At 46.5% G+C, this 58,435-nt stretch overlaps 1 protein-coding gene, 1 long non-coding RNA gene and 2 pseudogenes across 3 annotated transcripts; all 4 read right to left on the bottom strand.

The window, feature by feature from the left end:
• Nucleotides 1-20,216: 20,216 nt before the first annotated feature.
• On the bottom strand, nucleotides 20,217-23,639 carry LOC121566004 (annotated as a pseudogene).
• A 646-nt stretch (nucleotides 23,640-24,285) lies between these two features.
• On the bottom strand, nucleotides 24,286-27,284 carry LOC121563338. 2 transcript variants are annotated; one of them, XM_045216999.1, is made up of 4 exons: nucleotides 25,964-27,284; nucleotides 25,470-25,723; nucleotides 25,041-25,128; nucleotides 24,286-24,540 (listed from the first exon to the last, which is right to left on the bottom strand). In XM_045216999.1, exons 1-4 carry the CDS (start codon nucleotides 27,282-27,284, stop codon nucleotides 24,356-24,358), a joined length of 1,848 nt encoding a protein of 615 aa, XP_045072934.1. In that variant the 3' UTR covers nucleotides 24,286-24,355. The 2 variants fall into 2 exon arrangements, with proteins under 2 accessions (XP_045072934.1, XP_045072935.1); XM_045217000.1 differs by having other exon boundaries at nucleotides 25,470-25,678.
• Nucleotides 27,285-31,195: 3,911 nt separating this feature from the next.
• Nucleotides 31,196-32,186, bottom strand: LOC121566003. The gene is made up of 3 exons (XR_006000771.2): nucleotides 32,077-32,186; nucleotides 31,483-31,519; nucleotides 31,196-31,293 (listed from the first exon to the last, which is right to left on the bottom strand). It is a non-coding gene; the product is annotated as an uncharacterized LOC121566003 (long non-coding RNA).
• Nucleotides 32,187-45,096: 12,910 nt separating this feature from the next.
• On the bottom strand, nucleotides 45,097-55,079 carry LOC121561462 (annotated as a pseudogene).
• Between the last annotated feature and the right edge of the window lie 3,356 nt (nucleotides 55,080-58,435).

Raw genomic sequence — 58,435 nt, 5'->3', positions numbered from 1 at the left:
GTGCAGCCACAGCTCTCGGGCACCTGCGTGAGCACATAGAAACTCACTCAAACACTGCCCCAAATACTCCCGAGTTACAATAGGTACCCTAATTAGCGAGCTCGGTGAAAGTTGTTAACATACATCTTTATATTGTCCACATTGTAACAAAACCTGTAGTTGCGTAACAGCACTTTGTGTAACTTTACCACAGTTTTATATTGACAAATTACGGCGCCAAGGACAACATACCTTGCTAGTTGAAGGTCAGGCAAAAGAGAACAATAAGAGGGTACATAAATACAGATAACCCGCGATGGACCAAACCAAAATATACACAACTTTTACAATTAGGTGTATTTGCAATATAGATACATAAAAATGTTTGTACACCAAAAAATAACATTAGCTATGCAGCTGTAATTAAATAAAGAAACCACATTGAATTATTATTATTATTAACTTATTAACATCCCCTCTTGACCTGGCCTACTTGAACTGTCCTTGTGTGCAATTTGGTGCATAATCTAGGGGAACAACATCACACTACTACACATATAATTCAAGTCATACCTTTATTGTCATTCATGCTCTTATTTTTAACCTAGTAGTTTTGCAAAAGTGTAACCTGCGTCAATTCTAGGAAATATTGGAATAACGTGCTTAAGAGGAGCCCTGACACGCACAACAGGATAACACAACTACCACATTTTCAATTGACAATCATTGTTTTAAATGGATGTGGTCAATAGATTTGTATAGGCATATATACTCATTTAATTTAACTTGTAAGCCAAGGTTGGATTAGTAGGTCAATGCAACATGCACCTGGATAACCGCGTCATGAATCGGAACGGGCTCCAACGTCCTCATATACACATTATGACTAAATAAAGATCTTAATATTTCACGAAATAAAGACATAGAAGAAAACAGGTTCTAGAAACTCAATTTCTCCATGGCAATAGAATGTAAACATGTAAATTGCTCCAAACATATCCAAATATCGCCTACAACTCAATTCTCAGCGCAGCATATTGGACGACTCCACAGGCATTGATCATTCGCGACTTTAAGTCATTCCTGTTATCTCTAGAGCATCCCGTATATTTATAGCGCTGCATTTCGTCCCCCTCTGACCATGGATAGGGTTGGGAGCATTCCTGAGTTCACTTATGGTCCCACTAAGGTAATCTTAGGAGATATTCCTTTTGGCATACTGTAAATGCCTGTGCATAATGTACCTAATAAAGCATAATTATTTTAATTATCTTCAAAGGAATTCTGTAGAAGCAGCCTTTATTTTCAGACTCTGCAGGCCTGCTGGGAGGAAGCATATTACAATAAACAGGTAAGATTCATCCCACAAAAACAGTAACCACAGAAAAAAAAGAGATAGATTTAATCCCAAAACCAGAGTTTTATTTCAAGACAGTTTAGAGAAGATGGTCATAAGAGTTTTTAATATCACTTGCAAATTGTGAGACATGAGCAGTTGTGAAATGTTGCGAGAGAACCTTCTGAAAGCACATTATATGGTCTTTAGTGGCACGGTCTCACACCTTACCTCATCTTGCAGAAGAAGTTCATGGTCCACTATCTGCTGCTCCAGAGTCGATGCCAGGTCTCGCCCCATGTCACCATGGAGCACATGAGCGACTGGCTGGTGTCTCAGGGCAAAAAATCCCTTAGGGAGAGGTGAGTACCACGTCAGCTCTCACCTTCACTGCCATTCTCTGTCACCAGCAGCACTCCAGGAGGTGTGGGTAAAATAAACAACAGATAAATAGGAAGCCAGGAAAGTTGAAATGCTTTGTGTTTTATTTGAAGGGTGTGGAAGGAAACCCTGGAGGAGGGGAACGAACTCGCTCGGCTGGTAAGAGAATGAGAGTTAGAGACTTAGACTATCAGTCAGTGAGCTCCTTTCTAGCCTTTCAACAACTAGTCAGTACAGCAGAATATATCTGTTGTGAAATTACACTAATGGGACTTCCTGTTTCCTACGGCAGACCTGGGAAGTAAACACCTGCCTAAAAATGATTGACATGGAGCACAAGGCTGTCTGCAAGCTCCGCCGCTCTATGCACACCACCTCTCCAGCTGGCGCTGACATGTGAGTTCCATGTACTGCCCTGCATACAGCTTGCTCCATTCATCTACACATCTGGAGCTATGCAGAAAATAACTAGGGCAGTGTTCTCTGTGTGAACATTGCACATCGTTTAGCTTTCTCTGCTGCTTTTTGTTGATTTCAGCGACCCCCAAGGTCCACATCATCGTGGAGAGAGCTGTGAGGAGCATTCTGGACAAGCTGTCCAATAAGCCCTGTAGCAACCTGCTCAGCCCATCCCAGGTGGTGGTGGAGCTGGTGCCCAGGATCCTCCTGGCCCTGTGGCTTCAGCCAGAGGAAGGCCATTCAGATCACCCCATCCTCCTAAGCGGGATGGCTGTGAGTATGGTGGTGGCCGTAGGGGAGAAGCTCTCCAACACGTTGAAGGCCTCTTCTCCTCACACCCCTTTCTCCCGGGCTGCTGCTTTTGACTCTGTGAGGTCGATCCTCGGGAGAATCAGCCAGTCATTCTCCCTGGATGACCTCAAGACCCCTTTTTTTATGAGCTCTGTCTGTGCCTTTGTGGCGGACGAGGTGAAAAGCTACTTCCAGCCTACTGCAGACACCCTGCGAGTTCCCCCTGTCCTAGTGGTGGCCTTCTCCGCCACACTACCAGCTGATATCCAAGCAGGTGAGTAGCACTCATAGAAAGCACTCTGACAGATGCCTTTTGTCATGACATCCTGGTGCCTTGTAGTAGTAGAGCCAATCAGGATTTTAATTGTCACCCCTAACACAGATGCAGACCAGGCTTCTTCCCACCTGGAGGTTGTGGAAATCCCCCATAACACAGAGGCAGACCCAGCTTCTTCCCACCCGGAGGTTGTGGACATCACCCCTAACACAGAGAAAGACCCGGCTTCTGCCCACCTGGAGGTTGAGGGATTCACCCCTAACACAGAGTTTGACCCAGCTTCTCCCCACCTAGATGTTGTTGACATCACCCGTAGCAGAGAGGAAGACCCGGCTTCTTCCCACATAGTGGTTTTGGACATCACCCCTAACACAGAGGCACACCTGGCTTCTTCCCACCTGGAGGTTGCTGACAAAACCCGTAGCACAGAGGCAGACCCGGTATCTTCCCACCTGGAAGTTGAGGACATCACCCCTAACACAGAGGCACACCTGGCTTCTTCCCATCAGGAGCTTGTGGACATCACCCCAAACACAGAGGCAGACCCGGCTTCTTCCCACCTAGAGATTGCGGTCATCAACCCTAACAAAGAGGCACACCTGGCTTCTTCCCACTTGGAGGTTGTGGACATCACCCCTAACACAGAGGCTGACCCTGCTTCTTCCCACCGTATGGTTGTTGACATCACCCCTAACACAGAGGCAGACCCGGCTTCTTCTCACCTGGAGGTTGTGGACATCACCCCTAACAAAGAGGCACACCTGGCTTCTTCCCACAAGGAGCTTGTGGACATCACCCCTAACACAGAGGCTGAGACGGCTTCTACCCACCTGAAGTTTGTGGTCATCACCCCTAACACAGAGTTAGACCCGGCTTCTACCCATCTGGAGGTTGTGGACACCACCCCTAACACAGAGACAGACCCAGCTTCTTCCACCTGGAGCTTGTGGACATCACCCCAAACACAGAGGCAGACCCGGCTTCTTCCCACCTGGAGTTTGTGGACATCACCCCTAACACAGATGCAGACCCGGCTTCTTCCCACCTAGAGGTTGTGGACATCACCCCAAACACAGAGGCAGATCCTGCTTCTTCCCACCTGGAGCTTGTGGACCTCACCCCTAACACAGATGCATACCCTGCTTCTTCACTCTTGGAGGTTGTGGACGTCACACCTGAAGAAAAGCCTCTCATGGTGGCCGTCTACGCCACTCTGCCATCTGACATCCAAGCAGGTGAGTAAGACTTATAGAAAGCACTCTGACAGGTGCCGTTCATCATGATAACATGTAAAGTGTTGGTCCCATGTTTCATGAGCTGAAATAAAAGATCCCATTCAACTGGCCAGTGTTTAGAACCTACGGTTTGCATTTATTTACATTCTGTCCCGCTTTTGTCCCTTTCCAGAGGATGTTGCTGTGGTCACCCTGGACGTCACCCCACACGTCACCAAGGACGTGACCCTGGATGTTCCATGCAGGGCGAGGAAAGGGGCAGTCCAGCGTTTTTTTGCAGGCTTTGGAGGGCAGTGTGCTGCTGCGCTTGCCACAAGGAAGAGGAGGAACAATATTAATTATTCATTAGACCAGAAACAGGATTGAACCATATACCATTAAATTCTTTGCATTATAGTTGCCTTCAATTCTGATTTTCTTCTGTTTAATTCTTAATTAATTTCAGAACATTTCTCTAAACTTTGTGGAGTAGGTTGTATAAATAGGTGGGAAACATCCCAATCCCAATTTTAATGCTTTTAATAATTAACTTATTAAATTTTTTTTAGATGTATTATTTGACAAAAAAGTGGAGGGCGCGACAAAAAAACTTTAATCATCATAGAAAACTCTTGCTCACTATTAAAAATGCATTGTTTTATTCAAGCAAGGTTAAAAGATTAACGTTTCGGCCTAGTCTATGACAATATGCAAGTTGTGTTTGCCCAGTTAAAGGGGGACCCAGACTCACCCTGGTTCTTGAGGGTTGCAGACACTGAATAATTATCATTTGAAATAAATGGCACTTTTCAAGTCTTGACTAAAAATCTTTAATGAATATGAATTTAAATACAATTGACTTGAGGATCAGAGCAGGCAGGCTGACTGGCTTGCCCTGAAGGCCCTCTGCCTCTACCTCTGTGTGGTTAATCTCAGCCAAGAGGTTGTATGGGTGGTCTGTCTCTCTCTGGGTGTGAATCACTATCACTATGACCTCTCGCTCCGTCTGCCCATTGGCCTGATTAGAAGGCTTCCCCTCTCATTCCTTGTTCACAGGAGCAGGGGTGATGGCATCCGGGGTAACCTCCTCCTCTCCTGTATCTAACCCATCTTTCTGGCTGTGAGTTCGACTGAGGTCACTCGTTCTCTCTCCCAGGGTGTTGGATAGTTTCTCCTCCTCTGTGTCTTGTGTATTTTCTACATTGTAGGATAATAGTGAAGACATCAAAACTATTAAATAACACATATGGCATCATGTAGTAACCAAAAACGTGTTACACATATCAAAATATATTTCAGATTTGAGATTCTTCAAAGTAGCCACCCTTTGCTTGATCACAGCTTTGTACATACAGAATAATACGAAATGTTCTGAGACCAGGTTGCGCTTTCACCTCCCCCGGTAAGAGGGGAATAAGGCAACCTCAGAGTTACATTCAAGGATACTTTATTGACACACACGGATGAAATGGACATGGAAAGGTAGTGGAATGATAGTGGTCCTGTAATGGACAGATAACAGGGGTAATGAATATGCACAATAACTGATAGCACAAGTAGAGCAACAACGCTATTAACAAAGGAAGGGCTGTATTAATGGCATAATGCTACCTGCGGAGTATTACACAACACAGTAAAACACAGAGAGGCAACTTACAATAGGCAATGGTAGTAAATATAAAGAACAACAAGTAAGAATGATATACATGTTACAAACTCACTTTGTGCACGTACACTATCCCACGGTATATCTGTGCATTCAAATTGTCATCGATAAATGCAATTGTGTTCATTGTCTGTAGCTTATGCCTGCCCATACCATAACCCCACTGCCACCATGGAGCATTCACAACGTTGACATCAGCCAACAGCTCGCCCATACGCTGCTTTACAAGTGGTCTGAAGTCGTGAGGCCAGTTAGAAGTACTGCCAAATTCTCTAAAGCCGCCTTGGCTTATGGTTGAGAAACTAACATAAACGTATCTGTTAACAGCTCTGGTGGACATTCCTGCAGTCCGTAAGCCAATTGCACGCTGCCTCAAAACTTGAAACATCTGTGCATTGTGTTGTGTGACAAAACTGCACATTTTAGAGTGGCATTTTATTGTCCTCAGCACAAGGTGCACCTGTGTAATTATCATGATGTTTAATCAGCTTCTTGATATGCCATATTTGTCAGGTGGATGGATTATCTTGGCAAAGGAGAAATGCTCGCTTACAGGGATGTAAACAAATTTGTGCACACAATTTGAGAAAAATAAGCTTTTTGTGCGAACGAAATATTTCACGCTTTTATTTCAGCTCATGAAACATGGGACCAACACTTTACATATTGCGTTAATATTTTTGTTCAGTGCAGTTATTAGGTTGGGAGAATGGGATCCTATGTGGGCTAGCTAAAGCCAAATTCATGGTTAGTAGTATGACAGAGAAAAAATAACAAGACAAATTTAAACATCACAAATCTGAGGGGGCAGGTGACCCTGTGCCCCCTTTGGGCATGACGTCTCTGCTATCAACCACATCATTCTGTCTCCGTGAATATTCAAAACAGACACATTCATTCAGGTCTGGTACTGTTCCTACCATATAGATCAGGGATGGACAATTCCTGTCCTTGGGGGCCGGAGTGGTGTCACACTTTTTCCGCACACTCTCTAAAACACAAGGCCAAATATTCACTGGAGTTGCTTACCAAGATGACATTGAATGTTCCTGAGTGGCTTAGTTACAGTTTTGACTTAATTCGGCTTGAAAACTTATGGCAAAAAAAAAAAAATGGCTGTCTATATAATGTATATTGCATATATTTTACAATCCAGTTGTGCAAAGCTCTTGGAGACTTACCCAGAAAGACACAGCTTTAATCGACTCAGGGGTGTGAATATTTATGTAAATGAGATATTTCTGTATTTCATTTCCAATACATTTGCAAAAATTTCAAAAACGTGTTTTCACTTTGTCATTATGGGGTATTGTATGTAGCTGCGTGAGAGAAAATATTATAATTGAATCCATTTTGAATTCAGGCTGTAAGAAAACAACATGTGGAATAAGTTAAGGGGTATGAATACTTTCTGAATGCACTGTATATCTGCAAGAAAATGATAAATATGTGAATGTTTGAAAGGGGGTCATATAAACATTGCCTTATTTATATTTTTACAGACAATATTAAGTGAATTCTGTCTGAAATAGTCATGCTATAATGGGCATAGTTTCTCAGACCAAATTTCCATTCTTGCTGAAACAAAGCAATCTGATCATGCTCCAGTCAAATACAGCTATAGGGAATGCCTATACATTGTCCTATCTCCTTCCACACATTGATTTCATTCTTCGCATCTTTATTCAGAAAACAAACAAACTTGCTGTTTCAGTGTCTTGTTGCAGGTTGTGCAATGTTCAAAAGTGTGTGTGATATTAGCATTAACTTGTGTGTGTGGTGTCAAGTGTGGATGGTCCTATGTATGCAAATAGCCGAGATTGGATATTTCAGCACCATGGACAGCAGCGACATTGGGATAGCGAGATCTGTAATTCAGCAACACATGACACTGGATAGCGGCTGTCTCAGGTGAACTTGGCATTGGGAAAATCCCATCTAATAGGAAACGAGGCATAGGAGGCAAAAAGACTGAAGGAGAAGACTTCCACAGGAACTCTATGCTTAACTGTTCTGCCACATTCATTTCAAATGTTACATTTTTCGATTTGTAAATAAAAGGGAACACATCTGCAAATAATGTAAATTGACTTTTCTAACTACACTGTACAGCTTTAGTGTGTCTGTGTCTCATAGGTACAACTGCAAGCAATTCGCTTCTCAAATCCTTCTCAAATGTCTGTTTAATGTGAGAAACTAAATTAAAAACAATCGTTAGACTAATACAATGCGTACTGTCACAAATTATTACTATTCCCAACAAGACAACGAAGTGATGGTCTTTACCCACCATGGAGACTTATAAAGGCTACTTCCCCCCACCAAAAGTTCCCACGCAGAGCGATGTTGTTTACTACATCATTATGCATATGTAGCGTGGTTCGTTCTGCGTTGTGTACTTTTAATTAGGACACTGCCACAACTGGAATTCTGATGGTTGGATAATTTTTATTCGACCTGCACACGAAGAGACAAAAAAATGATGTTAGCCCTTGGTGCAGCCACAGCTCTCGGGCACCTTGCTAGTTGAAGGTCAGGCAAAGAGAACAGGTGCTGCATGCACACATTCAGTGCCTAACAACACACTATACAATACAAGTAAAATGATATACAACATAATTCTGACAAAATAAAAGACATACCTGTACACGAAGAGACAACACACAATAGGTTAGCCCTTGGTGCAGCCACAGCTCTCGGGCACCTGCGTGAGCACATAGAAACTCACTCAAACACTGACCCAAATACTCCCGAGTTACAATAGGTACCCAAATTAGCGAGCTTGGTGAAAGTTGTTAACATAAATCTTTATATTGTCCACATTGTAACAAAACCTATAGTTGCGTAACAGCACTTTGTGTAACTTTACCACAGTTTTATATTGACAAATTATGGCGCCAAGGACAACATACCTTGCTAGTTGAAGGACAGGCAAAAGAGAACAATAAGAGGGTACATAAATACAGATAACCCGCGATGGACCAAACCAAAATATACAAAACTTTTACAATCAGGTGTATTTACAATATAGATATATAAAAATGTTTGTACACCAAAAAATTACATTAGATATGCAGCTGTAATTAAATAAAAACCACATTGAATTATTATTATTTATTATTTATTAACTTATTAACATCCCCTCTTGACCTGGCCTAGTTGAACTGTCCTTGTGTGCAACTTGGTATATAATCTAGGGGAACAACATCACACTACTACATTCACCCCTACTGTTTTACACTAGATTATAAACACAAAACAAAACACATTACCTCGAAGGTAACAAAGCAAAGAAATAAAAAAAACATTTCACACCCACAGGGCGACAGAGTAACCCAGTGTAGTCCCTTAATTCTAGACCCACAAATGGTCGATCAGCTGGAAAGCTATCCCGTGAAGGATTAGGAAAAATAAGAGGTAGCTAATCCCTTATTCAACCCTATACAAAAAATGCCAAATACATTTTATGCTGATGATCTGTCACAAGAGCTGAGTGTGTATGTGGTGGAGGAATCAAACGCAGGCACACGAAGTCTTGGTCAACAGTCAAATATGTATTGTAAATAGGTAATCCAAAACAGGAAATAATGTCCAACCTCATCAGGGGCAAGGAACACTATAACGCACAAACAAACCCGTGCGTAAAAGAGGGAAAAATGCGCACACAGTGCGGAAACGAAAAACACACGCACGAGCACAAAATCCCAAAACAAGAAACGAACACAGCCGACAGGAAATAATCACTCACAACACCTGACCCCAAACACAGAAACTAAATAGGCACATAATCAAACACTAACAAGGGTCAGGTGTACAAACAGACAAAACCAAACAAACACGAAACATCGAACGGTGGCAGCTAGTACTCCGGAGACGACGACCGCCGAAACCTGCCCGAACAAGGAGGAGGGGCAGCCTCGGCCGAAACCGTGACAGTACCCCCCCCTTGACGCGCGGCTCCAGCCGTGCGCCGACTCCGGCCTCGGGGACGACCAGGACGACGCGGAGCAGGGCGCGTAGGATGACTCCGATGGAACTCGGTCAATAGGGACGGGTCTAAGATGTCCCTCCGTGGCACCCAGCACCGCTCCTCCGGGCCGTACCCCTCCCACTCCACGAGATATTGAAGACCCCCCATCCGGCGTCTGGAATCAAGGATGGACCTCACCGTGTACGCCGGGGCCCCCTCGATGTCCAACGGGGGCGGAGGAGTCTCCTCTATCTCAAACTCCTGGAGTGGACCAGCTACCACCGGCCTGAGGAGAGACACATGGAACGAGGGGTTAATATTCTTGTAATCAATAGGTAATTCTAACCTGTAACACACCTCGTTCAATCTCCTCAGGACTTTAAATGGCCCCAAAAACCGCCGACCCAGCTTCCGGCAGGGCAGGCGGAGGGGCAGGTTTCTGGTCGAGAGCCAGACTCGATCTCCAGGTGTGTACACAGGCCCCTCACTGCGGTGGATATCGGCGCTCGTTTTCTGCCGACGGATGGCCCGCTGCAGGTGTACGTGGGCAGCGTTCCATGTCTCCTCGGAGCGCCGTATCCACTCATCCACCGCAGGGGCCTCGATCTGGCTCTCGTGCCAAGGTGCCAGAACCGGCTGGTACCCTAATACGCACTGAAAAGGGGTTAGTTGTGTGGAGGAGTGGCGGAGAGAGTTCTGTGCCATCTCGGCCCACGGCACGTATCTCGCCCACTCCTCCGGCCGGCCCTGACAATATGACCTCAGAAACCTACCCACATCCTGGTTTACACGTTCCACCTGCCCATTACTCTCCGGATGGTAACCCGAGGTAAGGCTTACCGAAACCCCCAACCGTTCCATGAACTCTCCACACTCTGGAGGTAAACTGGGGGCCTCGATCAGACACTATATCCTCGGGTACCCCGTAATGCCGGAAGACATGGGTAAACAGAGCCTCAGCGGTCTGTAGGGCAGTGGGTAAACCCGGCAGGGGAAGGAGACGACAGGCCTTAGAGAACCGATCCACAACGACCAGGATGGTAGTATTCCCCTGGGAGGGGGGAAGGTCGGTAACAAAGTCTACCGAGATGTGGGACCAGGGTCGTTGTGGAACGGGCAGGGGCTGTAGCTTACCCCTGGGCAAATGTCTGGGCGCCTTACACTGGGCACACACCGAACAGGAGGAGACATAAATCCTCACATCCCTGGCTAACGTGGGCCACCAGTACTTAGTGCTAAGGCAGTGCACCGTCCGGCCGATACCAGGATGTCCAGAGGAGGGGGACGTATGAGCCCAATAAATGAGTCGGTCGCGTACCTCGAGCGGGACGTACGTCCGACCCACGGGACACTGTGGAGGACTTGGGTCGGTGCGTAATGCCCGCTCGATCTCGGCATCCACCTCCCACACCACCGGGGCAACCAGACAAGACTCCGGTAGTATGGGAGTGGGCTCAACGGACCTCTCCTCCGCGTCATACCGCCGAGACAGGGCATCTGCCTTCCCGTTCTGGGACCCAGGGATGTAAGTGATTTTAAACACAAACCGGGCTAGAAACATAGTCCAGCGAGCCTGGCGAGGATTCAGTCTCCTAGCTGCCCGGATGTATTCCAGGTTACGGTGGTCAGTTAGAATGAGGAAAGGGTGTTGAGCCCCCTCAAGCCAATGCCGCCACACCTTTAGGGCCTGTACCACGGCTAACAGCTCCCTGTCTCCTACGTCATAATTCCGCTCCGCCGGACTGAGCTTTTTAGAATAAAAAGCACAGGGACGGAGTTTAGGTGGTGTGCCAGACCGTTGGGAGAGAACGGCCCCTATACCGGCCTCTGACGCATCTACCTCTACCTGGAAAGGTAAGGAGGGATCCGGATGCGCCAACACCGGCGCCGAGGTAAACAGGTCCTTCAGTCTCCCAAAAGCCCTGTCCGCCTCAGCTGACCACCGCAAGCGCACCGGACCCCCTTCAACAAAGACGTTATGGGAGCTGCCACCTGTCCAAAACCCCGGATAAACCTCCTGTAATAATTCGCAAAGCCCAAGAACTGTTGCACCTCCTTCACAGTAGTTGGAGTCTGCCAATTACGCACAGCTGACACCCGGTCTACCTCCATCTTCACCCCTGACGCAGACAACTGATAACCCAGAAAGGAGACCGACTTCTGAAAGAACAAACATTTCTCTGCCTTGACATACAAGTCATGCTCCAACAGCCTCCTCAATACTCGGCGTACCAGGGCTACATGCTCAGCTCGGGTGGGGCTGTACACCAGAATGTCGTCTATGTACACGACCACTCCCTGTCCCTGCATGTCCCGGAAAATCTCATCGACAAAGGATTGGAAGACTGAGGGAGCATTCATTAACCCATATGGCATGACGAGATACTCGTAATGTCCGGAGGTCGTGCTAAACGCTGTCTTCCATTCATCTCCCTCTCTAATACGCACTAAGTTATATGCGCTCCTGAGATCTAATTTTGTGAAAAACTGAGCCCCGTGCAATGACTCCATCATAGTCGCAATCAGAGGAAGTGGATAGCTGTACTTCACTGTAATCTGATTGAGACCGCGGTAATCAATACACGGGCGCAAACCTCCATCCTTTTTCTTCACAAAAAAGAAACTCGAGGAAGCGGGTGAAGTGGAGGGCCGTATGTATCCCTGTTTCAGAGACTCAGCGATGTACGTCTCCATAGCCTTCCTCTCCTCTTGAGACAAGGGATACACGTGGCTCCGAGGGAGAGCTGCACCTGACTGGAGATTTATCGCACAATCCCCCAGTCTATGAGGTGGCAACTGCGCCGCCCTGGTCTTACTAAACACCTGTTTCAAATCCTCATACTCTGGGGGAATATGCAGTGCTGGCATAAGATTCGGACTTTCCACCGAGGTCGCCCCTAAGGAAACACCCAGACACCTACCCTCACACTGGACAGACCACCCTTTAGAGCTTTCTCTCGCCACGACATAGTAGGGTCATGGGTCATTAACCAGGGAAGCCCCAGCACCACCGGATACGCAGGGGAGTCAATAACATAGAGCTGTATAGTTTCCATATGACTCTCCTGCGCTATCATCCTAAGAGGCGCCGTGACCTCCCCAATCAACCCAGATCCTAAAGGACGGCTATCTAGGGCGTGAACGGGGAAAGGCTTGTCTACTGGAAGGAGAGGAATCCCTAACTTATTACAGAACTGGCGATCTACAAAGTTCCCAGCTGCGCCTGAATCTACTAGCGCCTTATGCTGGGACCGAGGTGCAACCTGTGGAAAACAAACAGGCAAGGTTAAGTGAACGACAGAAAGCTCTGGGTAAGTAGGGCGCCTACTCACCTGGGAGGACTCCCCAATGCGTGGCCTGTCTTCTCCTCCACCGGGGAACCTTCCCCAACACCTGGCCGCGGTGTGCCCTCCACGGCCGCAGTTAGTGCAGGGAACGGCCCCCCTCGGGTTCCTGTGCCTTCGCTCTCTAGCGCCAGCACCCCCGAGCTCCATAGGGCTCGGCTCGGAGGTGCTGGAGGGTGAAACGAACGAACCCCCTCCGGGACGTCCACGGGTAGCGAGCAGGGTGTCCAGCCGGATGGCCATGTCGACAAGTTGGTCGAATGTCAACGATGTGTCCCTGCACGCTAACTCTCTCTGGACGTCCTCCCGGAGGCTACAACGGAAGTGGTCTATTAAGGCCCGCTCGTTCCACCCTGCATCTGCCGCTAGGGTCCGAAACTCCAGAGAAAAGTCCTGGGCGCTCCTCATCCCCTGTTGGAGGTAGAACAGACGCTCCCCCGACGCCTTCCCTTCGGGAGGATGGTCAAACACGGCACGGAAGCGGCGGGAGAATTCCGCATAGGTGGTAGTAGCGGCGTCCATTCTCCTCCATTCGGCGTTGGCCCACTCCAATGCCTTGCCGGACAGACAGGAGATGAGGGCGGAGACGCTCTCGTGTCCCGAGGGCGCCGGGTGTACGGTGGCGAGGTAGAGTTCCACTTGGAGCAGGAACCCTTGACACCCGGCAGCGGAGCCGTCGTACGCCCTCAGGAGCGAGAGCCTAATTCCTCTGGGTTCCGGAAGTTGGACAGGAGGTTCGACCAATGGGGCTGGTCCGGTAGGTGGAGTCGTGGGTACTCCGCTGGTTTCCCATCGGTGGAGAGTGTTCATCACCTCCCCCAGTGCATGACAGACCTGGTTGATGCGGTCCTCCTGTCCACGAAGGCGGTCCTCCATATTGGCTGTTGGCGTCGGTGATCCTGCTGATTCCATAGGTGGTGAGTGATTCTGTCACAAGAGCTGAGTGTGTATGTGGTGGAGGAATCAAACGCAGGCACACGAAGTCTTGGTCAACAGTCAAATATGTATTGTAAATAGGTAATCCAAAACAGGAAATAATGTCCAACCTCATCAGGGGCAAGGAACACTATAACGCACAAACAAACCCGTGCGTAAAAGAGGGAAAAATGCGCACACAGTGCGGAAACGAAAAACACACGCACAAGCACAAAATCCCAAAACAAGAAACGAACACAGCCGACAGGAAATAATCACTCACAACACCTGACCCCAAACACAGAAACTAAATAGGCACATAATCAAACACTAACAAGGGTCAGGTGTACAAACAGACAAAACCAAACAAACACGAAACATCGAACGGTGGCAGCTAGTACTCCGGAGACGACGACCGCCGAAACCTGCCCGAACAAGGAGGAGGGGCAGCCTCGGCCGAAACCGTGACAGAACTACACACAAAGTTACATGAATTGTCAAAAATATTAGACAAACCCACAAATCACTCTAAGACCCACTTAGATTACCACATACACACAACAAAGAAAAGGTAGGCAATATTTCACTAACGTCACTGAGAAACCAAGAATTGTTTCATTTCCTGTGTAGACATAGTTTGGATTAGCCTATTCACTGGATTAATAAATCTACCTAGTCTAGTCCGAACACCCTCACCCAAAAACCTAGCAGGAATGTCACGGACAGCACCAACCGTGCTCAAAGGTCTAACCTCAGGTTGGGGAGTACTACAGATCAGCATATCCGGAGCCAGCACACTTTCAATTTCCGACTCAACACTAGTAGTGTCAGACGACTGATCAGAATCCTGGTAGATTGTCACAGACCAGACTGACAAAGCATCTTCAACCAAGTTAACAACATCAGGCACAGCACCATCCCAGCTGAGTGGAGTTTCACTATCAGAATTATTGTAGGCTTTGGGGATCTCAGCCCCAAAACCTGAAGGATCTGGAGAAGGTCTGTATGGAGGAGCGGGCCAAAATCCCTGCTGCAGTGTGTGCAAACCTGGTCAAGACCTACAGGAAACATATGATCTCTGTAATTGCAAACAAAGGTTTCTGTACCAAATAATAAGTTCTGCTTTTCTGATGTATCAAATACTAATGTCATGCAATAAAATGCAAATTAATTACTTAAAAATCATACAATGTGATTTTCTGGATTTTTGTTTTACATTCCGTCTCTCACAGTTGAAGTGTACGTATGATAAAAATTACAGACCTCTACATGCTTTGTAAGTAGGAAAACCTGCAAAATCGGCAGTGTATCAAATACTTGTTCTCCCCACTGTATGTACTGGATATCATTTTTATTTTACATTTTTAGTCATGTAGCAGACACTCTTATCCAGAGCGACTTACAGTTAGTGAGTGCATACATCATTTTTATTTTTCATACTGGCCCCCCGTGGGAATCGAACCCACAACCCTGGCGTTGCAAACGCCATGCTCTACCAACTGAGCAACATCCCTGCCGGCCATTCCCTCCCCTACCCTGGACAACGCTGGGCCAATTGTGCGGCGCCCCATGGGTCTCCCGGTCGCGGCCGGCTACGACAGAGCCTGGATTCGAACCAGAATCTCTAGTGGCACAGCTAGCACTGCGATGCAGTGCCTTAGACCACTGCGCCACTCAAAGGGTGCCAGCTTTGCAACCCATCTCTGCTCGCATGCATCGTCTCGGCTTTGTAAGAATATATTTGAGTGGATTGATGTCGGTCCACACAGTAAACTTATGCCCTCGCAGCCAATGGCTGAATTTATCATGAATGGCCCATTTCATGGCTAGAAATTCCAGCCGGTGAGCAGGATACTTGGATTGTGCATGATTAAGAGATTTACTAGCAAAAGCTATCGGCCTGGCTATGTCCTTCCCATCTTGCACTTGTGATAGTACAGCTCCCAAACCTCTAGTAGATGCATCCACGGAAAGTAGAAATGGCTGAGAAAAATCCGGATGAACCAGCAGTGCCTGGTCAACTAGTGCTGATTTCAAAGCTTCAAAAGCGAGTCGACATTCGGCAGTCCAGTCTGCAGCAGTGAGCCTGTGAGGGGGACTAGGCCTCTTCCTAGCCTTGCTTCTTCTGACCTGTAGTTAGCTGAAACAATGGCCTAGCAACCATGGAACAATTCTCAATGTAGTGCTGATAGTATACTACCATACCAAGGAAAGAACCTATTTTGATAGGAGACAGTGTGACACCATCAGCTTCCATTATCTCACTCTCAGTCACATTATATATGGTTTGAACTTTAGCAGGGTCAGTGGCTACACCCTCCTGAGAAATGATGTGGCCCAAAAACTTTACAGACCTCCTCAGAAACTTGCACTTAGACGGAGACAGTTTAAGGTTGTGCTCCTGCAACCGCTGAAAAACCATCTCAAGTCTCTGCAGACTCTCTTCCTCTGTCTTAGCAAAAACCATCAGATCATCCAAGTAACAAAGGAGACTTAGAACGTTTTGGTCACCAAAGATGGTCAGCATCATTCTCATAAAAGTAGCCGGGCTGTTGCAGAGGCCCTGAGGTAACCGATTGTACTCGTGCAGACCTAAAGGGGAGGAAAAGGCAGTGTATTTCTTGTCCTCTTCATGCAGTGGCACGTTGTAATACCCTGACGTCAAATCCATTGTGCTGAAGAAGGCATTACCTCCCAGCGCGGCCAGTACATCAGCCTGATGAGGCAGGGGATGAGCATCCTTTACTGTGCGGGCATTTAACCACCTGAAGTCAGTACATAGGCGCAAGTCCCCATTCTTTTTCCATACCAGCACCAATGGTGAGGCATACTCGCTGCTGGATTTTCTGACGATTTCCTTTTCCTCCATATCATCCAGTGTTTCCCTGAGTTTTTGGTAATGAGCTGGAGACAGCCTACGATAAGGTCATCGAAATGGGCGGTCATCAGTCAGCCGTATGCGAAGGCAGAACTCCTTTGCCTCGCCACAATCTAGGCTATGTCTAGAGAACACTGTGTCATACTTCCCAATTAAGTTGACAAGTTTATCTTTCCAGAACTGTGAAACTGGACACTCCTCAACAGACAGGCCTTGAAGTCCAAGATTCCTCAGTGTACTGTTGCCATTATCTACACTGCCACCAACTGAACTCTTAGCTGTCAGACTGCCATGTGATCTGTCACATTGAGCCTTTGCCACATTCTGATGAGCTGCTTGCTGCTTGACATCATTAAAATACTCCAATGCAATGCAAGGGTACACATCCGCCACTTTAGCATTTCGTCTCAGGGTAACTGGCGATGTTGTTGGATTCACAATCTTCACAGGGAGCCATCCATCCCCCCACAGAGGCGTAACTACTCTCCCCACTAGTATGTGTCGATTCACACAACGAGACGTGCTGGGCTCGACAACAACAGTACTGCCCACAGAGAGTTTTGTCTTTGGGGGTTAGGCGGCCCCACACCAGATGCTCACTCATGGGTTGGAGCGTTACTGCTCTCTTTAACTTAATGGTGCCCACTTTATCTGGGATGGAGTCTCCTCTCCATCTCTCCAGATTTGACATCACACTGGCTAGAGGAACCTGGTGTACCCGCCACCCGCCAGTAGCTGTCATTTGATTTGAACTGTCTAATCAGAGACTTCAACACATTAGTGCCCACAATGAATTCATCAACCTGCCCATCAACAATAAGCACTGGGACTACATAACAGAAGCCATAAAGTTGAATTTTTAAGTCACACATGCCCACTGGGCTAGTTTGTTCCCACCACAACCCACCAGGATGATGTCTGAAGGAGCTAGAAAGTTCCCCTCTACCACTCCTGCCTCCCTCAACCGAGGTACAATATCTGCGCGCAGAGTAGTAGCCATGGACCCACTATCTAACATCCCCTTCAGCTCAACTTTATCCTGTACTAGCACAGTGGTGTAAAACAAACTGTCATTCTGAGTAATTCTCATTGTGTTCTGAAAAATGACTGTGTTGTTCTTGGGTACTGACTCACAAAAGTAAGAATAAACAGATTGGATATCATCATCAGTGGAGGAAAAATAAGAACGCCCCACATTGCCCTCCTCAGAACAGAGGCTTTCTAGTTTTCCTGAGACCTGCCAGTCTGTCCACATCCAGGGTTCTGTCGCTGCCCAGCCTCAATACAGTCAAAGCTCATGTGGCCCGGAGAAAAGCACTTGACGCACAGCTGGTGCATCTGACAGTGAGCTTTGGTCCAGTGATTAGTGCTTCCATAGTCAGCGCACTCATGCTGACGTTTGTGGAACTGTTTACGGGGCCCTCTACATTTAACATGTTTAAGTCATTTAGCAGACGCTCTTATCCAGAGCGACTTACAGTTAGTGCATACGTAACTTTTTTTTTTTTTTTTTCCCCCGTGGGAATCGAACCCACAACCCTGGCGTTGCAAACACCATGCTCTACGAACTGAGCCGGCCATTCCCTCCACTACCCTAGGCGACGCTGGTCCAATTGTGCGCCGCCCCATGGGTCTCCCGGTCGCGGCCGGCTACGACAGAGCCTGGATTCAAACCAGGATCTCCAGTCCCCCAGGACTTGTTGTGCCTCCCCAGGACTTGTTGTGTTACCTGCTTGACAATAGTATTGATGTCCCCCAGGAGAGCAGCAGCAGGTTGCACGTTGTTCCCCATCTCCTCAGCACACAGATCAACCTTGACATTGACCTTGACATAAATAACGTATGTGGAACGTTACTACAACATACCAGCAACGACACGACAGGAAGAGCGCCGTGCGTGACACATGTAACAGCAGCTGGAGGAGTGGCCAAACCTCAAGCTAAACACAACAGAAATAACCAGGCACCACCACATAATGCTAAGGCTGACACACACACGTTCCCTTTTATAAACCGGGTGACTCGAGCCCTGAATGCTGATTGGCTGAAAGCTGTGGTATATCTGACCGTATAACATGGGTCACGTTGAGGGAGGAGGTCAGAGACCTGGCCGTGTGGTGCCAGGATAACAACCTCTCCCTCAACGTGACCAAGACAAAGGAGATGATTGTGGACTACAGGAAAAAAAAAAGAGGACTGAGCACGCCCCCATTCTCATCGACAGGGCTGTAGTGGAACAGGTTGAGAGATTCAAGTTCCTTGGTGTCCACATCACCAACAAACTATCATGGTCCAAACACAGCAAGACAGTCGTGAAGAGGGCACGACAAAGCCTATTCCCCCTCAGGAGATTGAAAAGATTTGGCATGGGTCCTCAGATCCTCAAAAAATTATACAGCTGCACCATCGAGAGCATCCTGACTGGTTGCATCACCGCCTGGTATGGCAACTGCTTGGCCTCCGACCGCAAGGCACTACAGAGGGTAGTGCGTACGGCCCAGTACATCACTGGGGCCAAGTTTCCTGCCATCCAGGACCTCTATACCAGGCGGTGTCAGAGGAAGGCCCTCAAAATTGTCAAAGACTCCAGCCACCCTAGTCATAGACTGTTCTCTCTGCTACCGCACGGCCAGCGGTACCGGAGTGCCAAGTCTAGGTCCAAAAGACTTCTCAACAGCTTCTATCCCCACTCCTGAACAGCTAATCATGGCTACCCGGACTATTTGCACTGCCCCCCCACCCAATCCTTTTACGCTGCTGCTACTCTGTTAATTATTTATGCATAGTCACTTTAACTCTACAAACATTTACATATTACTTCAACTACCTCAACTAGCCGGTGCCCCCGCATATTGACTCTGCACCGGTACCCCCCTGTATATATAGCCTCCCTACTGTTATTTTATTTTACTTCTGCTCTTTTTTTCTCAACACTTTTTTTGTTGTTGTTTTATTTTTACTTTTTTGTTAAAAATAAATGCACTGTTGGTTAAGGGCTGTAAGTAAGCATTTCACTGTAATGTCTGCACCTGTTGTATTTCGGCGCATGTGGCCAATAAAATTTGATTTGATTTGAAATGTATTTTGACTGTTTGAATTACGTTGGTAACCAGTTTATAATAGCAATAAGGCACCTCTGGGGTTTGTGGTATAGGGCCAATATACCACGGCTAAGGGCTGTATCGAGGCACTCCGCGTTGCATCGTGCTTAAGAACAGCCCCTAGACGTGGTATATTGGCCATATACCACACCCCCTCGGGCCTTATTGCTTAAATATAGATGTACTGTACAGCACTAAGACAGCCATGACATTATTTGGAGAGACCACAAAGACTTATAGAGAAGCTATATAATTGATAGACTAAATCCAATAGACTGAGTCAAATACCTTTATACCTGGTTACAATGAAATGTAGTTCACTATGAAATGACCTGTGACTAGGGTTGCAAAATTACAGTTACTTTCCCAAAATTCCCAGAAATCCCTGTTGGATGATTCCAGAAATCAGAACGGAATAAGCAGAAAATCTGGAATCTGAAAAAAAGAAGGAAAAAAAAGAAACCCTACTGGTGACCTTTGACCTAGCTGGATGACCTTTACTTGGGTGTCAAACCTGGGGGGAAGGCCAAAGTGCAGGATCCAGTTGAGTCTGGCACCAAGTAGGACCACAACATCAGACTGGAGCAGAGCTCTGCAGTCCCCACCAAGACCATAGAACCAGTAGGATAGGAAGAGGAGGAGGAGGATAGGAAGAGAGGAGGAGGAGGATAGGAAGAGAGGAGGAGGAGGATAGGAAGAGAGGAGGAGGAGAGCAGGGACAAAACAAAATGTAATGAAAAGAGGCTAGTTATAGGAGTAGTGTAGTTGTTTGATTGACACCAGTTTACATTGACATGACCTGGCCAGGAGAGACTAGTTATAGATAGGGATTTCAGGAGTTTCCTGGTCCGTTCAAATGGTCAGGGAAATTCTTGGTCCTACTTATACAGTCAATGGTCTGTACATGAATATGATGCCAGCTGAGAGAAGGAGAGGCTGACCTGGAGCGGGCAGCAGCAACACAGTTGGGGTGATCGTCAGGCAGCACCCCTTTACCCATGGGGGTGGGCAGGAAGGGCAGGTCACACCCCTCCACCAGCTCCTTCAGAGCCCCCTCTGCTCTTCAATGGGCTGCACCTGCAGAGGGACACAGACAGAGGGCACTGCCACACGGATTTCAACAGACTGGCCTTCACAACTGGGATGCATTCAGCTGAGCAAAACGTTGTGCAACGTTCAGATAGAAATATAGCATGTAGAACGAACGTGCCTCTCGGACAGGTAGAATGAGAAATCATGTCAACAACATTTGTCGACTGAACGTGGCCCAGTTTTCAACTGAACCGTGGTACAGTGCTATATGTGTTACAGTGCGTCTCAGCTGGCTATTGATCTCTCTTGGACAGACGCACGTAACATAACTGGAAGTAGCGTCTGTCAACAGACTGGGATGTGACAACTTTGTTCCGGTACGCTGATTTTTCACCACTAATCATTTGGACAAATCCCGATTTCGCAGGTGCTCGCATCTTTTCAATTTCAGAACGGGAGGGGACATTTGGCCCATAAACTTGCCTGAAACTTGCAGAGAGTTTCCGTTTAGGGGGGTGGAGAGTTCGCAAGTGGCGTTAGTATCTTTCTCTTAACATCTCCCCAGACCTTATCCAAGTATCTGACGCAATTATGCAAGATTTTAGTTCTGTTTCCCCCAGATTATCTGGCTATTAAAAAAGCAATGCCTACCTTTGCCAATGATGAGTAAAGGCCGTTTGGCTCCTTTCAGGACCGCCAGTGCTTCTGTGATCGCCATATGGTCAGCCATACTCACAGGAGGAGGTGGACTACAGGGCACCTCTCTGACAAAGGAAATAATAAATAATAGGTCAAACATTAAACATGTTACCTAGCAACTTTATTGCATATGTAAATAAACCATGAAGGTCTATCGAGGCTTATTGCTATTCTCTGATGAGAATATTTTGATATAGTGCTATATTTTCTAAGTAATTTAATTTCTGGTTCACTTCAGACGTTAAAAGGTATAACAAGATAAAATAAAAATGACTACGGTGATGTGAATTCAGAGGTATACATATTCAACAGTAACACATTAGTATACATTTTAAATGGATGAAAGACAGTGATGGCCACTAACCTGGCTCTGCTCCTGTCCAATTTAGCATTGACCATGTCCCCAGATATGTCTACGTATACAGCACCTGGACGTCCATACATGCTAGTGCGTGCTGCCTTAGACAGACCAAACACCCTTCCATTCAGATCAATTAAGGCTGTGCTGTGCTCTTATGAAGCAGTTAAGGTACCTTGCTAAGCTGGAAAATTAGAGGTCAGAAAACAGACAATTGCAGGTGATACCAAATGATATGAAGAGGACTACACAGAGGGAGTCAGAGTAGACTGTATACCTTCTCTACCACTGAGGAGATCATATCCAGACTGCTAGACCTAGCAGAGAACTTACTGTACAATCTGCATGCCTCCACCTGACAGAGAAAGAGGACCACAAATAACAAATTATTTCCTCTTTCAGCAATTAAACTGCTAGGGCCAGTTTCCCAGACAGAGATTCTCTATTGAGTTTGCTTTTTAGGCCATGACTAGGCTTAATCTGTGTCCTGGGAAACAACCCCCTAATGTTCAAAAGTCAGAAATATCATGGTTGAATCGGTACCTGTGGAAACTCTTGAAACGCCCCAGTGGTCTCTTGGTTTTGATCGGAGGAGCCTCCAATAACAATCACAGGCCTACAGAGAGAGAGGTATCACACAATGACATCAACTGACAATCTGAGATAGTTTGGAGTCCTCAGATCATTTTTTGCAGTGTGCGGATAGCATCCCTTCTTTTGAAAGGACCACTGAACATGAGTAGTAGGGTCTTCTGTTTGTGGAGTTCTAGCATACCAGCAGTTCATGTTAGCGTTGGCCATTCCACCAAGTGCATGGATGAGTCCCGGTCCAGACACAACCAGACACGCACCTGGACTGGAGAGGAACAGACAGACAGAGGGACAGACAGGAAGACAGGCAGACAGACACACAAAGGGTCAGACAGACAGGCAGACATAATTAGCAATGCAAAAAAGCTATGAAACTGACCCTCACACACTACACGCTCCTGTAGTCTATGTACGGGTAGTTAATATCACATGATTTGGGGAGAGCTGGTTTAGTAATAAAAAGGTGGCTTATGGCTTGTTCATTGCGCATTCCCACATACTTGATTCCTGAGGCTTGAGCTGCCATAGCTACTTCAATGACTGGAACACCAACTATTCCAAACATATATTCTACATTCTGTAGAGAGATACATGTAGATACAGTATATTTACCTTTTTTTTTTTACATTTTTAGTCATTTAGCAGACGCTCTTATCCAGAGCGACTTACAGTTAGTGAGTGCATACATTTTCATACTGAATTGTATATGAATTGTTACAATGTAGTTTAGATTTTCTTTACATTGACACACACATTGGCATGCATCAACAAGGGTGTTAACATATACTATTCCACATAAACATCTAAATGTTTTTCTACAACAATATTAATAGTTAGCTATACCAGTGCAATGACCTATGGCACACTTTCACAACTCGTAGTGCTACATTCTCACTGCCAAGGACATGATCAGCGACTAATATATTATTAGCAACACGGTTACACAGTATAACACTGTTTTATATATATTGCACACACTTCACCTGAGCTTTTAGTGCCTCTGCAATGAGCTGAGCCCCAGTCACATCTTCCATTATTATTGTCGAGAAATCTGTTCAAAGTGCAAACGCGGTTAGCAATGATTTCTCGGACTTGTTGTTCAGTAGCTTGTAAATCGTGTTAAGATCTCTTTCAAATCATTAGTTTTTGTCTGCTTTCCATCATGCATTACATGAGTAGCTTTTTCTTCTTCAGTGGGGCTTATAGGCAGTTGGCATCCAACGTTATGGTGCATTACTGCCCTCTATTGTACAGAAGTGTGGACATGAGCCGTGCAATAGCAGTCATGAATATTTAATAAACTAGTAGCATTTTTCTGTTTTTATTGCAAGAAATACATAATAAGCCCTCATTATGTGTTTATAACTGCACTTCACTTAACACTTAACTCAATTAAGTCATTATGAGTGTATGACAGTATGAAAAAAAAATGTATGCACTCACTAACTCGTAAGTCGCTCTGGATAAGAGCTTCTGCTAAATGACTAAAATGTAAAATGTAAATGACTTGAGTGTATGCATTATAGATATAGGCTTCATAGAAAGTGTTACAAATGTTCTCCTGTCATCTTATAGGAGATCCATTCATGGATTTAGTTATGGCTTGAGAATGTGACTGGTCTACAGAGTTCTCCTTTATGTCTGTCTTTATATGTGACAACAACTTTTCTGTATTATGTGTATTTCCACAATCAATAATCATAAACGGTACTTCACTATGAATACTTTTGACTATGTGGTTTGAAGTACTTTACCGTTATCTTGCACATACATGAAGACTACTATAGACAGAAATCAATGCAGTAATGTTTTATTAAATAAAGGCTCTGATTAAAATATCATATTAATAAAATCAGGCATTTGGCTAATTCTTCTTCCCAGAAGCTCCTCTGAATGGTTTGGAGATGGCTCTGGAGAGAGCGTGTAACACCCTGACTATGAGTGGGCGTTTACAGGACTGGGACTCCTGGGGAGCAGGGGCCGGTGTGGTTGTCAGGTCCTCCTTGGGAGGGGGAGTGGATGGAACCTCTGGAACCTCACACTCAGCATCTGTCATAAGAACATTTCATAATCAGAAAATGAATGTGTGTGTTTGTGTCTGTCCGTCTGCCTGTCCGTCTGCCTGTCCGTCTGCCTGTCCGTCTGCCTGTCTGCCTGTCTGTCCGTCTGCCTGTCTGTCTGCCTGTCCGTCTGCCTGTCCGTCTGTCTGTCTGCCTGTCCGTCTGCCTGTCCGTCTGCCTGTCCGTCTGTCTGTCCGTCTGTCTGTCTGTCTGTCTGTCTGTCTGCCTGCCTGTCCGTCTGCCTGTCCGTCTGCCTGTCTGCCTGTCTTTCTGTCTGCCTGTCTGTCTGTCTGCCCGTCCGTCTGCCTGTCCGTCTGCCTGTCTGCCTGTTTGCCTGTCTTTCTGTCTGTCTGCCCGTCCGTCTGCCTGTCAGTCTGCCTGTCTGTCTGCATGTCTGTCCGTCGGTCTGCCTGTATCTGTTGTCACTGTTTTAACAAGCTTGTCATAGGGTGATACATCAATATGACATTATCGATGCTTATCACTTACCCTGTGAAATATGAGTCTCTCTGAGACGTTTGGTAGGCAGCGCATCCTGTTTAGGGTGGCTCTTCGGTTCCCCTTTTGTCTTGAACAGCTGTTGACAAAACACATCAGGACAACTGAGCCTGTGTAAAATACAGAGTGTGCATCCCAAAAGGCACCCTATTCGCTACGTAAGGCACTACTTTTGACAAGGGCCCAGAGAGCTCTGGTAAAAAGTAGTGCACTATATAGGGAATAGGGTGCCATTTGGGACATAGCCATTGACTCTCTCCCATGTGTATTAGGATTGCATTACAGCGTCCTCACTCAACCTCCTAAAGACAATGACAACATTTTGTTCTAATGCTGAGAGACAATAGGGGTGTAGTGAATCTGTAGGGTAAATTTCAGCCCTGCCTTACAGAGGTAATCTCAAAACACAGAGCACCCTACCTTAATCATGATCTTTGGAAACGTATGCATTTTCGGTAGGAAACGCCACTTCCTGTTCTTCTTAGTCTCTTCCCCTCTGGCAGAGGGAAGACGGGCCATGCCGTCAGCCTTTACATCAGCCGGGCTAAGGCTCCTGGCAGGGAATTCCTCAGTAGCATTAAGGTCAGCTACAACACCATGAGTGATGTCACTTGTGGCATTGCTGGTGTCTGAGTGAGAAGAGCACGCTAGTGTGACCGACCTGTGTACAATAACTGGGAGAAGAGGACGCAGCCATTGAAGTCAGTCACTGCATCCCAAATGGCATTCTCTTCACTTTATAGTGCACTACTTTTGACCAGGGCCCATAGGGTCTGGTCAAAAGTAGTGCACTAAATATGGAAGAAGGTGCCATTTTGGACACACCCAGTGAATTTCACATCATAAAACGCAATGTATTGAGCATCATGTTACAATTAAGTCCTATGCAGATGAAAATAGGTACTTTCACTTACCATCCTCCATTGTAGACTTGGACACATAAGTCAGGCTGTCCATCACCACGTCTGTCATCAACTTGATGACCTGATCCAAAACCATTTCAGCCGATGGTGGCATAGGCCTTCCCATACACTGCCCCAGGAGTCTCCTAACAGAAGTCTGGGCAAAGTTGTAAATGAGCTCTGAGGCATCGTCCTTTGACAGCTTCCTCAGGGCTGGTTTAGGCAGCGCTGGTTGAGAGAGGCTTCTGTGGCCAACCATGGATTGAAGCTGGCGGTTTATGGTTATCTCCTGAATGAGACCATGGACCTTTGCGATCAGGTTGCCAGACGCACCTTGAAGGGCTTCAACTGACAGGAGCCTATCCAGATTTTCTTCTGCTGAAGTCATCTCTGGGTCGTCCGTCTTCATTGTGTCCATTATAGTTTTCACTATGATATTGGTGTCAGATATGTTTATTTCTTGTTGGCTCACAAGCGTTGACCGTGAACCTGTCTCGTCCATTGCGATAGAGGTATGGGATTCTGTCCTTGTGATCTCATCGGCAGCGCTCATGTCAGGCAACTGGTCAAGGCTCTCCAGTACAGAGTCTAACATGTTAGTGGCTATCAGACACTCCTCACTTGCAATCTGCCCAACAGATGAACTCTCAGAGTTGGCCACTCTACACTTGATCACATTTAGGATCAAGCTGAGCGTCTTCTTTGCAGTTTTGCTAAAGCCTTCTTGGCTGACTGCCACTGTTACGTCTTTTAGAGCCACAAGAGGTTTGCAACTTTCACTCAATCCACTGCCGTGGAGAGGAGAGGCTCTCTTCAAACTGTTGTTGCTCACAACTGACATACTCCTGGTGGGCAGAGTGACATCCTCACTGCATGTGTCAATTACATGGTGGTCTGTTGAAGAGCCACTCGAAGACACAAGGGTTTTAGACCATTTAGCCAAACAGACTTTTGACAAAGGCTTCTCACTTCTCACAGACGGAGGGCGGCTCCTGTCCTCAACAAGAGCAGTGTCAGCGGACTTAGAACGTCTGAGTGTCTCCACAGGGGTGGAGTCCAGCACATATTTGGCTGTGGTGACTGACACTGGTGGAAAAGAGAAAAAGATGTTCAGTCTATCCTTTACTCTGTGGTACATGGTTTGAGCAGCATCCAATAAGTTGTCAAAGACAACTCTGGGTTTGAGCTGGAACTCCAGCTTTTTCTCTCCTAGTGGGAAGGAGTCTGCGTTGTCCACAGTGTACTGGGATACACTTTCAAGGTCTTGCATGATAATATTTACTAAATCTTCGGCTGTAGAAACCGCATGGTGTGAGAAGGTGGTGCTAGGCATGCTCTGTATCAAAGAATGGCTGGCTTTGCTAGCAGCTCTGAGAATGGTCTCACTCACAATGTGTTTGGCCTTAGCTCGGAACTCAGCACTGTGAAAGCTCTGGATGGAAATGTTAGAGGTTCTGCTGGCTGCAGTAAGAGATCGCGTGAGTTTGGCATATCTCGGCTGACGTCACATCAGTCGAAATGGTGAGGTCCTCCAATTTCGAAATTATCGAGTCCAACTTCTGGTTGAAGTCGAAGGATGAATTTGACGTGCTCTCCCCAACGGAAGCGGAGCAGTCTTCCTTTGAAGTGTCCACCCTCAGCACCGAGATCACCTGTTTGATTACCCCTTTAGTGCAGGTGTCGAGGGTGAGCTGGTGGGCTGAGGCTGAGAACTTAGAAGGGGTCTTACTGTCTCTCTTCTGTACAGGAGATTCCTCCACAGTGGCCTCAAGTTACAAGTAGTCCAGTTGCAGAGAGCTCGATTTGCACAGGAGTATTTTTTCCCTCAGTGAGATGGTGGGAGGTGAACAGCTTCCTTAGTTTGTCCAGGGTTTTGGTATAAATCATCTGGGAACCTGAACTCACTTCCACCCAAAACATTTTGCGACCTGATTTCGTACGCATGGAGGCCTTATTGACCTCAGATACCTCATGCAGGTCGGAAATAATTCCACCAAAGAGATCAGAGGATGCCTCCTCAATATTCTCTGAGGAAACATGGACAGATAGGATTTCCGACAGTTTCCCACAAGAGTCGGTTCTATCCAGCGCAGCAGTATATGTCACAGCTGCATCCTGAATGACCTGAATGATGCATTGCTCAGCTTTGACAATATACTCCTCCACTGGTTGACCATGGAGTTTGTCAACTTTATCAGCAGGGAGCTCCTTCTGAATACTCACATTCTCCTCTGATGGGCATGGGTTGTTGAAGATAATGCTCTCAGTGACCATCTTAGAGGAGGCGAGAGATGAGTCGAGAAGCAGAGATCTGTATATTGTCGAGGTGGACATCTCTGGGTGCTTTATCACAGCAGCCTCCTCCAAAATGCCCGACGGGCCCTGGAGGATGTCAGAGATATCCATGTCCTCAATGGTCTCTACCAGAGACGATAGTAGGTCTCTAGCTGCCTGGTCTCTGGTTCTCGAGCTCTGTTTTGATTGCTTGACAGGCAGTTGCCAGAGCAACAGCAGAGCGAGAACACAACTGCTTCAAGGTGGAGACAGAAAAAGATGTTGACTCTCAGAGACAAACGGGCTGAGTTTGACAGACACCTGTCTGACCAAGTCCCCAGCAAGAGCTCTCATATCTATAGCTCCACTAGCTGAGTTGTGGGAGCAGGCACTCTGTGGCCTTGACGGGTTCCTGTTATCCAAAAATCCTGTTATCCAAAAAAAACTCAAGTACAAGATCCACAACATCGGATGACACTTCTGTCATTCTGTTGTCGGACAGAAATGTACTTGGATGAATGGTGCCTGCATTCACAGTCCAGTCGCAAATGGAGTTGTTGGACTGACTCTGGACTAGTGGAACTAGACAGGTTTCACTTGGACCTTGGCCAAAGAGCTCTGCCATTTTGAGCAGAACTGATCTTAAGACCTTTGACTTGGAAATGTTCAGCAGTGGGTCGTTGTTGGACAGTCTGGTGGATGGTCTGCTAGCCGATCTGTGAACCACTAGGCTTTGTATTTCTGCCGAAATGGCAGTTAGAAAATAGGTCAAGGGGCTGGTCGCTCTCCCCTCATTTCCTCCGTTGGCTTTAGCCTTGATGATGCTATCTATGATGATGACTATGACCTGTCCAGCCAGAGGACCCAAGATGGCCTCAAGCTCCCTCTCTAACTCAAGGGGAGACTTGTGGCCGAGCGCAATATGCTCTATGGCATGGGAATACATCTTAGAAGTCGCCATGCTTAGCATCTCTTGGGCAAACTGTTGACTTGCTGAGATACTTCCAGTCAGCAGAACTAGAGTTCCCTGACTGGCACTTCGCATTAGCTCAGCCAATCTGGAGTTGAGAAGGTTTATAACCAACTCGACAATACCCATCATAAACTTGCCATCCGTTGACATTTTGCTAGGTCTGTATTTCTCCTGTCTACTCCGTTTGGGCGGCGGTACGATGTCACCCTGCGACTGGCCGCTCTGGACCGTGTCGAAGACAGAGTCCTCAGAGATGCCAAACACAGATCTCAGTGGTGCTGAGTGTGGTCTGTGTCTCATCTCTCTATCGCCACCCTCAGGTGAGGAGACATATCGCTCTTTGTCCTCACTCAGCAAAGAGGTCATGGCCCTGCAGAATGCACAACATAAATTAATAGTACATGGTAACAAAATAAAAAAATATGATCCAAGAATTTGGGACACAAACTCAACCTTGTTATTGTTATTCAAAGGAAGCATTGTGAAACATCTCAAACCACACTCAGTCCAAACATTAACATTTAGAGTAAACTTTTTAGAGTGGTTGTGTAGTATCTAAGTAGTATTTCTCACTAAGTGGATCTGGAATGGATATTTGTACCTATAACAGGAAAGACCTGCAAAAAGAGGAGGGGATAGAGCTAGGTATCTGTGAGAGGAGGGGATAGGGCTAGGTACCTGTGAGAGGAGGGGATAGGGGTAGGTACCTGTGAGAGGAGGGGATAGGGCTAGGTACCTGTGAGAGGAGGGGATAGGGCTAGGTACCTGTGAGAGGCGTGGATAGGGGTAGGTACCTGTGAGAGGAGGGATAGGGCTAGGTACCTGTGAAAGGAGGGGATAGGGCTAGGTACCTTTGAGAGGCGTGGATAGGGGTAGGTACCTGTGAGAGGAGGGGGATAGGGCTAGGTACCTTTGAGAGGCGTGGATAGGGGTAGGTACCTGTGAGAGGCGTGGATAGGGGTAGGTACCTGTGAGAGGAGAGGATAGGGCTAGGTACCTTTGAGAGGAGGGGATAGGGCTAGGTACCTGTGAGAGGAGTTGATAGGGCTAGGTACCTTTGAGAGGAGGGGATAGGGCTAGGTACCTGTGAGAGGCATGGATAGGGCTAGGTACCTGTTAGAGGCATGGATAGGGCTAGGTACCTGTGAGAGGCATGGATAAGGCTAGGTACCTGTGAGAGGAGTTGATAGGGCTAGGTACCTGTGAGAGGAGGTGATAGGGCTAGGTACCTGTGAGAGGCGTGGATAGGGCTAGGTACCTGTGAGAGGAGGGGATAGGGCTAGGTACCTGTGAGAGGAGGGGATAGGGCTAGGTACCTGTGAGAGGAGGGGATAGGGCTAGGTACCTGTGAGAGGCGTGGATAGGGCTAGGTACCTGTGAGAGGAGGGGATAGGGCTAGGTACCTGTGAGAGGAGGGGATAGGGCTAGGTACCTGTGAGAGGAGGGGATAGGGCTAGGTACCTTTGAGAGGCGTGGATAGGGCTAGGTACCTGTGAGAGGAGGGGATAGGGGTAGGTACCTGTGAGAGGAGAGGATAGAGCTAGGTACCTTTGAGAGGAGGGGATAGGGCTAGGTACCTGTGCGAGGAGAGGATAGGGCTAGGTACCTTTGAGAGGAGGGGATAGGGCTAGGTACCTGTGAGAGGCATGGATAGGGCTAGGTACCTGTTAGAAGCATGGATAGGGCTAGGTACCTGTGAGAGGCGTGGATAGGGCTAGGTACCTGTGAGAGGCGTGGATAGGGCTAGGCACCTGTGAGAGGATGGATAGAGCTAGGTACCTGTGAGAGGAGGGGATAGGGCTAGGTACCTGTGAGAGGAGGGGAAAGGCGTGGGAGTGCGTGTGCTGCAGGCGGTTCTGGCGCTGGTGCACCTGCTGGGTCCTCCACTACAGCTGAATCTGACGCTGCGGCCAAGAGAGGTCACCTCTCCTGCCTCATTACTTCCTGATCCAGAAGAGCTTGGCGAATCAGAGAGCTCTACACAAAAAAAAATCTGCATGGTGAGGTCAAGGGCGGGAACAACCACAGTGGATGTAGACTCCATCACCCATGCTACAATATCCATGCACTTGGCACTAAACTCATGTCTGCTCATCTGCAATGTTAAAAGACCATACAGAGTTAGTTTGTTAAAGGGGCTGCACTGATATAAAACGTAGAACCATTTACTCAAGCTAGTCAATTAAAGCAGTGGTTCAGGATTAAAGGTCCTGCAGGATTTCCACAAATGAATGCTTGGTCCATTTTACCAACATTAACTACTTTAGAGGTGACTATAACTCACCCCGGCACGCATATTCTCACTCAGCAGATTCCAATGGCTGAAAAGTAAATAAATGCAAGTACACAATGAACTACATGACATTACCTCTATTATCTTAGACTACGTTATGGATGGACATTACCTCTATTATTTTAGATTACGTTATGGATGGACATTACCTCTATTATCTTAGATTACGTTATGGATGGACATTACCTCTATTATCTTAGACTACGTTATGGATGGACATTACCTCTATTATTTTAGATTACGTTATGGATGGACATTACCTCTATCATCTTAGATTACGTTATGGATGGACATTACCTCTATTATCTTAGACTACGTTATGGATGGACCTCTATGGAACTAGGCCACACCCAGACATCCCTGATTGGTTATTTGGTCCGTTGAGTCCTTTGTATTGGCCCGAGACTATGGGAGACTCTCAATCTCCTTGCCTCCTTCTCAAAACCCATTGGATGAGAAGTTCAGAAGGGCGGGACCTCTGGCTTTCTCATCCAATGGGTTTTGAGAAGAGAGGACACGAGGAGTATGCAATTGAGATAGGGAACATATCTAGGGGATGCATGGGGAAGCCAAAGAGCAACTTACTCGTCCTTCATGTCCTGCACAAAGGTGTGTAGGTCTGGGTAGCTTCTCTTTCCCCTGCTGAGGGTGAGGCTGGTCTGGGAAGTTTCATCCTTGTGGGTCACGGTAGTGAATGTCACCACTGCAGCCTGATGGCGACAACAGAAAGCAGAGTTAGGCTGTAATTCAATTTTGCGTCATTAAAACACTAAATATCTCAATGAAATGTCATACATGTAATAGAAAAATACATCATACCTCCTGTGACTGAGATGGGATGGCAACAGCCTCGTCCAACTCAATCTCTCTTTCAACCTCCTGCGACTGAGATGGGATGGCAACAGCCTCGTCCAACTCAATCTCTCTTTCAACCTCCTGCGACTGAGATGGGATGGCAACAGCCTCGTCCAACTCACTCTCTCCTTCAACCTCCTGCGACTGAGATGGGATGGCAACAGCCTCGTCCAACTCACTCTCTCCTTCAACCTCCTGCGACTGAGATGGGATGGCAACAGCCCCGTCCAACTCACTATCTCCTTCATCCTCCTGCGACTCAGATGGGATGGCAACAGCCTCGTCCAACTCACTCCCTCCTTCAACCTCCTGCGACTGAGATGGGATGGCAACAGCTTCGTCCAACTCACTCTCTCCTTCAACCTCCTGTGACTGAGTTGGGGTATCTGTCTCTAGAACAGCCTCGTCCAACTTGGTTAGTCTCAGCCTCTCTGTGATCTTTATGGGATCTAGATAGAGAAAAGGGAATCTCTCTTAGGTCACTGCTATAATGTGAGTGTGAGGATGTGTTCCAATTATAGAATTAGTATCATAGAATTAGAATCATTCTAGAATTAGAATAGAATCACTCAAATTCTATGGCTCCAATACTCTTGAGATGACTCGGCCTATCCAGAGCCAAATATTTAGAGAATTCTGCCAACTTTTAAAAGGACTCAATGTTAGCGCCTTAGAGCCTTTCATTTATCCTTTCATTATAAGTAAAATCTAATTATAGATGTTCAGTTACATAGCATTGTTTAAAATGTCAACATTGCCCATGGGGAGCCAGATGTCATATGGATATCTACTGTGTCATGTAATGTATACATAAACTCAGCAAAAAAAGAAAACGTCCCCTTTTCAGGATCTTTCAAAGATAATTCGTAAAAATTCAAATAACTTCACAGATCTTCATTGTAAAGGGTTTAAACACTGTTTCCCATGCTAGTCCCCTGTAGCTCAGTTGGTAGAGCATGGGTTTGTTTCCCACGAGGGGCCAGTATGAAAATGTATGCACTCACTAACTGTAAGTCGCTCTGGATAAGAGTGTCTGCTAAATGACTAAAATGTAAAATGTTGTTCAATGCATTGAACCATAAACAATTAATGAACATGCACCTGTGGAACGGTCATTGAGACACTAACAGCTTACAGACGGTAGTTATGAAAACTTAGGACCCTAAAGAGGCCTTTCTACTGACTCTGAAAAACACCAAAAGAAAAATGCCCAGGGTCCCTGCTCATCTGCGTGAACGTGCCTTAGGCATGCTGCAAGGAGGCATGAGGACTACAGATGTGGCCAGGGCAATAAATTGCAATGTCCGTACTGTGAGACGCCTAAGACAGCGCTATAGGGAGACAAGACGGACAGCTGATCGTCCTCGCAGTGGCAGACCACGTGTAACAACACCTGCACAGGATCGGAACATCCGAACATCACACCTGCGGGACAGGTACAGGATGGCAACAACAACTGCCCGAGTTACACCAGGAACGCACAATCCCTCCATCAGTGCTCAGACTGTCCGTAATAGGCTGAGAGAGGCTGGACTGAGGGCTTGTAGGCCTGTTGTAAGGCAAGTCCTCACCAGACATCACCGGCAACAACGTCGCCTATGGGCACAAACACACCGTCGCTGGACCAGACAGGACTGGCTAAAAAAGTGCTCTTCACTGACGAGTCGCGGTTTTGTCTCACCAGGGGTGATGGTCGGATTCGTGTTTATCGTCGAAGGAATGAGCGATACACCGAGGCCTGTACTCTGGAGCGGGATCGATTTGGAGGTGGATGGTCCGATTTGGAGGTGGATACATCATACCTCCTGTGACTGAGATGGGATGGCAACAGCCTCGTCCAACTCACTCTCTCCTTCAACCTCCTGTGACTGAGATGGGATGGCAACAGCCTCGTACAAATCACTCCCTCCTTCAACCTCCTGCGACTGAGATGGGATTACAACAGCCTTGTCCAACTTACTCTCTCCTTCAACCTCCTGTGACTGAGATGGGATGGCAACAGCTTCGTCCAACTCACTCTCTCCTTCAACCTCCTGTGACTGAGTTGGGGTATCTGTCTCTAGAACAGCCTCGTCCAACTTGGTTAGTCTCTCAGCCTCTCTGTGATCTTTATGGGATCTAGATAGAGAAAAGGGAATCTCTCTTAGGTCACTGCTATAATGTGAGTGTGAGGATGTGTTCCAATTATAGAATTAGTATCATAGAATTAGAATCATTCTAGAATTAGAATAGAATCACTCAAATTCTATGGCTCCAATACTCTTGAGATGACTCGGCCTATCCAGAGCCAAATATTTAGAGAATTCTGCCAACTTTTAAAAGGACTCAATGTTAGCGCCTTGGAGCCTTTCATTTATCCTTTCATTATAAGTAAATTCTAATTATAGATGTTCAGTTACATAGCATTGTTTAAAATGTCAACATTGCCCATGGGGAGCCAGCTGTCATATGGATATCTACTGTGTCATGTAATGTATACATAAACTCAGCAAAATGTCAACATTGCCCATGTCACAGCATCATCGGACTGAGCTTGTTGTCATTGCAGGAAATCTCAACGCTGTGCGTTACAGGGAAGACATCCTCCTCCCTCATGTGGTACCCTTCCTGCAGGCTCATCCTGACATGACCCTCCAGCATGACAATGCCACCAGCCATACTGCTCGTTCTGTGCGTGATTTCCTGCAAGACATGAATGTCAGTGTTCTGCCATGAAGAGCCTGGATCTGTTGGATCGGAGGGTGAGGGCTAGGATTTAGCCATTCCCCCCAGAAATGTCTGGGAACTTGCAGGTGCCTTGGTGGAAGAGTGGGGTAACATCTCACAGCAAGAACTGGCAAATCTGGTGCAGTCCATGAGGAGGAGATGCACTGCAGTACTTAATGCAGCTGGTGGCCACACCAGATACTGTTACTTTGATTTTGACCCCCCCTTTGTTCTGTTGGTCACACGTCTGTGGAACTTGTTCAGTTTATGTCTCAGTTGTTGAATCTTGTTATGTTCATACAAATATTTACACGTTAAGTTTGCTGAAAATAAACGCAGTTGACAGTGAGAGGACGTTTCTTTTTTTGCTGAGTTTATATCTCAATGTCCCAACTCTCTAAATACATGGCTCTGGGCCTACCTCTCCATAGGCGGTGACCTTTGACCTACTACTGAATCTGTAGGCCTATGTGATCCTGTAACCAGTCACAGATGTGTCATTAGTGTAAATCACTTACCTGACTTCCTTCATAACATCAGCTTCATTGATGGGGTCATCCAGGTCTATGAGGGTGAGGTCATTCCCACTGACCTCTGACCTCTGAAAGACATCACAAAGTCATGTTTAGATGTCACCTACTGTGTCGCCTTTTGCCGTGTTCAAAACAACTGGGAAATCTCTGACTCCCGACTTCAGTGCGTTCAAGACAACTGGGAAATAGGGAAAAAAAACAAGCTCCGACTGGGAAAAATCGTTTTGAACAGTCATCCAACTCGGAATTCCAAGTCGGAAGCAGCGCGGCTTGGCGGGTCATGTTTTGGAGGACGCCTGACTCGACCTTCACCTCTCCCGAGCCTGCTGGGGAGTTGCAGCGATGAGACAAGATCGTAACAAGATCGTAACTACCAATTGGATATCACGAAAAATTGGGGAGAAAAAGGGGGTAAAATTACCACCACAAAATGTAAAAAGGAATTCCAAGTCGGAAACTCTGGGATCTTTCTAGAGCTCCGACTTTCCGACCTGAAGATCACGGACATGATTTGACCTAGTTATTTTTTTCGAGTTCCCAGTTGCCTTGAGAGCACCATTAACCCAACTCTCATTGTCACATCATAATGCATCATATTCAGAGAAATAGAATCACCAGAACATCATATCAGGTGTACAGTTCAGTTTCCCAGTCAAATTGCCAAGGTCAGAGGCTCTATCCTTTCTAGTGATTCTATTTCTATGGTCACATAATAATGCATCATATCTATGCTTGTGTCCGAAATAGCACCCTAGTTCCAATATAGTGCACTTCTTTTGGCTGGAGCCCTATAGAGTCCCACAGTATGAGTCATAATACCCATAAAACCTAGTGGTCAAACAGGGAAATGGTTCCAATCGTTTTTCCACCATTCATTTTTCCCATTGGGGATTTTAGAAACACTTAAAATAAGGTCTGTGTTTCGTGTAGGCTTACCCTGGTGTGACATTTTGATAACCGTGTAAATCTCTCTAGGACAAGGTGACTTATCAATATATTCGCCTGTATTTACCTCCCAAAAATGTAATGCTTATTAGCTGCTAATGTTGCTATCATAAAGAACTACAAATGCCATGATGATCATGCTGATCGAGGCAAAGGTAAGAATCTCTGGATTAACTATCTAATGTTAGCTAAATGTAGTAATGAATAAATTGGCTGCATTTCTTTAAATGGACAATTCTGTGAACTGTCTAGTGCAAGTCTTAAATTGACACAATACCCGTTAGCAAAGGTGTCAGCTAGAGATGACATGCAGGAGCTTGCAGGGATTTGTAGTTTTGCATGATGTCTACTTTGATGCTAATTAGCATTTTCGAATCTGAGAGTAAATAGAGCCGAATATACTGATAAAAGTCAACTTGTCCGAGAGAGATTTACAGGGTAAGCCTACACGAAATACAGCCCTTATTTTATGTGTTTCTAAAATCGCCTATGGGAAAAATGAATGGTGGAAAAACGATTGGAACCATTTCCCTGTTTGACCGCTAGGTTTTATGGGTATTATCACACCTCCACTGTAACACTCTATAGAGGGGTTGGTTGTTTAGCAACAAAACTGGCATGCAACTATGGGGCAAAATAGACAGGGTTTGACTTAGACAACATGTCAACTATATTTAGTCTCTAAATGTTTAATGCAAACATAAATACATTTGAACAATGAACTCGTATCAAATACATTGTTACAGTTGTTGTTGGTTAGCTAGGTAGCGAATTTTAGCCATTGCATAGACATGATATCAGTCAAAACACCTCAAAACAAGACTTGGTATCAATAACACCATACAACGAGCTGAAACATGCCACAGAGCTACGATTCCCCACATGGCAGCTTGTTGTTAGCTGAGGTTCAGAATCATAACAAGATACACGACTTCCGGCCATCGATGCGCGAGCATCATTTTCGTGACATCAGCCAACCCTTCTATGGCTCCTAGTCAAAAGTAGCGCACTAGCTCCTGGTCAAAAGTAGTGCACTAGCCTACATAGGGAATAGGGTGCCATTTAGGACGTATTTATGAAGGCGCTGTCATAACCTTTGACCCCCATTTGACCCACAGCAGATTCTACTTACTGTACCTTTAGCCAACTCTCATGACTCCCCGGCCATAGACTTTCTAGTTTGATATTACAGCATGAATAGCACACTATTTCATTTGTTAAACAATATTTAATCCACAGTAATTAATATAATTGAATATTTAAAAATAAATAACATGCCTACCTTGAACTCTTTATTCTCCATCTCCTTGCAAAATCAGCACATTTCCTTGCCAAAATGAACGCGCATCCAGAGCTGAAAACAAACGCAATCCTCCAGCACTAGGGAGGATTAGACTGAACTGCTCCAGCGGTTTTTGATCAGTTTCAACTCGCGAACAAGACCGTCAGTTGACGCACTTCACCTGCTGTGCAACACTCTGTGTTGTTGAAAGCTCATATGGAAATCCAGTTTAAACAAATGTAGGCTATTGTTGCCCTTAAAACTGTAATGTTGAGGACGCCATGAAAAATAAAATACATAACCCACACCGTTAGGCCAAGGTACATGCAATTGTCATAATTTTGCCAATAGACTTCTTGTTCCTTGTTGTATGTAGCCTTTCTTTTGGGATTAGCACCACTGTCACCTAGAAATTGATACTGCGGTTGTCACATAAAACAGATAACCCATAGTTCATTATTAAATAACATAACTAATTTCTTTATTTTATTACTCAAAAAGTATCTTCAGATACTGAAAGAATTCATGGGAGTTTCGAATTCAGTCACTATTTCATATGTACATGCTAGTTTCATCCTTTTAAATAAAAAAAAAGGACACGAAAAAAACTGTGAACCTCCTGTTCCTGATTTGACGAACATAGCATATGTATTGTACATATTTCCAGTTAAAATGATTTTCAAAAAGAGACAAAAACGGGGGTTTGAACAAGCAATCACATAAAAGGATTGAGTGGTTTCATTTTTTTGAAGAAGTTAAAGCAAGCAAAACCTGTCAAAATACATTGCTTATAAGACCAAGACAAATAATATAGATTTTTTTTTTTCAACAGAAGAAAATCTAAATGCTGCTGTCCTACGATTGGTTTACAGTGTTTCTCCTCTCCAAGGGAGGCATGTTTTCTGCCTCGGAATAGTATCAGTGCTTTTCACAAACGTTGTAGTACTTAGTGTGCATCATTGTTTTCGCTCATACAGCTGCCCCTACTCTCCTAACCTCCCCTCAGTAACTAAAGAAGGCACAAAATGATGACATAAATATCACAAGAAAGAATACATGAATTAATAATTTACTTTCTAAAATATTTTCTAGAGGGCAAAGGACAGGTAGGTTTAATAACGCAAATGTAAAAAGTCCTGTCGCTCACATACAAATGCAAAATCTAAATGGCACCCTATTCTTTATAGAGTACACTACTTTTGACCAGAACCCTATGGCCCTGGTCAAAAGTAGTGTACTATAAAGGGAATAGGGTGCCATTGGGGATGGAATTTCTTTGAAATTACTCATGAGAGCAAATACTACGATTCTTTGGTTCCCACAGAGGGTCAGGAGCTTAAGACATGAATGATTTTATTTAAATGTTTGTTCATAAAAAATAAATGATTTCCCCTCCTCCCACATGGATTACAGCCAAGAGGCTAGGTGCGTTCTGACTGTCTTAGTGTGCGGATAAACATGACCATCACTCTCATAAAACTTAAATGAAACATCACTCCTTATGTTTTTTCTCAGCCCAAAACGCTCAATCCCATTTCTACTGTCAAAACAGGTTTTGAAAAGGCTTCTTCCACATCTTTTGGTCCATGTCTGTTTTTCACTCAGTGAAGTGCTACTATCCCCTTGGACTACAGGTTATTGCCATCATAAGGTGTCCGTCTGTCTGTTGACTGGACAGTTTCTACCGTTTAGGATCTTTGTGGGTAAAGGTAAAGGTGGGGTAGAGCAGCAGCAGTTCCTCTGAAGTCCAGTATCTGCTGGAAGGACACCTGGTGGTACGAGAGGATGAGTGTGGCCAGCCAGCCTGTTGTGCCTCCCCCTCTCCCTCCCTCCCTCCATTTCTCTCTCTCCATCTGCGGGACTCTTAAGGCTCCTGTGCGGACTGTCTCGGCTCGTGCCCTCCCAAAGCTGGCTGTGGTGATTTAAGACACGGTGTGTATGTGTGGATTTGTTTGTGGCCTCTGCCCCACTTCACTGTCCATCCGCCTGCCCTTGGCTCCCCTCCTGGGCAGCGACCACCACCCCCCTCAGTATGTCTCTGAGTCTGAGTCGTTGAGTTCCTCATCCTTGTAGAAGCCTCCATCGTGTTCGCGGTGGCCGATGTTGTTGAAGCTGCAGTAGGAGTTGTGCTCGCTGCGCAGCACGGGCAGGCTGTCGAAGGTCACACTCTTGGAGGGGCTGGTGGTGTAGTGGTTAATGGCACTGAAGGACAGGCTGGGCGCAGGGTTGCAGGGGGACGTGGCGGACTGCCTGGCGCTGATCCTGGCCACCATGATGCCCGTGTCCCCCTGCAACCCTGCGCCCAGCCTGTCCTTCAGTGCCATTAACCACTACACCACCAGCCCCTCCAAGAGTGTGACCTTCGACAGCCTGCCCGTGCTGCGCAGCGAGCACAACTCCTACTGCAGCTTCAACAACATCGGCCACCGCGAACACGATGGAGGCTACTAGTGCTGTCTCGTTGGGAGAGGTTGTGTTTTCTCTAGCAGGAGGTAAGCTTGGCTTCTTTTATGGCGTTGAGTAAAGCTTAAACCATGTATTTGATTGTAGGTAGGTAGTTGTAGTTAGGTATTGTAGGTTAGTTTATTTAGGTAGTTATTTAGGTAGTTATTGTAGGTTTCTGTAGGTAACTATTGTAGGTAACTATTGTATACGGCGGAGCACGAGGCTAGCTAGCTAGCGTGTAGCTACTGGTAACGTTTAGCAACGGTGGATAGCTGTTTCCAATGTTATTTCACGCTTAAGAGTACCTGTAATTAAGCCAGCTAGCTACCTACCATTTCAGCCGTTTTTCTAACCTCATTATCTGAGGCATCAACGTTAGGTAGTTAGTAGCTACTGTACTTAATTACACCTACTGATTGCAGAAGACAAATATCAGCTGGCGTCGGGTAAGTTTGGCTTTGTACATAGCTTGGGCTTTGTCGAGTAAGGCTTAATTATGTATTTAGATCGTAGTTAGGTATTGTAGGTAGGCATCGCGGGCTGTTGTGGGTAGTTATTGTAGGTTAGCATTGTATTCGGCTGTGCCGGGAGTAGCACGAAGCTAGCTAGCTAGCTAGCCGTTTTCAAACAAAGTCAACACAGTAGCCATTGCTAGCTAGCCAACACGACTAGCTAACTGTACTGTAGCAGCTAAATACAATATATTTGTGCTAGCTAGCCAACGTTTAAATATTGCTGCGTTATGATAGGAACTAGACACGGACACGAATTATCTGTTTAGTGTGTTAACACACTATTGGTAGTCTGTTGTAACCAAGTATTGGTGCTAAACTGTGTGTTATTGGATGCTAGCATGCTAGTTAGCTATGGCGTCATAGTCAGGCATCGTGGGCTGTTGTGGGTAGCTATTGTGGGTAGTTATTGTAGGTAGCACGAAGCTAGCTAGCTAGCCGTTTTCCAAACAAAGTCAACACAGTAGCCATTGCTAGCTAGCCAACACGACCAGCTAACTGTACTGTAGCTGCTAAATACAATATATTTGTGCTAGCTAGCCAACGTAATTCGTTAACACACGAATTATCTGTTTAGTGTGTTAACACACTACTGGTAGTTTGTTGTAACCAAGTATTGGTGCTAAACTGTGTGTTATTGGATGCTAGCATGCTAGTTAGCTATGGTGTCATATTTAGCTAGCTGAACAAAGTAAGTTGAGTCTATTCCTTGAAACATTAAACTGCTGTAGTTCACAACAATTCTAATTTCTAAAGTGGAAGTTGGGAGAGTTTTTTATTCGGGTGGTTCAGTGAAACAATTATAGTTTCTGAGGTGGAAGTTTTGGTGAGGGAGGCCCTACTCTCTCCTTTCCCTGATGTTTAGTTCATTTCATTCCGATCTCCTCTGCATTATTGTAGCCATTTGCTACAGCCTGTCAACTATGCCTCTGCCTATCCCTGTTCTCTCCTCTCCGCACAGGCCACACAAACGCCTCACACCGCGTGGCTGCTGCCTCTCTAACCTGGTGGTCCCTGCACGCACCCCACACCTGGAGTTCCAGGTCTCAGGCAGCCTCTGGAACTGCCGTTCTGCTGCCAACAAAGCTGACTTCATCCCAGCCTATGCTAACCTCCATTCCCTCGACTTCCTGGCGCTGACGGAAACATGGATTACCACTGAAAACACTGCTACTCCTACTGCTCTCTCCTCGTCTGACCATGTGTTCTCGCATACCCCGAGAGCATCTGGTCAGAGGGGTGGTGGCACAGGAATCCTCATCTCTCCCAAGTGGACATTCTCCATTTTTCCCCTAACCCATCTGTCTATCTCCTCATTTGAATTCCATGCTGTCACAGTCACTAGCCCATTTAAGCTTAATATCCTTGTCATCTATCGCCCTCCAGGTTCCCTTGGAGAGTTCATCAATGAGCTTGTCGCCTTGATGAGCTCCTTTCCTGAGGATGGCTCACCCCTCACAGTTCTGGGGGATTTCAACCTCCCTACGTCTACATTTGACTCATTTCTCTCTGCCTCCTTCTTTCCACTCCTCTCCTCTTTTGACCTCACCCTCTCACCGTCCCCCCCTACTCACAAGGCAGGCAATACGCTTGACCTCATCTTTACTAGATGCTGCTCTTCTACTAATCTCACTGCAACTCCCCTCCATGTCTCCGACCAATACTTTTTGTCCTTTTCTCTCTCGCTCTCCTCCAACACTACTCACTCTGCCCCTACACAGATGGTAATGCGCCGCCGCAACCTTCGCTCTCTCTCTCCCACTACTCTCTCCTCTTCCATCCTATCATCTCTTCCCTCTGCTCAATCCTTCTCCCTCCAATCTCCTGATTCTGCCTCCTCCCCTCCTCCTCCCTTTCTGCATCCTTTGACTCTCTGTGTCCCCTATCCTCCCGGCCGGCTCGGTCCTCCCCCTCCAGCTCCGTGGCTTGATGACTCATTGCGAGCTCACAGAACAGAGCTCCGGGCAGCGGAGCGGAAATGGAAGAAAACTAAACTCCCTGCCGACCTGGCATCTTTTCCTCCCTCCTCTCTACATTTTCTTCATCTGTTTCTGCTGCTAAGGCCACTTTCTACCACTCTAAATTCCAAGCATCTGCCTCTAACCCTAGGAAGCTCTTTGCCACTTTTTCCTCCCTGCTGAATCCCCCCCTCTCTCTCTGTGGATGACTTCGTCAACCACTTTGAAAAGAAGGTTGACGACATCCGATCCTCGTTTGTTAAGTCTAATGACACTGCTGGTCCTACTCACACTGCCCTACCCTATGCTTTGACTTCTTTCTCCCCTCTCTCTCCAGATAAAATCCTGCGACTTGTGACTGCAGGCCGCCCAACAACCTGCCCGCTTGACCCCATCCCCTCCTCTCTTCTCCAGACCATCTCCGGTGACCTTCTCCCCTACCTCACCTCGGTGATCAACTCATCCTTGACCGCTGGCTATGTCCCTTCCGTCTTCAAGAGAGCGAGAGTTGCACCCCTTCTCAAAAAAACCAACACTCGATCCCACTGATGTCAACAACTACAGACCAGTATCCCTTCTTTCTTTTCTTTCCAAAACTATTGAGCGTGCCGTCTTTAGCCAACTCTCTTGCTATCTCTCTCAGAATGACCTTCTTGATCCAAACCAGTCAGGTTTCAGGACTGGTCATTCAACTGAGACTGCTCTTCTCTGTGTCACGGAGGCTCTCCGCACTGCTAAAGCTAACTCTCTCTCCTCTGCTCTTGTCCTTCTAGACCTGTCTGCTGCCTTTGATACTGTGAACCATCAGATCCTCCTCTCCACCCTCTCCGAGCTGGGCATCTCCGGCGCGGCTCACTCCTGGATTGCGTCCTACCTGACCGGTCGCTCCTACCAAGTGGCGTGGCGAAGCTGTCTCCGCCGCCTCAGGTGTCCCCAGGGCTCAGTTCTAGGCCCTCTCCTATTCTCCCTATACACCAAGTCACTTGGCTCTGTCATATCCTCACATGGCCTCTCCTATCATTGCTACGCTGACGATACACAACTAATCTTCTCCTTTCCCCCTTCTGATAACCAGGTGGCGAATCGCATCTCTGCATGTCTGGCAGACATATCAGTATGGATGACGGATCACCACCTCAAGCTGAACCCTGGCAAGACGGAGCTGCTCTTCCTCCCGGGGAAGGACTGCCCGTTCCATGATCTCGCCATCACGGTTGACAACTCCGTTGTGTCCTCCTCCCAGAGTGCGAAGAGCCTTGGCGTGACCCTGGACAACACCCTGTCGTTCTCCGCTAACATCAAGGCGGTGACCCAATCCTGCAGGTTCATGCTCTACAACATTCGGAGAGTACGACCCTGCCTTACACAGGAAGCGGCACAGGTCCTAATCCAGGCACTTGTCATCTCCCGTCTGGATTACTGCAACTCGCTGTTGGCTGGGCTCCCTGCCTGTGCCATTAAACCCCTACAACTCATCCAGAATGCCGCAGCCCGTCTGGTGTTCAACCTTCCCAAGTTCTCTCACGTCACCCCCTCCTCCGCACACTCCACTGGCTTCCAGTTGAAGCTCGCATCCGTTACAAGACCATGGTGCTTGCCTATGGAGCAGTGAGGGGAACGGCACCTCCGTACCTTCAGGCTCTGATCAGTCCCTACACCCAAACGAGGGCATTGCGTTCATCCACCTCTGGCCTGCTGGCTCCCCCTTCCTCTGCGGAAGCATAGCTCCCGCTCAGCCCAGTCAAAACTGTTCGCTGCTCTGGCACCCCAATGGTGGAACAAGCTCCCTCACGACGCCAGGACAGCGGAGTCACTCACCACCTTCCGGAGACATTTGAAACCCCACCTCTTTAAGGAATACCTGGGATAGGATAATGTAATCCTTCTACCCCCCCTTACCCCAACCCACCCCCCCCAAAAAAAATGTGTAAAGTGGTTATCCCACTGGCTATAGGGTGAATGCACCAATTTGTAAGTCGCTCTGGATAAGAGCGTCTGCTTAATGACGTAAATGTGCCCTTGAGCAAGGCACTTAACCCTAATTGCTCCTGTAAGTCGCTCTGGATAAGAGCGTCTGCTAAATGACTAAAATGTAAATGTAAATGTCTTTGTTGGGGGCGCAGGCCAAGGCAGGTGTGTAACCTGAGGGGTTCAAACAGAACAGCAGAGGGTCACACATTTTTTTGTGTATGGGTGGTCCCGGGGATCGAACCCACTACCTTGGCGTTACAAGCGCCGTGCTCTACCAGCTGAGCTACAGAGGACCAATTCTTCTGGCCCAATTAATACAGCTGAACCATACGTACGTCTGTAAGGCTGCGTTAGTCGAGTTGATGAGGTTCAGCCCCCTCGTTGTCATTGATCACAGCTCAGTGGAGGGGGCTGAACGAGTTGCCCTCGGTCTTGTGGAAAACCTCCTGTTCCAGCAGCACCTCTACACACGTGTCATGGCCTAGTGGAAGATTGATTCATACAGGAAAAGATGACGTTGCTGCAGACCACAACAATACTCTCAGAGAAAGCTACACATCTGACAATGGTGAAGTCACAAAAGATGTTTTAGCTACAACATATGCTATGTCAATCCCTGACAATGTCCTGTTTCAGTGTAAGGTCCTCCACTGAGAGTCATAACCCCTAATTCTGTTGTAGTCTTGTTCATTCCCCCACATGGCTCCGTCCACACCAATCGAATGCTTTTCAAGCCACAAGAGGAGGTGAATGAGTGTACACTTCATGGAGGAGAGAACAGAGCTACAGTCCAGTTAGTCAGTACGTACCGTTGTATGGCCTGCCTAATTCAGGAACATGTTTACGGTGCTGAAGAGAGAAAATCAGAAAAGATCTAGTGTTCTGTTAGTCCAGTACGTACCGTTGTACCAGGCCCAGTGTAGTGGCGTGTAGCCCTGGTTGTCTGTGATGACGGGGAGGGTCTCCACTGACTGGGCGGCGTGTAGGAGCCCCCCCAGCACCCCGATGTGTCCGGATGCCGCCGCCAGGTGGACAGGGGTCCGCCCCTTACAGTCCCGAACCAGGTAGCTGGCGCTGTGCTGCAGCAGGGCCTCCACACACTCCTCATGACCCGTCACCGCCTGGGAGGAAGGGCGGGGAGACAAGAATGGATTTTAATAACTAATAATCAATGATATAATAATGAATCATCAATTATTACAAATGATGTCTGGAGACAGGTCCCCCTACAGGGATGAATACACCACTACCCATGGACAACTACTTTTCTGAAGATAATATGTATATTTGAGCCTCCCCGTCTCTTTCTGTGTGTGAGCGTATACAGCCAGCTCTCCTCCTCACCCCTCTGTGTAGCGCTGTTCTGCCCCACTTGTCTTTGGCTTCTACGCTGGCTCCCTTGTTGAGCAGTGAGTACAAACAGTCTGTGTGTCCGCTCAGCACCGACAGCATCAGAGGGGTTCTGATACACAAGACAACAAGGTCATATTACAAACTGGTAATAACCAGGCTGAGTCCCAAATGGCAACCTATTCCCTATATGGTACACTACTTTTGACCTGAGCCCATAGGGTTCTGGTTTAAAGTAGTGCACCAAGTAGGGCATAGGGTGCCATTTGGGACGTAGACCTAGTGTCAAAATCTCTTTATTTCAGGAATTGTATCCAAAACCCAATTGACTTACTGTCCATTCCCGTCTTGAACGTCCACTGCACTCTGGAGGTCAGCATTTCCAATCAGCAAACGCAAACACTCCGAATGACCGTTGGTAGCTAGAGGAGGATAAACAGAGAGGATATAAGAATGTGAGATGATTGACCGTTGGTAGCTAGAGGAGGATAAACAGAGAGGATATAAGAATGTGAGATGATTGACCGTTGGTAGCTAGAGGAGGCTAAACAGAGAGGATATAAGAATGTGAGATGATTGACCGTTGGTAGCTAGAGGAGGCTAAACAGAGAGGATATAAGAATGTGAGATGATTGACCGTTGGTAGCTAGAGGAGGCTAAACAGAGAGGATATATGAATGTGAGATGATTGACCGTTGGTAGCTAGAGGAGGATAAACAGAGAGGATATAAGAATGTGAGATAATTGACCGTTGGTAGCTAGAGGAGGCTAAACAGAGAGGATATGAGCTGATTGCTGGACGACTATTACCTTCACATGAACAGACAGATTTCTCGAACAGTGGTATTGGTAGATGACATCCTCATGATGTTAACACAGCAGATAATAAAACATTTTGGGGCTGAGGCCCTCGAAGCCTGTCACCTGCTAGCTGTGTACCTGGCTCTGGATAGAAGTCCCCCTGTGCACTGATCTAGGATCAGCTTACCCTCCCCAGATCCTCAGCAATAATGACAAAAAAATGACCTTAGATCAGTGTGTATTGGGCATTTTCACACTATGCTATATAATATCCCTAGAGTGGACATTGGCATCCTAGCAACATGACCAAACAAATGTCCATCTTGGTAAGGAAAACTTTTGAATTACAGAATCTCTAGGTCTTACGTGATATCCTATGCGTACCTGCAGCGTGGATGGGGGTCCTCTTCAGGGTGAAGTCTTTAACCAGGATGGAGGCTCCCTGGTTGATGAGGACGTCAACACACTCCACATGGCCTTTAAAGGCAGCCAGGTCCAGAGGGGTGCGCCCTGGCTGTTCCTCACGTCTAGATCCAGCAGAGACTGAACCAGGACCTCCATAGCATGGTGGTGGCCGTGGTACGCCTGAATGGAAACAAACACACAGTCTGAAGCAAAAGTCCAGTGGTATGCCTGAACAGATATACACTCCTAATATAATCAATGTCCTATAGTAGACCAGTGGTATGCCAGAACAGATATACACTCCTAATATAATCAATGTCCTATAGTAGACCAGTGGTATGCCAGAACAGATATACACTCCTAATATAATCAATGTCCTATAGTAGACCAGTGGTATGCCTGAACAGATATACACTCCTAATATAATCAATGTCCTATAGTAGACCAGTGGTATGCCTGAACAGAAATACACTCCTAATATAATCAATGTCCTATAGTAGACCAGTGGTACGCCAGAACAGATATACACTCTAATATAATCAATGTCCTATAGTAGACCAGTGGTATGCCAGAACAGATATACACTCCTAATATAATCAATGTCCTATAGTAGACCAGTGGTATGCCTGAACAGATATACACTCTTAAAATAATCAATGTCCTATAGTAGACCAGTGGTATGCCAGAACAGATATACACTCCTAATATAATCAATGTCCTATAGTAGACCAGTGGTGCGCCTGAACAGATATACACTCCTAATATAATCAATGTCCTATAGTAGACCAGTGGTATGCCAGAACAGATATACACTCCTAATATAATCAATGTCCTATAGTAGACCAGTGGTACGCCTGAACAGATATACACTCCTAATATAATCAATGTCCTATAGTAGACCAGTGGTGTGCCTGAACAGATATACACTCTTAATATAATCAATGTCCTATAGTAGACCAGTGGTGTGCCTGAACAGATATACACTCCTAATATAATCAATGTCCTATAGTAGACCAGTGGTATGCCTGAACAGAAACAGTCCTAGACCTCTAAAGTAGACCAGTGTCTCTCAAATCGGGTGCCCATTTTTTCTCCCGCCCAGCATCAACATCGAAGGTCCCTGCCAAGTGTGAGATTTAGAAACAAACACACTACTACTCCTCTGTTGGAGGTTGATTAACTCAAATGGCAAATGGCAAAATAAGGAAATCATCCTCATCATCACCGTGTCAAAATATGCATGTATTTTACACTAATCAGGAACAGATAGGAACATGGTGTGTGAGTGTCTGGACAATCAACTTTTCGTGGAAAAACAACACCATGCCTGTATCCCAGATAGCACCCTATTTCCCATGTAGTGCAGTACTTTTGATCTGGGCCCATAAGGTTCTGGTCAAAAGTAGGGCACTAAATAGGGAATAGGGTGCCATTTGTCATGTGGCGAGACCCCTACAGGAGCAGGTAGGCTTTACTCACAGCTAAGTGTAGGGGGCTGATGGGAGCTCTGACATCAGAGTCGTTCAGGATGTCTGTCCCTGAGGTTTCCATTAGCTGGGGAAAGACAAGGACGGGCCAGTTTAGACTTGTAACATATTTACTTTGAAGGTTAGTCTAGTAGCATGTTTCATGTTGTAAATCTCAGTGTCCAGCCCCTGCAGACATACTGGGGTGTTGCATTCGTATCTTAAACAAGCTAGTGTGAGGAAAAGTAACCAACTGGTACTTACCACATCTAAAGGTGTTTCACTTGCAATCTGGAAAAAGAACATCAAGAGTGACGATGCGGCCACGACAAACATGCAACCACACCTTAAAACCTACTGAATATCAACGTCTGTCCCAAATGGCACCCTATTCCCTATATAGTGCATTACTTTTGACCAGAGCCCTATGGGCCCTACATCCATTTGGGACGCAGACAAAATGGTCTGTGAATGCAGGGCGTCTAGTCCCCTGTGGTTCTGACTCACCAGCTCCAGACAGAGGCGGTGTCCGTACGCAGACGCGTAATGGACTGCGTTGTAGCCCTGATTGTCCCTGATCCCTGGGTTAGCGTCGTTTCGCAGCAAATATTCCAGACACCTAGAGGTCAGAGGTCAAGAGTTCACTAATCATTATACCAACATCAAGACAGACAGATAAGCAAGCAGAGACACTTTCCCAAAGGAGACGTGGCCAAGCTTTCACACTGCAGATTTAACACTAGTATGTATTCAAACACGGCCAACAACATACTCTAGACTACAGTGAAATGTGAAAGGTCATGGCACCACAACATACTCTCCAGACTACAGTGAAATGTGAAAGGTCATGGCACCACAACATACTCTCCAGACTACAGTGAAATGTGAAAGGTCATGGCACCACAACATACTCTCCAGACTACAGTGAAATGTGAAAGGTCATGGCACCACAACATACTCTCCAGACTACAGTGAAATGTGAAAGGTCATGGCACCACAACATACTCTCCAGACTACAGTGAAATGTGAAAGGTCATGGCACCACAACATACTCTCCAGACTACAGTGAAATGTGAAAGGTCATGGCACCACAACATACTCTCCAGACTACAGTGAAATGTGAAAGGTCATGGCACCACAACATACTCTCCAGACTACAGTGAAATGTGAAAGGTCATGGCACCACAACATACTCTCCAGACTACAGTGAAATGTGAAAGGTCATGGCACCACAACATACTCTCCAGACTACAGTGAAATGTGAAAGGTCATGGCACCACAACATACTCTCCAGACTACAGTGAAATGTGAAAGGTCATGGCACCACAACATACTCTCCAGACTACAGTGAAATGTGAAAGGTCATGGCACCAAAACATACTCTCCAGACTACAGTGAAATGTGAAAGGTCATGGCACCACAACATACTCTCCAGACTACAGTGAAATGTGAAAGGTCATGGCACCACAACATACTCTCCAGACTACAGTGAAATGTGAAAGGTCATGGCACCACAACATACTCTCCAGACTACAGTGAAATGTGAAAGGTCATGGCACCACAACATACTCTCCAGACTACAGTGAAATGTGAAAGGTCATGGCACCACAACACACACAACAGTAAGAGAGGTATGAGACGTACTTTCCGTCTGTGTCGGAGGCAGCTGCGTAGTGGAGCGGGGTGCAACCCCTTTTATCCAGATCGTTCACACTGGCCCCAGACCCCACCAAGGCAAACAGACACTGGTAGTTACAATTGGCTGCCGCATAATGCAGAGGACTCCTAGAAGAACACACAGAAACCATTCAACATCAACAACAGAAACAGCTTATTGGAGCTGTAAAACACGTCATTTAGCAGACACTCTTATCCAGTGCGACTTACAGGAGCAATTAGGGTTAAGTGCCTTGCTGCAGTGCACATAGACACATTTTTCACCTAGTCAGCTAGGGGATTTGAACCAGCAACCTTTCGGTTACTGACCCAACGCTCTTAACCGCTAGGCTACCTGCCGCCAAATATTTCCCATAATAATTCCTATATGCCCCTATACTATATTCCCCATTATCATAAAGATCACATATGAAAGTTATTTGATGCCACAGACAGACCTTCCGAAGCTGTCCTTTCTGTTGAAGTCTGCCCCTGTTTTGAGCAGCAGATTCAGACAGTCCAGGTTCCTGGTAACAAGATATCAAGTTCAGAAAGGCCCTCGTACATCTGAGCTATCAGGTGGATGGTAACAAGATATCAAGTTCAGAAAGGCCCTCGTACATCTGAGCTATCAGGTGGATGGTAACAAGATATCAAGTTCAGAAAGGCCCTTTCACATCTGAGCTATCAGGTGGATGGTAACAAGATATCAAGTTCAGAAAGGCCCTCGTACATCTGAGCTATCAGGTGGATGGTAACAAGATATCAAGTTCAGAAAGGCCCTTTCACATCTGAGCTATCAGGTGGATGGTAACAATGAGAACCTTAAAGAAAAGAGAAACCCGCACTGCTCTTGCTAGTATCACTGTTTTTCTAATGCTAATAAAAGCAATAATAAAAAGTGATACTAGCAAGAGCAGTTTGCAGGTTTCTCTTCTCTTTCAAGAAGATATAAAGACAATTTAGACCAGAGCGCAAGTCAATACCACCATGGCATGGAACCACATTATACAGAAATGATACCGCACTAATGATCTATACGATTTTTTAATACTGCTAAACAATGTGAAATGTAAGAGTGTGAATATGTGTTTGTTCTTTCTGGTGGCTTTCCAGTTCATGAACTAAATATTCCTTGGTGTAAAGCCTGGACCAGTCCACTCACCCAACAGCTGCTGCAGCATGTAAACAGGTCCTTCCAAAGTCGTCAGGGGTGTCTATATCAAAGCCTGATGAGAGGAGCTTCCGACAGCAGTCAGAGAACCCACTGAGAGCAGACAGGTGGAGGGGGAACATCCCATGGACGCCTCGCCTGCAACACATTTTTTACATTTGAGACTTTAAGCAGACACTCTTATCCAGAGCGACTTACAGTTGATTCAGCTAAGATTGGAAACAGCACCACATCACAGTCCTCATTAAACCCCACAGCAGATCAACACATCAGCATGCTGCAATGCCCTGTCTATCAACCCCCACACACCACAATGTGTTGAGCATAGTCTCCAAGCGGGAATTCGGTCAATGACAGAATTGCAGATGCACGTTGCATTTTTGCTGGAAACTGTGTGTGTTCTCACTTGGCTGTGTCAGCTCCGTTCGTGATGAGTGTATTGATGAGTAACTCATGGCCGTAGCGAGCAGAGATGTGCAGAGGTGTGTTTCCATTCTTTTCTTCACAGTCGATCTCAGCACCTACAGAACACACACACACACACACACAGACACACACACACAGACACACACAGACACACACAGACACACACAGACACACACAGACACACACAGACACACACACACACACACACACACACACACACACACACACACACACACACACAGACACACACACACGTCAACCACTTGACCCTAGAGGCCTCATGAAGCTTCATGTTCAACCACATTGCAAGTAACATTGCTCTGTGCCAGTGAATCATGGTTTGAAGACAAAAGACAATGCTGAAGAGCCTACTGGTTCATATATATTCAGTTGAGAGCATTCACAGCGACTCACCATTCTGGATGATGGCTTGAGATCTGGAGAAGCGTCCGTGGATGGCCGTCATGTGGAGGGGGTCTTTCCATCTTTACTCTGCAGATAGAAAGACAAAGATGGTTCACACGGCAGTCTGTGCTGCTGACCACAGGCAAAATCAAACACGTATTGGAGGAGCGCTTGATTGCATTTAGTTTGCATTGTTAGGCCTATTCCATTGGTATTTGAATGTAGACCAGGGCCAAATACTAAGCCATGTGCTGCGTCAGTGTGTGCGTCCCCAAATGGCACCCTATTTATAAGTACACTACTTTTTGAACCAAAGTAGTGTACTTATAAAGGGAACAGGGTGCCATTTGGGACACAGGCAGTGTCATCACGGCTCCTTGCTCTATGGGCCCCTGGTCAAAAGTAGTGCACTACATAGGGAATAGGGTGTTATTTAGTTCAGACACAGTGTTGGTCATCCGGTCTCCTCACCTTGATGTTGACGAGGGCCCCCGTTGCCCACCAGCAGCTCCAGGCAGAGCGCCCCATGGCGCGAGGCGGCCGTGAAGTGGAGTGGGGCGAAACCCTTCTCGTACACCTGGTTCACGTTGGCGCCGCTCTCGATCAGCTCATTCACCACCACATCCTGCCCGTTGTAGCATGCCACGTGGAGGGGGGTGTTACCGTACCCATTGGGCTAATTTATCTGGAGGGAGCAAGGGAGGGAAAAGAGTGGAGAGAGAGAGAGAGAGAGAGGGTTGGGGAGAACAAAACAATACATTCCTGATCAGGTCACTTGGTTATGAAAACCCCCTGGTCCAACCTCTCTCTTCATTACTTGGTTATGAAAACCCCCCTGGTCCAACCTCTCTCTCTCATTACTTGGTTCTGAAAACCCCCTGGTCCAACCTCTCTCTCTTCATTACTTGGTTCTGAAAACCCCCTGGTCCAACCTCTCTCTCTTCATTACTTGGTTCTGAAAACCCCTGGTCCAACCTCTCTCTCTTCATTACTTGGTTCTGAAAACCCCCTGGTCCAACCTCTCTCTCTTCATTACTTGGTTATGAAAACCCCCTGGTCCAACCTCTCTCTCTTCATTACTTGGTTCTGAAAACCCCTGGTCCAACCTCTCTCTCTTCATTACTTGGTTATGAAAACCCCCTGGTCCAACCTCTCTCTCTTCATTACTTGGTTCTGAAAACCCCCTGGTCCAACCTCTCTCTCTTCATTACTTGGTTCTGAAAACCCCCTGGTCCAACCTCTCTCTCTTCATTACTTGGTTATGAAAACCCCCTGGTCCAACCCTCTCTCTTCATTACTTGGTTATGAAAACCCCCTGGTCCAACCTCTCTCTTCATTACTTGGTTATGAAAACCCCCTGGTCCAACATCTCTCTCTTCATTACTTGGTTATGAAAACCCCTGGTCCAACCTCTCTCTCTTCATTACTTGGTTCTGAAAACCCCCTGGTCCAACCTCTCTCTCTTCATTACTTGGTTATGAAAACCCCCTGGTCCAACCTCTCTCTCTTCATTACTTGGTTCTGAAAACCCCCTGGTCCAACCTCTCTCTCTTCATTACTTGGTTATGAAAACCCCCTGGTCCAACCTCTCTCTCTTCATTACTTGGTTATGAAAACCCCCTGGTCCAACCTCTCTCTCTTCATTACTTGGTTATGAAAACCCCCTGGTCCAACCTCTCTCTCTTCATTACTTGGTTATGAAAACCCCCTGGTCCAACCTCTCTCTCTTCATTACTTGGTTCTGAAAACCCCCTGGTCCAACTCTCTCTCTCTCATTACTTGGTTATGAAAAACCCCCTGGTCCAACCTCTCTCTCTTCATTACTTGGTTCTGAAAACCCCCTGGTCCAACCTCTCTCTCTTCATTACTTGGTTCTGAAACCCCCTGGTCCAACCTCTCTCTCTTCATTACTTGGTTCTGAAAACCCCTGGTCCAACCTCTCTCTCTTCATTACTTGGTTCTGAAAACCCCCTGGTCCAACCTCTCTCTTTCATTACTTGGTTATGAAAACCCCCTGGTCCAAATCACTGGCTCTAACCTCTCTCTCTTCATTACTATTGTGAAAACCCCCTACACATTTGAATGCGTGTTGACTCACATCCACACCAAGGTCCAGGAGGTACTTGACCACACTGATCATTCCACTGGAGGCTGCAGAGTGGAGAGGGGTGTAGGCCTTCTTGTCTTTACAGGACACCTCTGATCCATGAGAGGCCAGCAGTTTCACCACCTCAATGTGCCCTATGGTAGAGAGAGAGGGGGAGGGATAAATAGAGAGAGAGAGAGAGAGAGAGAGAGAGAGAGAGTATAAGGGGGTTAAGAGAGAAACAGAGATACAAACACAGAGAGATAGGCAGAGAGAGGGAGAGATAGATTAGTTTACAGTGGTACACAGCACCATAAGCAACACCTACATCATGTTAGTACAACTGAAAACATCTAATCAACCTACTTAGTACATGATTCTGACATAATAACACACTAGACGTGGCTCATACAGCTGAGCTGTGAGACTAACACACAGTCCATTCATTCATTCATTCATTGGTATAAAGGACATTAGTCAGAATGTAAATGATGTGGTAAACTCATCACCCATGTAAGCAGCCCAGTGGATTGCTCAGCGATCCTTCTTGTCAAAGGCATTCATGTTGGCTCCTCTGGAGAGAAGCAGCCTCACCATCTAACAGGGAGAGGAGAGAGAAACAAAACACAGGTTGAGGAAAACTAAACAGCAAAATCCGCTAAATCTGGCTTCAAAGCCTTCCCTTTAAAATTATATATTTTGTATTCACAATGAATGAAAGATAACATGTAAAGACATGGTACATTTCTCCCCTTTTAGTCCCCCTTTGACCTCCCCTCCCCCAGAATGCCTCCAAACACATTTAAAAAGAAAGGGAAAGTAATTGAGTTACATGTCAGAAAACAAAACAAAAGTATACAACAACGTTACTTCAAGCAAAATGTAATAGCCTAACCATTTCAGGTGATTAAGTGATTTTATAGGCCTATATAGCAGTAATCTCAAGGTGGGGCCAAGAGTACTAATCTGGAGGAAGTGTTTGGAGCTGTTCAAAATAGGATATCATCGGGTCCCAGGAGGAATAAAATGAGTTGGTTGACCCTCGAATGGTAACTTCATTTTTTTCTCATTTTAGGAACAGCTTCAGATCTTTGAGCCAAAGAGAGGCTAAGGGAGGATTGATAGATTTCCAATCCAATAAAATCCTTCTGCGGGCTAACAGGGAGGCAAAGGCAATGGCATCTAGCTGTCTATTGGTCAGAGAAGGATTGTTGTTTGGTACTCCAAATATAGCAATTTCTGCACTACATTTACATTTTAGTCATTTAGCAGACGCTCTTATCCAGAGCGACTTACAGTTTGTGAATACATATCTTTTTTATACTGGCCCCCCGTGGGAATCGAACCCACAACCCTGGCGTTGCAAACGCCATGCTCTATCAACTGAGCTACATCCCTGCCGGCCATTCCCTCCCCTACCCTGGACGACGCTGGGCCAATTGCGCGCCGCACATGGGTCTCCCGGTCACGGCCGGCTACGACAGAGCCTGGATTCGAACCAGGATCTCTAGTGGCACAGCTAGCACTGCGCATGTAGTGCCTTAGACCACTGGGCCACTCAGGAGACTAACTAGCCTATACTGCAACCTAGGCTACGTACTGCAACTAGGCTACGTACCGCAACTAGGGCTACATACTGCAACTAGGCTACATACTGCAACTAGGCTACGTACTGCAACTGGGCTACGTACTGCAACTAGGCTACGTACTGCAACTAGGCTACGTCCTGCAACTAGGCTACGTACGGCAACTGGGCTACATACTGCAACTAGGCTACATACTGCAACTAGGCTCGTACTGCAACTAGGCTACGTCACTGCAACTAGGCTACGTACGGCAACTAGGCTACATCCTGCAACTAGGCTACGTACTGCAACTAGGGCTACGTACTGCAACTAGGCTACGTACTGCAACTGGGCTACGTACTGCAACTAGGCTACGTACTGCAACTAGGCTACATCCTGCAACTAGGCTCGTACTGCAACTAGGCTACATCCTGCAACTAGGCTACATACTGCAACTAGGCTACATCCTGCAACTAGGCTACGTACTGCAACTAGGCTACATACTGCAACTAAGCTACATCCTGCAACTAGGCTACGTACTGCAACTAGGCTACATACTGCAACTAGGCTACATCCTGCAACTAGGCTACATACTGCAACTAGGCTACATCCTGCAACTAGGCTACATACTGCAACTAGGCTACATCCTGCAACTAGGCTACATACTGCAACTAGGCTACATCCTGCAACTAGGCTACATCCTGCAACTAGGCTACATCCTGCAACTAGGCTACATACTGCAACTAGGCTACGTACTGCAACTAGGCTACGTACTGCAACTAGACTACATCCTGCACCTAGGCTACATACTGCAACTAGGCTACGTACTGCAACTAGGCTACATCCTGCAACTAGGCTACATACTGCAACTAGGGCTGCGTACTGCAACTAGGGCTACGTACTGCAACTAGGCTACGTCTGCAACTAGGCTACGTACTGCAACTAGGCTACGTACTGCAACTAGGCTACGTACTGCAACTAGGGCTACGTACTGCAACTAGGCTACGTACTGCAACTCACGCTACGTACTGCAACTGGGCTACGTACTGCAACCAGGCTACGTCCTGCAACTAGGCTACGTACTGCAACTAGGCTACATCCTGCAACTAGGCTACGATGCTGCAACTAAGCTACATCCTGCAACTAGGCTACATCCTGCAACTAGGCTACATCCTGCAACTAGGCTACGTCCTGCAACTAGGCTACATCCTGCAACTAAGCTACATCCTGCAACTAGGCTACATCCTGCAACTAGGCTACATACTGCAACTAGGCTACATCCTGCAACTAGGCTACATACTGCAACTAAGCTACATCCTGCAACTAGGCTACATACTGCAACTAGGCTACATCCTGCAACTAGGCTACATCCTGCAACTAGGCTACATACTGCAACTAGGCTACATCCTGCAACTAGGCTACATCCTGCAACTAGGCTACGTACTGCAACTAGGCTACGTACTGCAACTAGGCTACGTACTGCAACTAGGCTACATCCTGCAACTAGGCTACATCCTGCAACTAGGCTACATACTGCAACTAGGCTACATCCTGCAACTAGGCTACATCCTGCAACTAGGCTACATACTGCAACTAGGCTACATACTGCAACTAGGCTACATCCTGCAACTAGGCTACATACAGCAACTAGGCTACATCCTGCAACTTCAGGCTACATCCTGCAACTAGGCTACATCCTGCAACTAGGCTACATCCTGCAACTAGGCTCGTACTGCAACTAGGGCTACATACTGCAACTAGGCTACATACTGCAACTAGGCTACATCCTGCAACTAGGCTACATCCTGCAACTAGACTACGTACTGCAACTAGGCTACGTACTGCAACTAGGCTACGTACTGCAACTAGGCTACATACTGCAACTAGGCTACGTACTGCAACTAGGCTACGTACTGCAACTAGGCTACGTACTGCAACTAGGCTACGTACTGCAACTAGGCTACGTACTGCAACTAGGCTACTTCCTGCAACTAGGCTACTTCCTGCAACTAGGCTACTTCCTGCAACTAGGCTACATCCTGCAACTAGGCTACATCCTGCAACTAGGCTACATCCTGCAACTAGGCTACATACTGCAACTAGGCTACATACAGCAACTAGGCTATGTACTGTAACTAGGCTACATACTGCAACTAGGGCTCGTACAGCAACTGAGGCTACGTACTGCAACTAGGCTACGTACTGCAACTAGGCTACGTACCGCAACCAGGGCTACGTACTGTAACTAGGCTACATACTGCAACTAGGCTACGTACAGCAACTAGGCTACGTACTGCAACCAGGCTACATCCTGCAACCAGGGCTACGTACTGCAACTAGGCTACGTACTGCAACTAGGGCTACGTACTGCAACTAGGCTACATACTGCAACTAGGGCTACGT

This window comes from Coregonus clupeaformis, unplaced genomic scaffold, assembly GCF_020615455.1.
Source record: "Coregonus clupeaformis isolate EN_2021a unplaced genomic scaffold, ASM2061545v1 scaf0883, whole genome shotgun sequence".
Lineage (NCBI taxonomy): Eukaryota > Metazoa > Chordata > Actinopteri > Salmoniformes > Salmonidae > Coregonus > Coregonus clupeaformis.
The sequence above is the reverse complement of the archived record's forward strand: the minus strand, read 5'-3'. Positions and strand labels throughout refer to the sequence as shown.

Excerpts from the sequence above, each read along its gene's own strand:
- LOC121563338 (XM_045216999.1), bottom strand. The coding sequence starts at position 27,284 with ATGCCTAGCACCACCTTCTCACACCATGCGGTTTCTACAGCCGAAGAT. Across the intron at positions 25,724-25,963 it reads CAAGTCTACAATGGAGGATG|TTATTGTACACAGGTCGGTC; the intron begins GTAAGTGAAAGT and ends CTCTTCTCCCAG. Across the intron at positions 25,129-25,469 it reads TTCCAAAGATCATGATTAAG|CTGTTCAAGACAAAAGGGGA; the intron begins GTAGGGTGCTCT and ends TTTTGTCAACAG.